A 51,114-nucleotide genomic window follows, 5' to 3' on the forward strand; every position below is an offset into this window, starting at 1 on the left:
GATAGTTCTGTTTGGGATTTAGACTATTAGTTACTCTGCCACTACCAAGAACAGATGGGGTTTATGTCTTCATTTTCCTATTTGATGTTTGGGCAGATCTCATCAGTTATTGAATGATGTCATGCAATAAATCTTTGATTTTTCTTTAAGCACAGGCTTTTTTCATCGCCCATCAAGAATATTGTTGTAGATTTCAGTGTTGATGGTTGGGGGCCTTGGGGCTATGTTTTCAACTTTTATGGTGCTTTATGATTCTGGTTTCGTTTGTACTTTTGGCATCTGTTTGTTGCCAAATACAGTGGTATGATGCAAGCTGAATCAATGTGCATTTTATTTCAGGGACGACCAAAAGGTGTGACCCCAAAATTTAGCTTGGCACCTCTTGTACCTCGGCTATCGGAGCTTCTTGGCATTCAGGTTTACATTTTTATTGAAGAGAAAATTGTATAAGAAGAAAAATCAAGATGGCAGTGACACGGGATGTATATTGAAACTTATTTTTTGCTACTTCTACTTTTGTTTGCCTATCGTAACTGAAACAGGTTGTCAAAGCTGAGGACTCTATTGGTCCAGAAGTAGAAAAGCTGGTGGCTTCACTTCCTGAAGGTGGTGTTCTTCTTCTTGAAAATGTGAGATTTTACAAGGAAGAAGAGAAGAATGATCCTGAGCATGCAAAGAAGCTTGCCGCCTTAGCAGATCTTTATGTCAACGATGCCTTTGGGACAGCACATAGAGCTCATGCCTCAACTGAGGGAGTCACAAAGTTCTTGAGGCCATCTGTTGCTGGTTTCCTTTTGCAGAAGGTGAGGCTTCCCATTCTTGTCTCTGCTGTATCATTGACCTTAATAATCTGCAGACCTTTCCAATCCTTCAAGGAATACATATTTCATAATTTGAAGCCTTAGTTATAACTTATAACTATTCAAGCTACCATAATATTTAGATTCAAACATGCAACTCATGCTGGCTTGGGTTATTGGACTGTTATTGTCACTCTTGCGGAGAGTTTACACATTAGTAATTGCTAAGACGTCTTACTAATTAAAAATCATGATTTCCAATTTCTGTTTACTTCCTAACAAAAACGTGACATTACAAATGTGATCAAGTATCAGCCCAACACCCTCACCGCTTTTCTGTATTAATTCCTGGTTTAAATGTTAATGCTTATTTATTCTTCTTAGGAACTTGACTATCTCGTTGGGGCAGTATCAAGCCCGAAAAGACCATTTGCTGCCATTGTTGGTGGCTCAAAGGTCTCATCCAAGATTGGAGTGATTGAGTCGCTTTTGGAGAAGGTTGATATCTTACTTCTTGGTGGAGGTATGATTTTCACATTTTACAAAGCACAGGGTCTCTCAGTCGGTTCATCTCTGGTGGAAGAAGATAAACTAGAACTTGCTACATCACTCATGGCAAAGGCCAAGGCAAAAGGAGTGTCTCTTTTGCTGCCCACTGATGTCGTAATCGCAGACAAGTTTGCCCCTGATGCAAACAGCAAGGTACATAATCTTAATGTACATTTACAACTTGATTCTTCAGATTCTTCGATTTGCTCTATCTTCTTGCTGGAAACTAGTTGATTCAACGTCAGCAATAATATTGTGTGTTTATGTTTAACTTTGATCAGCACTTCATGTGAAAGAAATGACAAATTGGTTTTGTACTTGCAGATTGTTCCAGCTTCAAGCATTCCTGACGGGTGGATGGGATTGGATATTGGTCCAGACTCTATTAAGACATTCAATGATTCACTGGATACCACTAAAACCATCATCTGGAATGGACCGATGGGAGTGTTTGAGTTTGACAAGTTCGCAGAAGGAACAGAGGTATGCAAGAGTCTTTTTTCTGGTTTTCACTTTTTGTTCATCATCGTTCCTATACATCTTACGAATGCATACTAAGTGGACAAGTGTTATCTTGTAACGTAGTCAACGTCTATCTCTTGAGGATCCTCAAGAGATGAGATGGTCAGATAGATAGTTCTCGAATCCTTTTGCACTGTTTACCTAAGTTTAGTTTAATGTGTTTGACCGTGTCGTAGATTTGTGTTGTGTGAGGGAACTCTTTAGCTTCTCTCGCCCATTATGATTACTTTATCCGGCTATATGAATGTGATGTGTGGGTGGTGATTTAAGTTGCAACTCTTTCTTTGCAGTCTGTTGCAAAGAAGCTTGCGGAACTTAGTGGGAAGGGAGTGACAACAATCATCGGAGGTGGAGATTCTGTTGCAGCCGTGGAGAAAGTAGGAGTCGCTAGTGTGATGAGCCACATATCAACTGGTGGTGGTGCGAGTTTGGAGTTGTTGGAAGGCAAAGAACTTCCTGGTGTACTTGCTCTTGACGAAGCCACACCAGTTCCTGTGTAAGAACAATCTTTTTTCCTGTATTTTTTTTCCCTGCCCACCGTGTTGGTGTTTCATTCGAGTCTGTAAACGAGAAATGGCATGTAGGAAGATGTGAGTTCGAGTTGTGAATGTCTGATGTTACCTTCAGTATAAGGTCCCATTATGTCTATATAAAGTTTCCATAAGAGATGGCGGGGACGGACAAACGCAGCCGTCCGAGCAATCTAATAATTTTGTTCTTTGCGACCCTTTCTTTTTAATATGTCTCAAGGTTGGTTCTCTATCCCAATCACAATCCGTTAACCCCTGCGCCCTACGGATTTGGTTTACGGTTCAAAGTTACAATTTTGAATTTTCCAAGCGGCGAAATTCAAACATTCAACGGGCTGACAAGTACAATCTTCATAAAATATAGCTAGTCCTTTCGTTTTCGGACCAAAAAAAAATAAAAGTTCAAAACCTACCTTGTTTGTCATGGTACACAAAATATGCGTACGGATTTTGTTTTTTATTCTAAAACTAGAATTTTCAGGTACGCTACAGCCTTACGGGTGTTCTCAATTCATGTCTGCTGTACGTGACAAAATGATGCCAACATATCTAGTTTAATTACAAGAAAATATCAAAAAATCTCAAGGACGCCAAGCGGGGAAAATCAAACAAATAATACATTCGTTACAATGACAAAACATAACAATCACGGGAAAAATCAACCAAATAATTCATTCGTTATAATGTCAAAACATAACAGTCATGCATCGCATTGACAACTACTATATATGCATCTAAAAATATGTGTTCACATTTCAAATCTCCTGACCTGAAGGGAACATTGTCACTGGAAATCACCTTAGCAGTAAACAAAGAAAATTAAACAAAATCATCCAAAGATCGAATCGAGCTAAGTAGAGATCTAACCCTATAAATGTCATAACCGGTCGTAATTCTGTAAAACGGAATTCCTTTCGCCATCACCTCTGTCCTCAACTTCATCACGGCCTTGTGTGCATCAGGACGCCCAGGATAGTATATGGTCATCCTCTCCAAATCATGAGCATGCCCGAGAATAAAATATGCGAACTCAATAACATATGAACGGCATTGATACTGTATGACTACCTCCTTGGCTTGGGAAATAAATGAAATCTCTTTCGATTTCCAATTGTCCCAATTTAACCATAGACGCTGAAAAGACAAACAATCAAGTAAATTGAATGAAAACAAAACACAACGAAATAAATAACGAGTTTGTGACCACAACGTACATCAATTTATTGCTTAATTTGTGAAGTGTAGTCTTACCTGAACAATATCTGGATGTAGAATAAGAAGAAATCAAATAAGACATCAAAGTTACAGGTCATAAATGAAGAAGAAATCTCAGCCTTCTCCAAGCACATTAAGTTTCCAAGATTCAGGCGAGTCATAAATTCCCCAAACCATTCCAAATACTTGAGATTTGGAGCAGAAATGTTGACCAATCTGTTTGTCTCCCCCCCAATCGGTGCATTGAAATGTAATTTTTCAAGTCTGTCACATGAGATGTTAACATGGCGTTTGTCGTTGTAGGCATGAGACTCATACCAAATTGATTCCAGAGATGAGCTTTCAATGACAAGATTGTTGACCCCAACACAATCTTTAAGAAGTAATTCCTTCATGCATGTGCAGCAAGCTGAAATCCACTTCAAAAATCGATCATCATCATTGTTTATCGAAACATCTTTGAACCTCATGTTAAAAGTTAATGCTTGACTGAAACTGATTCTGTATAAAAGGGCTGACTGAAACTGATTCTGTGTAAAAGGGCTGACTGTTGCCTTTATCAGTCGACCCATTCTCTTTATACCCAATTACTTCAGTCGGCTTATGTATTGAGCCATATATATTAGAAATATCTGAATGAAAAGATAAGATCTCTGCTTTTATAAAAAGCATCAGCCATCTGTTTCCAAAGCCCTCTGCACTCTGTTTCTTTGATTTTCAATCTTTATCATTTTATTCAAGTTTTATTAATGATGAAAGATTGTCTAAATACCAACACCTCAGGTATTCGAGATTAAACGAAGAATCCATGGAGGGAACATCACTAATCCTGCACTTCATTTGCACAAGCAGAGATTTCAACGATCTACAGTGTAAGAGGGAAGCAGGAAGCTCTCCAAACGTAATAGGAGTGATAACAAGATGAATCACTTCAACATTGCACTTCACTGCAATTTCAATCCATTCCCTCAATAGCGATTGGAAATAAACATCATAGTCGTCACCATGAAAATAATCACGAAGGTTCCAACAAAAGCGAAAGCATTGGATCTTATGATGCACTCCACGTTGAATGAAAAACCTACTCAAAGTGTCCAAAACCCTTATGCTCTCTCGACGAGTGGATATACCCACCACACCACAAAAATCATGAAAATTCAAGTACGGGGTTGATATATAAAAATCTCTGCATGTTTTGGACACGCAGCCAACCCTAGTGAGGTCTTTGAAGTTGAGGCGGGACAAAATATCATGAGCGATCTCAGTTAGGAGATTAATGAATCTATCTATATTACTAGCTTGATCACACCTTGGAGTGGCCATTGAAAAAGCAAAACACAATCACAGTTTCGCAGACAGGAAGAACAATACCACTCAACTATGTTGTAGGTGGAATTAGGGTTTTTGTGACCTATAAAAACAAAGGAATTAGGGTTTTCGACTGCTTTTGTTGTATTGGTCTTTCGGTAGTAGTATGAAGCTTACCTTCGCCGGAAACGGTGAGAAACTCGCCGGAGAATTGAGCCGCCTCAGAGCTAAATAAATCAACGGGTTTGGATTCGAATTTCTAGAAACAAATGTAGGGGATGAGTGCCGGGTGCTAGGTGGAATCTAATGATGGTGATTAGGTGGTCTAATTCCACCGCCTGACGACGGAGCCGTTGCGCCTGTCGCTGGAACGGCGGTGTCTGGATTCTGTCGAGAGAGAGATTCAGAGAGAGAAAGTGAAGGGGAGGAGAGACAGAAAGGGGAAAGAGAGTTAAATCAAACCCTAATCCACAATTTGCTATGAATATGAGTGCTGCCTAACCATAGCCTAATTTTTCTACCAACTTTTTAATAAAAAATTTAGTACCAAATTTAGCCCTATGTAAAAACACTTTAAAAACCGTGTTAGAAATTATTCCTCATATAATTTGTAGTCAAAGAAAAAGAAAATAGAAAAAAGAGCCTAAGATCTCTATGGTGAGTGAGTCTGTTAGGATTGAACCCAAAATTGAAAATTTATTCATTTCTCTCTTAATATCATGCACGTGAATCTCACATGTGAGAAAAAAATATTTATTCAACGCTCGTATTCGCTCCACATTCCAAAAGATTAAATAGCGACGTGGGTGTTAATTTTATTGTTTGAAATCAAGCTGAAATGTGTGAAATGCAATCGTTGATTGAAATCAGTAAGGTTTGGTTGATGTTTGAGTAGCCACATTGATGGCTAGGAGACAAATGAAAGGAGCCGTGCAATCTTGGGTTTTTCGTGGTTCAATCCACCCGGCGTGGTCTTCTGCTTGAAGTTTTTTAACCTTTTTTCCAATCGATCACCTCCGTACGTAGCTGGCTTGGTTTAGAATGGTAACTGTTATTGTGGGTATGTATAGGAGGTTGTTAACTTCTAACTTTATTTTCTGCTGGAATAAAAATTCAATATCAAAACCCTAACATTTTGCTTAACTAATAAAGATAGCAGAGGATTTCGACAAAAAAAAGACAGAGCAGAGATAGATTCTTGAATGCAACATTAGCCAAGCCCATCCATAATCGCTTTTCCCATGCGAAATCGACTGCTAAGTTTAATTCAATTTCTCATGTGAACCAAAACATACAAGAAAGAAGGAGCAACGTCAATCAAAAAACAAAACGTAAAACTCCATAGGATTAGTTTTCTCACTCAAACACAATTCGATTTCTAACGATGAACCCTAACAACCAGCTGATTCCCATTTTATTGTTCCACTCTTTGATTTCAATTAAACATTTCATTTCATGCACGCAAATTCGATAGCATATGATAAACGTTAACAACCCACATCGCGATTTCATCACTCCGCATTGGGTAGTGACTATGAATGAGTATTAGTTATAAGCTTCTAACAGTTGAATAAGAGGGAAATGACGATTTTAGCCTCACACGTGAGGCTCGCGTGCAAGCTGTTAACAGAAGAATGACAAACCTTCAGTTTAGGGCATGAATCATAACAAACTCACCTCAAGAATTTATTTCCTAATTTTTTTTCACCAAGAGTACCATTTATTCGATTAGGCAAAAACAAAATTTACAAAATTTCAATTGAGAAACGAATAGCCCTAGCTGCGAACAACCTCCCTCTGTTCTCTTCATCCCTCACACCTTTCTAAACTCTTCCGTCCACCCCACCCACCCCAAATTTTATCTCTATTTTTCTTCCTATTATACTACCCTTGCTTTTGAATTGCAAATCAAGAACAAATATATATATGGATATGAATCGTAAATCCAGATCTTGCATGGTAAGAAATAAAGAGATAGAAAGAGGAGAAAAAAATTGATGCTAACTTTCCCCGCAACAAAGAGAAAAAGAGTTACCGCTGTCATATATGGTGCTAGTTATGGATATGAATATTAAGGTCAGTATAAAATATTTGACCACGTAGTAGCTTTGTTTTGTGTGAGGGAACTCTTTAGCTTCTCTTGCCATATGAATGTGATGTGTGGGTGGTGATTTAAGTTGTAACTCTTACTCTGCAGTCTGTAGCAAAGAAGCTTGCAGAACTTAGTGGAAGGGAGTGACAACAATCAGCGGAGGTGGAGATTCTGTTGCGGCCGTGGGGAAAGTAGGAATTGCTAGTGTGATGAGCCACATATCAACTGCTGGTGGTGCGAGTGTGGAGTTGTTGGAAGACAAAGAACTTCCTGGTTATGTTTCATATAAGGTCCCAATATGTCTCTATATAAAGTTTCCATAAGAGATGGCAGGGAGGGACAATGGCAGCCATTCGAACAATCTAATAAATTTGTTCTTTGCAACATTTTCTTTTTAAAATATCTCGAGGTTTGGTTCTCTATCCCAGTCACAATCTGTTAACCCCTGCACCCTACAGATTTCGTTTCCGATTAAATTACAATTTTCAAGCCGCGAAAATCAAACATTCAACGGACCGACAAGTACAATCTTTAGACCAAAAAAATTATAAGTTCAAAACCTATGAGGTTCGTCATAGCTTATATAAGAGTAATGCTACACTTATTATCTATTTGTACCATCTCTTTAATAAAAGTAGGGCCCACAAACACATGTGAGTCTCGTTTATATTAGAATGGTACAAATCATAGTACAAGTAGGTGGTAAGAATAACATTTTTTTTAATAAAAATGCTTACGGATTTTGTTTTTTATTCTAAAACTAGAATTTTCAGTTAGCCTTACAGTGTTCTCAATTCATGTCTTTTGTATGTGAAGAACTGATGCAAACATATCTAGTCTACTTCGTACTAGAAACATCAAAATATCAAGTACACTAGGCAGTGAAAATCAAACAAATAATTCACCCGTTACAATGACAAAATTCATCGCATCGACAACTGCTATGCATATAAACAATGTGCACCGAACAAATTAACTATGAATACATTTGAAATGCAAAATCAAACTCAACAAATGTAGCATAAAATCACTCTAAATTTGATTCTACCATACAAATATCAACCGGTGTTCACATTTCAAGTGTCATAACCTGGGGGAATCATGACATTGGAAATCACCTTAGCAGCAAACAAAGAAAAGTAAACAAAATAAGCCAAAGGTTGAACAGAACTAAAGTATCTAACCACCTGATAGTCGTGAAGGATCATATTTTTTTGAAAGTGAATTCCTTTTGACATCATCGCTGTTCTCAACTTTATCAAGACATCGTGTACATCATAACGGTGACTCTGAAAATAGTATATGGTCATCTTCCCCAAATCGTGAGCACGCTCGAGATTATAATATGCGAACTCAATAACTTTAGACTGGTGTTCATCATATTGTATGACTTAAACTCCTTGGCTTGAGAAATAAACGAAGCTCTTTTGATTTCCAACAGTCCCTATTTAACCATAGGTACTGAAAAGACAGACAATCAAGCAAATTATTGGATGAAAACAAAACAGCAACGAAATAAATAACGAGTTTGTGACCAAAATGTGAATCAATTTGCTTAATTTCTGAAGGGTAGTCTTACCTCAAGAATAATTGGATCCAAAATAAGAACTTTAACCTTGCGGATGCTACAAAGAAAATCAAATAAGACATCAAAGTTGGAGATCTGAATTGTAGAATAAATCATAGCCTTCTCCAAGAACATTAAGTTTCCAAGATTTTGGCGAGTCTTAAATTCCCCAAACCATTCCAAATACTTAAGATTTGGAGCAGAAATGTTGACCAATCCAATCGGTGCATCGAAATGTACTTTTTTCAAGTCTGTCACGGCCGGGAGATGTTAAGATGGCATTCGTCGTTGAAGTCACGAGACTCACACCAAAATGATTTCAGAGAAGAGCTTTCGATGACAAGATTGTTGACCCCAAGACAATTTTCAAGAAGTAATTCCTTAATGGATGTACAGGAACCTGAAGGCCACTTAAAAAATCGATCATCATCATCTTTTATCGAAACATCTTTCAACCTCAAGTATTCAAGATTAGAAAAAAATAATCCATGGTGGGCACAACACTAAGATTGCAGATCATGTCCACAAGCAGAGATTTCAACGATTTACATAGTAAAAGGGAAGCAGGATGCTCTCCAAATGTAATAGGAGTGATAACAAGATGAAGCACTTCAACATTGCACCTCACTGCAATTTCAATCCATTCCCTCAATCGCGATTGGAAATGTACCTCATGTGCATCCTCATTATAATCACAAAGGTACCAACAAAAGCGAAAGCATTGTATCTTATGATGCACCCCACGTTGAATGAAAAACCTACTCAAAGAATCCAAAACACTTCTGTTCTTTCGACGAGTGGAGATATTCACCAGTACACCATAAAAATCATGAAAATTCAAGTACGGGGTCGACACATAAAACTTTCTGCATGTTTTGGACACGCAGCCAACCCTAATTAGGTCTTCGAAGTTCAAGTGGGACAAAATCTGATGAGCGATTTCGATTGGGAGATTACTGAATCGATCTAATCTACTACTGTTTGTTATCCGATTGCTAAAACTTTTAGGAATTACAGTGGCCATTGAAAACGAAAAGCACAAATCACCGTTCACAGTTCACAGACAAGAAGAACAAGATCACACTGACTATGATCAAGAAAATAGGAGAGAGATAGACAAATACTACACCTCCCTCTACAAGTTTCAGGCGCGCGGTTTGTGAGGCGGTGGTGTTTGCCTCTTCTTTCAAGGTTCTTTGATGCTCCTTCTGTGATTAGGCAACACTTTTCTTCCCTGTTGTTGGACTGGGAGGAAGGTGTGAGTTCGAGTTGTGATTGCCTAATGTTACCTTCAATATAAGGTCCCAAATGTCTCTATATAATGTTTCCATATGAGACGGCGGGGAGGGACAAAGGCAGCCATTCGAGCAATCTAATAAATTTGTGTTAACCCCTGCGCCCTACGGATTTGGTTTCCGATTCTAAGTTACAATTTTCCAAGCTGCGAAAATCAAATATTCAACGGACTGACAACTACAATTTTCATAAATGTAGTTAGTCCCTTGTTTTCAGACCAAAAAATAAAAGTTCAAAACCTATGTTGTTCATCATGGTATATAAAAGACGCGTACAGATTTTATTTTTTATTCTAAAACTAGAATTTTTAGTTACATTGCAGCCATACGTTGTTCTCAATTCATGTACTCTGCTGTAAGTGAAGAAATGATGCCAACATATCTAGACAAATACAGCCGGTGTTCACATTTCAATCTCATAACATGGTGGGAAACATGACATTGGAACTCACCTCAGCAGCAAACAAAGAAAATTAAACAAAATCACCAAAGATTGAACCGAACTAAGGATCTAATCACCTGATGGTCGTAATGGGTCACAATTTTGTGAAAGTGAATTCCTTTCGACATCACCGTTGTTCTCGACTTCATCACGGCGTTGAGTACCTCAGAACGATGAGGATAGTATATGATCATCTTCTCCAAGTCATAAGCATGCTCGAGAATATAATATGCGAACTCAATAACATTAGACCGAAATTTATAATGTATGACTACCTCCTTGGCATGAGAAATAAACGAAAGCTCCTTTGATTTCCAATAGTCCCTTTTTAACCATAGGCACTGAAAAGACGGACAATCAAGTAAAAAGAATGAAAACAAAACACCAACGAAATATATACGAGTTTGCGAACCATAACGTGAATCATTTTGCTGAATTTGTGTAGTGTAGTCTTACCTCAAGAGTATCTGGGTCCAAAAAAAGCAATTTAACCTTGCGGATGCTACAAAGAAAATCAAATAAGACATCAAAGTTACAGTTCCAAGGGGAAGAACAAATCACAGCCTTCTCCAAAAACATTAAGTTTCCAAGATTTTGGCGATTCGAAAATTCCCCAATCCATTCCAAATACTTAAGATTCGGAGCAGAAATGTTGACCAATCTGTTTGTTTTCCTCCCAATCTGTTCAACAAAATGTAATTTTTCAAGTCTGTCACCAGAGATGTTAACATGGCATCCATCGTTGTATTCATGAGACTTGTAGGTACCACACATATTGGGCCTCAGGCTATGACACATTGGGCCTCAACATTTGGGCCTCATTGCCTAGCCCATAATTATGTAAAAGGAGGAGCCCCTTATTCTATAAAAGGGGACTCCTCCCCCCTCACAAATCAGACTCTAGGATACGCCCAAAACATACAGGTCTCACCTTCACTAAGAGGAAGGCCTCACATCCAGAGAGTCTCAGAGACATCCCTCACAACAATATAGAGGGCAATACCCTCTCAGCCAAACAGAGAGCAAAAGGGTAAGGGCTGCATCCACAGAGAGCTCCCTTGCTGATCTATTGTAATCCATACATTCATACAGTAAATGGAATCAACATCAGTGTGGACGTAGCCCAAACATTGGGGTGAACCACAATACATCTTGGTGTTCTTGAGCGTTTGTGTGATTCACGGCCTAATTTACGTTGGTCCAAGATCCTCCAGGTTTTGTGCATCAACACAAAAGCTTCACCCACAAAAGCTTCACTCACAAAAAGCTTCACCTACAAAAGCTTCACCCACTTTAAAAGCTTCACCTACAAAAGTTTCACCTACAAAAGCTTCACCCACAAAAGCTTCACCCCACAAAAAGCTTCATCTACAAAAGCTTCACCCACTACAAAAGTTTCACTCACAAAAGCTTCACCCACCATAAAAGCTTCACCCACAAAAGTTTCACCTACAAAAGCTTCAACACAAAAGCTTCACTTACAAAAGCTTCACATACTCTTAATCAAGATAGTGTGAAGCAAAATCAATTTATGGTACCCAACAAAGCTTCAACCTCAAAGTTTCACCTACAAAACTTCAACACCAAAGCTTAAAAAAAATATATATATATTCAAAAATTCGAAAATTCGAAAATTCGTAAAAATAAATAAATAAAATTGCCTAGGCCTCCTTTTCTTTGGCCTAACAACTTTCATAACAAATATATATGAAGGAGAAGTTTTGGGCTATTCGAAAATTCGAAAATTCGTAAAAAAAAATAAAAATGCCTAGGCCTCCTTTTCTTTGGTCCTAACAACTTTCATAACAAATATATATGAAGGAGGAGTTTTGGGCTACCACTTAGAAAGGAAATGTCTCATTCATCAACTCTCTCAACCAGAGACTTGAGGGACTCCTACCATATGCCAATGCACCTTGATACTCGGAAGTCTCACGACCACTCAGTGACTTGGATTTTTCAAGTCTCCAACTGAGAAGTTTTCCTCACTCGGGAAATTAAGGGAGCACTACGTCAACATACATGCTTCACTCACAAAGCTTCAACAAAAGAAAAAATTCAAAGAACTTAGTGAAGAAGGCTTTGGTGTATTTAACACAATACGTTGAAATGAAGCAAAGCTTATTTATTGATATCTCCGATAAGTTACAAGTATGTACATATACATGAATCAAAATAAACAAACAAGAGGGAGCCTTCACAAAGGTTGCTCATGAGAAGTCTCAGCAGTCAGTAGAGCCTCAGAAAGAAAAGACACCAGAGGGTGATCATTCGGAGCCTCAGTACTGGAAAGAACCTAGAAGGATAAGGCATCAGAGGTTGATCATTTAGAGCTTCATTACGCGGTACAGCCCTAGAAAATGAAGGCAATAAATGCATTTGGAACAAACCCACAAACTTCTGATGATTAAGTAAAATTTGACCATCAGATTCCTGCACCTGATCAAGCTTCATCCTCATGTTTGTAACATAGTCATGTGCGAGCCTGTGCAACTGTTTATTCTCATGCTTGAGCCCTCTAATCTCCTATTTGAGACTTATCACTTCAGTCGCCAATGATTTAACTTGGTGGGTTCGAGCAAATAGGCGTTGTGCCATATTAGGCACAGAACCTGCACACTGAACACTGAAAGCCAGAGAATCCTTAACAACCAACTCATCAGATCGTTGTAAATTAGTCTGTTATCTTTGGGAGTGAGAAGGTTCATGACCACCACCGCAGCGGTCATATCATTCTTCATCACAGAATCCCCAACGATAAGAGGACCAGTAGGAGATAAAAAGGATGGGCGCCATATGTTATCTTGAGAAGGCATGGCTGCCTCTTCACCAAAGTTTAAGTCAAAACGACGATCGGATGGGCCAGACATTCTCAGAAATGATGAAGGAGAAATGAGGTGCAATAAATCTCTGAAATACAAAAATAAAGGGAAAATTCCTACAAGCAATAACTCTCTAAACGTACTTCTTGCACACAATTACCCACAAGAGTAAAGGAACAGTACCACTGCTTGATAACTAAAAAGTCCCTATGTGTGTCAGCCTCTATGCTTCGTGGCAAAGCAAAGTTGCAAAAATGCCCAACCTTTACTCACATCGAGAAAACACTCCCAACAGGATTATTTTCTCAAAAATCAAATAGGCACCGGTATCCGAATCTCGAGAGCCAAACTCCCACCAGGATTGCTTTCTCAAAAATGGAAGAGGCACTGCTCTCCGAATCTCGAAAGCCAGACTCCCACCATGATTGTTTTCTCAAAAATTGAAAAGGCACCGCTCTCCGAATCTCGAGAGCCAGACTCCCAACAGGATTGCTTTCTCAAAAATCGAAGAGGCACCGTTCTTCGAATCTCGAGAGCTAGGTCCCCGACATGATTGCTTGTTCGAAAATCGAAGAGGCACCGCTCTTCGAACTTCGAGAGCCAGATTTCCTTGGATAATGCTTATCTGTAATCTTCACACGTAACATCAGCTTTTCAGATACCACAGACTACATTTTCAAAGTGCTCTAACAAAGTTAAAACACGTGAATCTTGCAGCTCCCACTACATTGGTATGACCGAGAAGGGTAAATGAACAGCGTTACTACTCACTGTTGAGACAATTCCTATATATGTCGACCTTCATCCTCCACATCCAAGCAAACCTGCAAATAAAAAAAAAAGCTCAACTTTTCTTCACATTCGAGAGGGCACTCTCAGCAGAGTTTCTCGAAATACTCAGCTTATTTTTCCCCCGATAATACCTCTGCAAACAAGCCACAACAGAGCCAGAGTATCTCATATCATCAAGGTTAAAAACAAGAGTATCCCATATCATGTTTTTTCCCTGTCTTTTCCTTTGGCCTTGTTCTTACCTGCAAGACAAAGAGAAAGAGAGCAATCAGTCAGCACTTGGAATCAAGCTTCCAATCAGGAACTGACTATCTGGAACTCCTTGCCTGATTACTTACCTGGCATTGCTCTCGAATACTCATCTTCAACATCTTATGCTTCCAGAAAAGATACCACATCTGCCTGAGGAACCAATAGGGCAAGTGAGAAAGATACAAGGAAGCATGCGGAGACAAGCGCAACAGAACATGTGTCGATTCATCTATTACTTTGTCAACAGCAAAAGTATCCCATATCATCAAGGTCGAACGCACTCTTGATTTGATGGACTTGTTTTGATCTTCAAATTCTTGAGTCGACCTTATACTCTGGAGGAAACCAGAAAACCCTCCAGCCCAGTTCAAGAATAAACATGTGGAAAGTTACTTCTTCAAAAGCAAAAGTATCTCATATCATCTCTTTTCATTTTTCTTCTCTTTATCTTTCCTGCTGCCTGCAAGATAGGGAGGATGAGAACAATCAGCCAGAACTCGAAATCAAACTTCTGATCTAAGACTGATTGCGGGGAGCTCTGATTGCTTACCTTGTCTGTCACCTCTTTCGGCGGATCTCTTAGCTCGGCGACTTGGGGGACTTTTACTACATGGTTTGTATCGCGTTTGACCAAGCCTGAAACTATAAGTAAGCTTCAAGTGAAATTGATACATTACCTTGTGCATCTCCACCGGTTAAAGATACCACCTTTGGATGGAGGAAAAGTACTTCCAGAGAAGATGCCACATCTACCTATGAGACAGATAAGGCAAGTGAAAACGATACCACACTTCGGTACTTAGAAGTTTCGTGATTACTCAGCGGCTTGGATCTTGTAAATCCCTAATCGAGGAGATTTCCTCACTCGGGAACTTAGGGGAGCACTACCATACTTGACCAGTCCCGAAACTACTGAGCACCGGTTAACGTTATACCATCAAGGACCCAAAAGAGTTTCCTTCCAACCAGGAGGCCAATCACAGCGCGACACGTGTCGACATCAGAAGCCAATCATAGCGCGTGTCAACATCAGAAGCCAATCACAACACGACACGTGTCAATGTCAGAACAAAGCTAAAAACTCTCTTCTATAAAAGGAAATCATTCTCCCACAATATTTCCGAATGTCATTTGTACTAAATCATTCACTAGTACTCACTAAAGGAGAGCTTGAACCTATGTACTTGTGTAGACCCTTCACAATTAATGAGAACTCTTCTACTCCGTGAACGTAGCCAATCTGGGTGAACCATGTACATCTTGTGTTTGCTTCCCTGTCTCTATCCATTTACATAATTATCCACACTAGTGACCAGAGCAATCTAGCAAAGGTCACAAACTTGACACTTTATGTTGTACCAAAGTCCTCACTGATTTTGTGCATCAACAAGACTGATAGCAAAATGATTCCAGAGATGAGCTTTCGATGACAAGGTTGTTGACCCCAACACAATCTTCAAGAAATAATTCCTTAATGGATGTGCAGCAATCTGAAATCCACTTCAAAAATCGATCACCATCATTCTTTATTGAAACATCTTTTAACCTCATGCATTCGAGATTAGACGAAAAATCCATAGAGGGCACAACACTAATGTTCCAGATCATGTCCACAGTTAAAGACTTCAACGATTTACAGTGCAAGAGGGAAGCAGGAAGCTCTCCAAACGTCTTATTAGGAATGACAACAAGATGAATCACTTCAACATTGCACCTCACTGTAATTTCAATCCATTCCCTCAATCGCGATTGGAAATAAACATCACAGTCATCATTATCGTCGTCGTCACCATCATCAACCCAAAGGTCCCAACGAAAACGAAAGCATTGTATCTTATGATGCACCCCACGTTGAAAGAAGAACCTACTAAAGGAATCCAAAACCCTTTCGTTTTTCAAACAAGTGGATGTATCCACACCAGATAAGTCATGAAAATTCAAGTACGGGGTCGATATATAAGGGGGGTGTAGTCAAACTTGGATTTGAAAGGATTTTAAAAGACTTTAAAATCCTAGTGTAGTCAATTAAAAGATTTTAAAGGATTTTAGAATCCATTAAAATCTAGGTGTAGTCAATTAAAAGATATTAAAGGATTTTAGAATCCATCCAAATCTAAGTGTATTAAAAAAATTAAGATTTTAAAGGATTTGAAAAAGTTGTGGATTTTGTGGGATTTGAAAGAAAAAACTAAATATAACCAAAACTAAAAAGAATCCAACCTCACCCCCTAGGATTTCAAATCCTTCCCCCACAATCCACCACAATCTATTCAAATTCTTTAAAATCCATATGAATTTTGTAAGAGTCTTTAATTATCTTAAATCCTATCAAATCTATCACTTTTAAAATCCTTTTAAAATCCTTTAAAACTCTTTGCATCTTTTGGACAGACAGCCAACCCTAGTGAGGTCTTTAAAGTTGAGGCGAGACAAAATATCATGAGCGATCTCGGTTGGGAAATTACTGAATCTATCTATCCTACTCTTTTTTCTTTTTCGGTTGCGACGATTGGTACTGCGAGCATGCTCAAAACTTGCAGTGGTCATTGAAAAAGCAAAGTACAATCGCCGTTTCACATACGGGAAAAACAAAACCCCTCAACTATATATGTTGTAGGTGGAATTAGAGTTTTTGTAATCGAGAAAAAAAAGAAAAAAAAGGAATTAGGGTTTTTGTAGCCGAGAAAAAAAAAAGAGATAATTGAAACAATAGTCCATGAATTTTGTCACAATTGGAGCTTTGGTCTCTGAACTAAATATTCATGAATATCGGTCCTTGAACATGATGTGATAATGTGGAATATATTCAATAATATGTAGAGTTTGAATAAAATAATCCATGTATTAGACAAAAAAAAAATTAATCCATGTATGTATATCTTTTAATTTTTTTTCTTACCCTCATCTCTTCCTTGAAATTCTCACTCAGTAATTACAATTGTTATAAAAAGGGTGATGTTAGGGAGACCAAGACCAAATTTTATAAATCATATGACGTGATTGTTGATAATTAGATTATTTATTATTATTAAGTGTTGATCAAACATAAGTGTCATTTGACCCCATGATATCAAACATAAGTGTCACTTGACCCCATGACTACCACAACCTCGCGCATTACACTCCTCCCACATACTGATAAGGTAATACTATCGGATCGGATATCCAGTAATCAAACAAATCAGATATGGATTTTGTAGTGAAAGATCCATTGTAGTTGAATTTTTTTTTTTTCGAGTCAGATATCAGATATAAGGTGCTCCACACATTTTGTGTGTAAAATTTTGAAAGTTTATAGAGCAAATAAGGAGAGAAATGTGAGTTAATTTGTTTTTCTTTTATTGATTTTTTTTTCATTTTTGACGGAGAGATGAGAGTGGGGAAAGGAAACTTAGGATTTAGAGAGGGGTGGGATGATTTGATGACATGAGTGAGGAAAGAAAAAAATTTTGATCAAATTATCTTACGTCCGTAATTTTTTTTCTAATATTTGTATTAAATTGTGAATAGAAGATCCAATAAAAGTTTTTTTAATTTTAATTTTTACAAAATTAATTGTATTAATAGCTAGCATAGAAATCTAGATTGGGTAAATTTCATACCTCAGGTTTGAGGTCTATTTCAATTCCATACAACAACTTTAAAACTGTGAACACGGAAAATTCCTGAAACGAAAGAGACAAGAACGAACGTGCACAAACAAATATTTGTATTTATGATGATTTTGGGTTACAATCTCTCTCTATTTTGATCATCTGATTCGATCTCCGTAAGGTGTTGATTTGTGGGATGTGCGATTGATCCAAGGGTCGTCGAGGCTTGATCTTGGAAGAACGAGGATGAACGGATCTTCAAGGGCTTTTGGGCTTGATCTTGAAGAATGGTGATTGACGGATCTTCAAGGGCTTTTGGGCTTGATCTTGAAGAATAGTGATGAACGGATTTCCGAGGGCTTTTGGGCTTGAACTCGAAGAACAGTGACGAACGGATCTTCGAGAGCTTTTGGGCTTGAACGGATCTTCGAGGGCCTTTGGGCTTGATCTCGAAGAATAGTGATGAACGGATCTTCAAGGGCTTTTGGGCTTGATCTTGAAGAACGGTTGGATGTGTGGATTTGTCGACGTTGTTGATCCAAATGGCTGTTGGGGCTTGATCTTGGATGAACGGATGATGAACGATGGTGCTTTCTTCAAGGGCCGTCGGGGCTTGATCTTGAATTGGTGGATGGTTGATCCAAGGGCCGTCGGGGCTTGATCTTGGAAGAACGATGAACGAAGAACGAAGAACACTTTCTTCAAGGCCGTCGGGGCTTGATCTTGAATTGGTGGATGATTGTTAATCCAAAGGGCCGTTGGGGCTTGATCTTGGAAGAACGATGAACGAAGAATGAAGAACGCTTTCTTCAAGGGCCGTCGGGGCTTGATCTTGAAGGTGGATGATTGTTGATCCAAGGGCCGTCGAGGCTTGATCTTGGGAGAACGATGAACGAAGAACGAAGAACACTTTCTTGATTCTTCGGGAACCTGGATGCTTGAGAGCTTCGGAGTTTCAGAGCTTCAGAGCTTCAAGGTGTAATATGAATTGGTTTCCCTTAAATGAATGAAATGGGCTTGTATTTATAGAAATTTCCAAGGCCTAATTTTGAATATAATATTCCAGATGAAATAAGTCGTTTCTGCCAGGTGTTGACACGTGTCCTATTTGATGACTTTTCCAACTCATTTCAATTTTCGTTGAGACACACGCTACGTGTAAAATTTATGTAATACATGAGCGTTGACACTTTGATTTATCGGTCAACATTTATTTACCGAAATTTCGATGTCTACAAAAACATTTCACTTTCATACCTCAAATACTATTTTATTTCAATATAATACATCCGTTAGATTTTCCATCTATTGATCTGTTAAATGCTGACATGGCGGTCACATATATGCCACGTGGTTACCAAATGTCTGCCACGTGGTAAATAAAATAATTTTTAAATTTTTTTTAAGAAACCTGAATTTTCTCAAAAAAAAAAAAAAATTGAAACCGACATCTACAAGAAGAAGAAGAGGAGGGATGAAGAAAGAAAAAGAAAAAAATAAATAGAAACCCACTACAAGAAGAAGAAGAAGAAGAAGAAGAAAGAAAATCAAAAAAAAAAAAAAAAAAGAAACCCAGATCTGCAACAAGAAGAAGACGCTGGGCGCCGGGGGGGGGAGGGTTTTTTTTTTTTTTTTTTTTTTTTTTCTTCTTCTTCTTCTTCTTCTTCGCTGGGGTTAGGGGGGTTTGGGATTTTTTTCTTTCTCTTCTTCTTCTTCTTCTTCGCTGGGGTTGGGGGGGGGGTTAGAGACAAATTTTTTTTTCTTTTCTTCCTCCCTCTTCTTCCTCTTCTTCTTCTTCTTCTTCTTCTGGGTCGCTTGGCGCCGGGGGGGGGGGGGTTAGGGACAAATTTTTTTTTTCTTTTCTTCCTCCCTCTTCTTCCTCTTCTTCTTCTTCTTCTTCTTCTGGGTCGCTTGGCGCGGGGGGGGGGGGGGGAGGACAATTTTTTTTTCTTTTTCTTTCTTCCTCCCTATTCTTCTTCTTCTTCTTGCAGATCTGGGTTTTTTTTTTTTTTTTTGAGAAAATTTAGGTTTTAAAAAAAAAATTAAAAAATATTTTATCAACCACGTGGCACAATGTGGCAGCCACGTCAGCCTTTAACGGATTAATGGATGAAAAATCTAATGGATGCATTATATTGAAATAAAATAGTACTTGAGGTATGAAAGTGAAATGTTTTAAAGTTGTTGTATGAGGTTGTAATAAACCTCAAAACCTGAGAGGTTACTGTGTAATTTACCCATCTAGATTACGTAAAAATGACCCTATTATAGGATGCCAAGAATATTTCAAAACATCTTTAGGTGAAGAAAAGTAGAATTTATACCACCTTCGCAAAACCGTCAACTGCCAGCCCAAGGTTTTATCCAGGTGAAATTTTGAGTTGTGACGGGAACACAAGTGGTACATCATATGTTTTAATAGGAATGGTGAAAATTTTTATTTTTTAAGTTATTAACTTTTTAACACACATATTTCATCATTTATTTAGTAACACGTGAACCGTGTACCGATCACACTTGAAAAATCTCTCTAAAGCCAGGCCCAGAGGAAGAAGAGTCAAGAATCCTTAAGCTCAGACTTCGTGCTGCCCAAGAATAGCAATAACTAGGTGCGCTCCTAAGAAAAAACTCGCACGTGTCGTACATCCCACGCACCAAATCTTCCTCTATAAAGTAAGCTTTCTCTCACAACTGAGTCCTCAGTCTCCCGTCCTTGTTCATAGATCTCTCGCTTCCAAAAACCAACTACATTTTCTCTCATCTTTGTTCGGTAAGCCCTCCAAGATCCAATCTTTCACTCCTTTTCGTATTTATTTGTTAATTAAATGATCTGGGTTTTTATAATTCTGATCGATTTGTACTGTTTTTGGATTGTTTTGAAGGTGAATTTTGTGCTGCGATGGCGACCAAGAAGAGCGTGAGTACTTTGAAGGAGGCTGAGTTGAAGGGGAAGAGAGTGTTTGTGAGGGTTGATCTGAACGTTCCTTTGGATGACAACTCCAACATCACTGACGATACTAGAATCCGCGCCGCCGTGCCCACCATCAAGTACTTGCTCGGCCATGGCGCCAAAGTTATCCTTGCTTCTCACCTGGTAATCCATGGCTTCGATTAATCCGCAGTTGCTTTTTTTTCTTCCTGTTTTAGAATCTGGGTTCCTTTTTTGGATGATCAAGTATTTGGGTTTGTGTCGGTTTGCAAGATTTGTGTGTTTTGAATCGATTAGGTTTTTATTGAAGTTGTTCTGAATTCTGAAAATTACTGATTGGATCTGCTTTGCATGGTCAGCTTAGATCTTATAAGTTTGATTGATAAAGATTGTGATGGATTTTCTGCTAGATCTATGTCGGTCAATTTGAAGATCCCCATTTTGTTTTACTATTCTTTATTATTTTTTAGTTATCTTATTATTTTGACCATATCATTTGCTTTAATTTTGTTCCCAGTGTCTGGTAATTCATCTGTCATTGTTTCGTAGTAGTGACTGTTTTCTGTTACTCCTATAATTGATCCTTTGAAAGCAATGAAGAATCATTATAGATTGTTTCCTTTGAAAAGTTCGTTTCTTAAAAACATCGCCTTTGATGACCTTGGCAAGTTGTGCAGCTCTTGGGGTGCTTAAGCAGTTGTCCTTCAAATTTCTCTCTTTTCACATTTCACTGCTTTTTTTAACTTGTGTATTACTTTTGCTAAATGCCTGGATATAGTGGGATGGATTTGTGTTGCAAGGTCTGGTGTCAATGGTGTTTCGGTTTGTGTTTACATTCTTATTTGCTATACCAATTTGTGGTAACCTTTGAAAGTTACTTATGAAAATATTCTCTGAATTGTTGTTTTCAGGGACGTCCCAAGGGAGTCACTCCCAAGTACAGTTTGAAGCCTCTCGTGCCCAGACTTTCTGAGCTCCTTGGACTCGAGGTTTGTATTTTATTAAACATTACAATTTTTGTCTGATGGTGTTTTTCTCATGGGAGGCACTATTTGCTCATCACGTGTTTATTTATTTTCTGTTACAGGTTAAGATTGCCAATGACTGTATTGGTGAGGAAGTCGAGAAATTGGTTGCTCAACTTCCAGAGGGAGGAGTTTTACTCCTTGAGAATGTTAGGTTCTACAAGGAGGAAGAGAAGAATGACCCTGAATTCGCCAAGAAGCTTGCTTCACTCGCAGATGTTTATGTGAATGATGCTTTTGGTACTGCTCATAGGGCTCATGCATCAACAGAGGGAGTGGCTAAGTACCTGAAGCCTTCCGTAGCTGGATTCCTTATGCAGAAGGTATGTAGTTGTATCAGACCAATTGCACTTACTTAAACTATGAATGCTCCACTGCCCTGCTTCTCATTGAAGTTTTTCCCTCTAAGAATAACGGCGGTCGCACGATGTTTCACACATTCACTTTTCATATTTGGTACAACAATTTTCTTGTTGTGCTAACCCATGTTCTATTTATGTGGTGATATCAGGAACTCGACTATCTTGTCGGTGCCGTGTCAAATCCTAAGAGGCCATTTGCTGCTATTGTTGGCGGTTCAAAAGTGTCAACCAAGATTGGAGTGATAGAATCCTTGTTGGCGAAGGTTAACGTTCTCTTGCTTGGTGGAGGAATGATCTTTACTTTCTACAAGGCCCAAGGCCATTCAGTTGGATCTTCCCTTGTGGAGGAGGACAAGCTTGATCTTGCAAAGTCACTTCTTGAGAAGGCCAAGTCTAAGGGGGTTTCTATTCTCCTCCCAACTGATGTGGTTATTGCTGACAAGTTTGCTGCTGATGCAAACAGCAAGGTCAGTAGTTCCTCTCTTTTCTTTTAAAAATCGTCGTGAAAAGGTGATAACTATGTGAGTCTCAAATGCCATATATTTTCCTGCAGGTTGTGCCAGCGTCTGCTATTCCAGATGGTTGGATGGGATTGGATATTGGACCAGACTCGATCAAAACTTTCAGTGAAGCTCTCGATACCACTCAAACTATTATCTGGAACGGACCTATGGGTGTTTTCGAATTTGAGAAGTTTGCTGCTGGGACTGAGGTAAATGACAACTAAATTTCTGATGATTTCGAAATTTTCAAGTATCAACCTCATCCGTAGAAGCCTCCGTGCTATGATGTCCATCATAAGTTCTTATATTATCACTTGTGAATTGTCTGATAAAATGTGGATCCGTAAATTCGTATATTTGTATTGTCTAAAGTCGTATTTTACAACTGTTTTGGTACTTGAGAACCTTGATAATCAGAGATTTGACACATTTAGGCACAGATACTAATCTAGTTCTTTTCGCGTGATCAGGCAATAGCTAAGAAGCTTGCAGAGCTGAGCGGCAAGGGCGTGACAACAATCATCGGAGGTGGTGACTCAGTTGCCGCCGTTGAGAAGGCTGGGCTTGCTGAGAAGATGAGCCACATCTCCACCGGAGGCGGTGCAAGCTTAGAGCTCCTCGAAGGGAAAACACTACCCGGAGTCCTTGCTCTCGACGATGCTTAAGCTGAAATATTACTCAGTTTTTGTGCATTTTGTTGCAGTTTGATGGTTGGGTTTCCAACCAGAATGGATCAAGTAAAAACAGAGCTGATCTTGTAGAGGCTTATAGGGTTAGGGTTTTGAATAAGTGCTGTCTTGAGATACTTGATATCAGTTTGGTATGGAATGTCATGTTTTTGGAACATAGCTGTTTTGTGCTGATCTTATAATGGCATCTGATGGTTTGATGATATCTACCCATAAATTATTTGGTGTCTGTGTTAGGCCGCTAAGATGTTACACTTCACTAAAGTGTTACAATACGGTAAAATATAATTCATCATTATCATCTGTTTGTATTATAGCATGTGAATTAGTAAAATTGCATTGCACCAAATCATGGCTGTATGTTCTATCTTCAGGATGTTTGTAACCTTGACGTGCGCAAGGTTTAAAATATCGATGATATCGGAAATATTGGTAGTCCAAAAATACGAAAATTTTGATGGAAATATCGGGATATTATTGATATCGATAAAAATTGAATAAAAACCACAGAAATTGTAAGAAAAACTTGAAAATTTTTATTAAAATTTTGCATGATGTTTATTTAGTCAATTATCTATTAGTTTATCACAAAAAAATTGGAAGGAAATACATTGCATGATGGATTTAACTGATTTAAGTTGATTATATAGTGAGCTAGCAAACATTGTGAGTGTAGAAAATATGTAGTAATTAATGAAAAAAGTTTAAACACACCATAATTATTTATATATAATGAATTAGTACAATATTTTACACTTTATACATTGTATGGTAAGATACATGAGTGACTTAGTACCGCATAGAGTTCATATCAAGGTCTAAAATATCAATGATATTGGAAATATCGGTAGTTCAAAAATACGAATATTTCAATAGAAATATCGGGATAATATCGATATTTTAGACCATGAACGTGCACAATGAGCCTAGCAACAAGCCTATCATCTTTGAAATGTAGGACGTGTTGCTTAGGAAATTGTCAATTTTGTAAGCATTGTATGCCCTACTTGTTAAATTGGATTGGGGGCTTCAAATTGACTGAGGGTGGGATTGGAAACGGATCCTCGCTGGGATCCTTTTCCTAGGAATTCTAGGGATTCCGCTATCGTGATATTTCATCGTAAATCGTGCAGTCAGTTTTTGTTAGGTATTTATATTTAATTTTAAATTTTAAATTTTGAAATGATTTCTGATCGCATGAAATACGATTAATAATCACGATCAAGAGATCCCTAGGAAAAATGGCAAAGTGGGATTATCCGATCAAGATTTCATGGTTTTGTATGATTGAAAATTGTGTTATCAAAATTTCCCTAATTAAGCCAACCTTCTTAAGACATTGTAACACGATGTTGTTTGGTAGGTTAAAAGGAGATCAAAATAGCCACATATGATGGGGTGAATTGTCGACTTAGTCTTTGAATTATCACCTTAGTGAAAATTAGGTTCATAATTTAATTTTCTAGGTAAAATAAGTCACTTAATTGATTAAAACTGCTAATTTCATCACTAATATTATATTAAAAGTTATTTATCAATTTTTTCATTAACCTAAGTCATATGACACGTTTTAGAGGGTAACGCTATCATTGTCTTGCTTATAAGCCTTTAACCTTGCGTATAATTTGTGAATCTAACGTCTAATTTACCCTCTAAGATTAACTCCATATACTACATCTTCGAAAAAATAAGTCCTTAAACTATGAAAAATTACGAATTTACTCTCTAAAATGTGCCACTTGCAAGTCATGTGACTTAAATTGACAAAAAATTTAATAGAATAGCTATGAATCTAATATTACGGATGTAATTGATAGATTTTATTAGATTAAGGACTGATTTATTTTAAAAAAAATATTTTTGGAACCTAATTTTCACTCAGGTAGTAATTTAGGGACTACATCAACAGTTTACCCCATACAATATAATAGTATTTATCTTTATTTGTAATTAAGAGATTTTAAGTTTGAATCTCGTAGATGGCTAGTTCAACACAAATTTCTTCCTCTCTCTTCCCTAGTTAGTTTAAATATATATTTGCATGTGGTCCAATATCTTAGTAGATAGAGTGGTTGAGCTTCTACCCATGCGTTTTGGGAAATTCCCCTCCTTTAAATTATTGTAATAGTTTCAAACTCTCCTCCTCCCCTTGATAATAATAATTATAAAGAAAATAACAATTAAGGTTGCCAGTGACATTAGGGCTTAATAGTGCTTTTCACTTGTAACTTAATTCAAATACTCACCCTCAATTCTAATTATAGAAGAAAAAAAATTAATTAAAGCTTAGATTATCATTATTACCAAATTAATCCTCACTCTAATATACTTACTTAACCGCCACTTAGTACTATGGTCTAATGATATTTCTTTTTACTTGTAAGTGAGAGGTCTTAGGTTTGATTCAACCACATTATTGCTAGCCCATTGTGCGACTTAACCCACCTTCTTTCCCTTAGTGTACATAATGTCGTTTCTTAAAAAAAAAAAAAAAAAAACACATACTTAACCAGGCAAATAAGGCACCAGAAATTGCAAGGCCTGCAATAAAAACGGAAAAGAACCCGTCATCGAGTATTCGAATTTGACCACATAAACAAAAAAGAAGTAGAGTACGCATAAAGTAAGAGGAACGTAATTTTCCAAATAAATCAAAGGTAAATTTTATTTGAACCCATGTAACTTTTTTCAACATCCAATTTATTCTCTACGTTCATATTACTTTTAATTAAAGAACGAAGATCTTTTTAAACCTAATTTATTATCTAAACTACTTTCTCAAACCCAATTCAAAATGTAAAGTTATCTTTACATCCATTTAAAAAAATAAATTCTCAAATTGAATAGTTTTGTTTTCAAAGAGAATCGAAAGTCAAAAAGCATTATGGGTCCTTTGTCCGTCCTCCCACCGTGAGCTGTTCAGCTAACTGGTCACAATTCCAATCCATTTGCAAATTCTTCAATTGTTTTTGTGGCAAGTGTCAATACATCTAACTAAGCACTATACAATACTCTTTGTAAATACTAGTAAGGCTGCTGTTAGTAACATTGGAGAAAAAATAGTTGTTTAAAAATAAACATTAATTTTCATGTGGTTACAATTTTTGTAATCTATACTCGTATTTTTCTAATCAAAACCTTGATTTTTGAATATACTTGAATCTTCAAAAGGGTTAAAGTATTTGTGAGCATAATCAAGTACAGTAGTTGTTATTTTGGGCCATAAATAGCGGCTTCCAAGTTGTTTTGTCTGTAATCTAATTGATGTGAAGACTCCTTTAAACAAAGATTAAAAAACTTCTATTCATAGAAAGGGTTTTGTATATATCGTAGAAATTTGGTGTCTGCAACAATTTTTTAATACTTCCACTTTGGTGGTGCAAAAAGTTCAAACGATGAGCAGCATGAGATTGATGAAAAAAAATTGAAACCCAAATACTCATCTTCTAACTCTAAAACAAATTGAAATCAAATGAACAAAACTTACATGAGTCGAGTCATAACTTAGTTGAAGGATACAAAACTTCATCACCATCTATCGATAAAAAAACTAGTTTTTCTTAAGAGCTTATAGGGTTTTAGCCGGAATGAACATAGGATAAACAAGGAGTGATGATAGGGTTTGATGATAGTGTGTGGGTTTATTGATAAATTTAAGTTTTATTATTAATTTCATATTGTACTCGATAGTAATTATACAATAGGATAAAAAAACAATTAACATTTAAAACTTAAGTTGGGTGTATAAAAAGTTTACATGGATTTAAATAAAATTTTCCTAAATCAAAACCGAAAACAAAGTATCCTCTAAGAAACACATGAATGCTGAATTTATTAGGTAATTTTTTTTCCTACAAAAAGTGGAGGCTGGGGTCTGAATATTCTAGAGTGTTCCATAATCATATGAAAGATTTTATATTCCCTTTAATAATTTTGGCCTTCGGGTCCAAGGCAAACAAAGAAATTAACTAGGAAAGTCCTTTGGTCCAAAGCAATAATAATAATTACACAGAAAATAAATTCAATTTCCTTTTCCTTGCTCACTCGGGAATAAAGGGAATATGCCAATTGCAATAGGAAAACCCCAACGCAAAAGTCCCGACAAGAAGTTTGTAACACCCCTATATATATCTCATCTTTCAACGCTTTAAGTCACAACTCACAAGAGACGTCCTGCCCAAGAAACCTTTTGTTTCAAAACCCTACCCAAAACCCTTCCTACACCCTTTGCTTTCCGTGAAGTTTGGTTTGTGATGGCAATGGAGAAGGTGCTTGAAGTTGTGGGGGATAGAAAGCCTAAGACTAAGATCGTGTGCACGTTGGGGCCGTCTTCACGGTCTGTTGAGATGCTGGAGAAGCTTCTGAGGGCCGGGATGAACGTGGCTCGCTTCAACTTCTCACATGGTACTCATGCTTACCATCAAGAAACTCTGGATAATCTTAGGACCGCCATGAACAACACCGGCATCCTCTGCGCCGTCATGTTGGACACCAAGGTAAAATCTCATGCGATTACTTGTTGAGATTCTGATTTTTGAAAAAAAAAAAATGAGAAATTGTTTGATGATTTTTTCTCTTCTTTCCTTTTCCTTTTTGTGATTATTGTGAACAATTGGCTAACAATGGTGTTATTTTCTTTCTACAGGGTCCAGAAATTCGAACGGGATTTCTGAAAGACGGGAAGTCTATAAATCTTAAACAAGGTCAAGAGATCACCATCACCACCGACTATAACATTCTTGGTGATGAGAGTTTGATCTGTATGAGCTACAAAAGGTTGGCTGAGGATGTGAAACCGCAAACCGATATCTTGTGTGCTGATGGAAAAATTACTCTGAGGGTTCTGGCTTGCGACGAGGAGCGTGGTTTGGTGCATTGTCGCTGCGAAAACTCTGCAGAGTTGGGTGAGAAGAAGAATGTCAATCTCCCTGGAGTGGTTGTTGATCTGCCAACACTAACAGAGAAGGACAAAGTTGATATCTTGGAGTGGGGGGTTCCCAATAAGATTGACATGATCGCACTCTCTTTCGTGCGCAAAGGTTCAGACCTTCTTGAGGTCAGAAAATTGTTGGGGGAGCATGCAAAGAATATAATGCTCATGTCCAAGGTAAGTGGTTGAAAATTATTGTAGACTAAACCCTAAACCCTATTTGGTTTCAGAGTTTGAACTTTTTGTATTACTGATTCTTATGGATTTTTGTGTTTTGTTCTTTGGTAGGTTGAGAATCAAGAAGGGGTTTCCAACTTTGATGAAATTCTTGCAAATTCGGATGCGTTTATGGTGGCGAGGGGTGACCTCGGAATGGAGATTCCAATCGAGAAGATATTTTTAGCTCAGAAATTAATGATAGAGAAGGCCAACAGACTAGGAAAGCCGATCGTGACTGCTACTCAGATGTTAGAATCCATGGTCAAGTCTCCTCGTCCCACACGAGCTGAAGCCACCGATGTTGCCAATGCAGTTCTTGACGGAACTGACTGTGTGATGCTTAGCGGTGAAACAGCAGCAGGAGCCTATCCAGAAATTGCAGTTCAAACCATGGCCAAAATCTGTGTTTCTGCTGAGGACTCTATAAATTATGGGGAGCTTTTCAAAAGAAAGATGGAAGTTGCAGCAATGCCTATGTCCCCACTAGAGAGCTTGGCCTCCTCAGCAGTTCAGACAGCGAATTGCATCAAGGCGGCACTGATTTTAGTCCTGACCAAAGGAGGAAGCACGGCTAAGCTGGTGGCTAAGTACAGGCCAAGTATGCCGATTTTGTCTGTGGTGGTGCCTGAGATAACAATAGACTCTTTCGAGTGGTCTTGCAGTGATGCAGCTCCAGCGAGGCACGGCCTTATTTACCAGGGAGTTCTGCCTCTTCTCAGCTCAAGTCCCATTAGGGCTTCTCATGCTGAGTCCACCGAAGAGAGCATACATTTTGCCATACAACATGCAAAAGCAAAGGGACTTTGCAAGCCTGGAGACTCCGTTGTGGCGTTGCACCGCGTTAACACTGATATGATCAAGATCTTGACTGTGAAGTGATGACGCTAACACCAATATGATCAAGATTTTGACTGTGATTTGAAGATTATTCTTAATTAGGGGAGCTGAGGTTGACATGCATTTATCATAATTTGATTTTGCGGCATCCAATTTTGACTTTAATTTTTTGTTTTAGAGTTTAATTCTGAGGTTAGAACAAATAATATGATGTTTTAGAGTTTAATTTTTTGTTTTTGAGTCATTTTACAGAAGCATACAATGATGATTAACAAAAAGAACTATCCTCTTTTGAGAAAACAGATGCACCAAAGTGTTAATATTTTATACTCGGACATAGTTTTTGCCAAAAAAAAAAGTAGCTCTTAAAAAAGATCACAAAAGCAATTCTAAAAGAGAACCAGTTCTATATCCTGGCAGCATTTTACTCAATTCATTCGAGTTTTTCACGTATGCTTCTGCTGAATCCGAAGGATGGAATCCTTTACAACCGAAGGTGGCAACATACGTGATTTTCGTCAGCTTACATGATGGAGCAGCTCCTGTGCTCCCTACAACGACAAGGTTGATTCATCAGTCATGAACAGAAGATTCTGAATTTTTACAAGTGAAGTGAGATGGTACATACTCAATACACTTCTTCGAGTCTCCATAGTGGCTCAAGGCTTGTTCAAACTTGAGCCACTGTGGACCTGAATCCTGAAGATTCACATTTTTTGGCCCCAAGATATAAGCCTGAACAACAAACTCCGGAGTTCTTAACCTGCTCGTTTAATATGACCATCAAATTAGACATAACATGGTCAACGATGTCAACATTAGGCGATTGAAAAATTCTTTCCAGCGACAAAGAAATCCTGTAACTTACTTACCTCCCTTCATATTCCACTAACCATACTAAATAGGCTGCACCAAAGTACATCGAGAAAAATGGCTTGCAAATATCATCGGCTTGATTAGGTTTATATGCTCTAAAGCCCATCTCGCTGCATGCAACGTGGAAGTTTAAGTGCATAGTAAAAATTCAAAATAATCTGCGGTGACATTTCCAAACATTGGAAACCATGACAAGCTAAGAACTTGATCTCTATACAGATTGTTATAAAGTTTCGAGCATGCTCCTCGGTTCAAATTAAGAAATTTTGTTCTTTTTATGAGATTGACATACTTGTAAAGCCATAAAGCCGTAGAATAGTCGATTCCCATTATTCCAGCACGTGGTCCGACACCATTCAGGAAACGCAAGCTAACAACCTCTGCAAGAGCACAAAGAACTGACTGTGCAAAAAATAAGTCCCCCGAAAAGAAGATAACAAAGTAAAAGACTCTGATTGTTGGAGTCAAAGAAGTGAACTGAGTGAGGATAGAAATGCTTATGACACTGAAGAACACAAGATGAAAATGACAAATAGTTTCGTTATTTTCCAGGCTTTTACATATCTCAGATGAAGAATCAGGTTGTAATAAGCGGTGTCCAAAACAGTTGAAAACATATTCCACAACTTAGAGATTATACTTACAGCTTTCATTGGCTTTGTACTGAAGTGCTTTGTGAGTATGATATCTGCAACTGCCTGCAAGAAGTCAATATCATTTAGGTGACATGTTAAGCTTGATTTCATTCACAACGATAGCCATAGAAATATAATCCTGAACTTCAAACCAGTCTTTCTAAACTCATACCTTCAGTTCTGCACGAGAAAGATATGGTCTTTTGTTTTCGTCAATGGAGAATCGTACTTTTCCTTCTTTCTCTCCAGTCCTAGTCCACTCTTTAGAGACGTCATGATGATTCCACATTTCTGCCATGTCTTCTGGGGAAGCTCTGGCATCCCAATAAACATGATGACCTGATGAAATGAGGAATAAAAACGACAGAAATTCTTATCAAAACAAAACATGGTTGGATTAGTACCATCCGTGCCAACTCACGGACTGCAACCTCCACAAATGTTCTCTTTACAATGTTCGTACTAAACAAAACATAATATATTTTTCTAAAAAAGATTTATCAGTTGATATGACCCGAATAACAGTAGCTCGATCTGTAACTGGAAAGAGGACCAACCTGTGTTGTGTGAGGGTGCAGTCGGCGCAGCATGATGGGCATTAGAAGCAGAACCATGGATTGGAGATCGATGACCTTCAAAACATTTTCTGCACAAAGGTGTGATACAACGTTATCAGAAAGGAATATATCTGAAAAAAGTTAGCTTCTACTTAACCCTGAGACTTCATAATTCAACAAGCATAACACATTGTTTTCATTTCGCTACAAATAATTCGTCTTTCACTGCACAACAATTTCTAACTTGGCTCCAATTCTTCACCAAACATTCTAAACCTTTATACAGTTGAGTGGAAAACATTTCAGTGCATCATTTACATTGTCAAAAACAAACTATCGTTACGAAAAATGCTTAAACCAAGTTCCAGATTATAGTGATAGAGAGGAGACAGCAACCTGGATGGAAGACTTTCCTTGACCGAAAGATACCGTTGCCAATACTGCAAAGTTGATTTGTGAGTTGCCTTCTTGGTACCACCTTTATATGCCCTAACTATGAATTCTTCACCTCTTTCTCTACAAACAAAGACGGAACTCGGAAGTATATATCAATACGAATCTTAGTAGCTGGACATGACCAAGTTCACATTCCTAGGAGCCAAATGTAACCAGATACCAAAAAATGATCAGATGAACACTACATTTTGTAACTTACTTGTTATCAAACTTTGCTAACCATTTAAGATACGCAGCACCAAAATATACATTTACAAAAGGCTTGAACAGAAGATCGTGATTCCCTTGAATATCATATGCATGGTAACCCAAATCACTGCAAGAAAGTTTCACTTACATCGTCATTGCTCCAAATTACATAAAAAGTAGATAACGAACATTGCTGGTCCATTTAAGAGGTCTGCTCTCAAATTAAATCAGTTCATAAAGGCTGTACCTAGCTAGCCAGTCAACGGTCTTTGGAAAAAGTTGCATGATCCCTACAGAGGTGGACTTGGATTTTTTATCATACTGCGTAGCCAGGGGCTGTCTATCACTTGCAAGTTCAGAAATAGCACAAATCATATCCTGCAGGAAACAAAAGGAAAAAATTAAGGGGAAAGAAAAGACATAGACGCGTAACAAGGGGATGTTTATTGTTCTGCAGAAATTGAAGCTGCATTCACAGCAGCTGATGACTCAATTGCGAAGACCATATGTATATGCCACCAAGGAAACGTCCATTCTTTTATTCTTTTGGATGAAGGAAAAAGTGTGTTCAATTCAAGCTGATTAAAACACATATAGAAAGGAAACAGACTCGCTAATCTTTTCTTATCATAGAAAACTTACAGGATCTATATGTGAACCAAAATGACGGCAGATGATGATCTCAGCCACAGCCTGCAAAACAGCCATTTTATGCAAGGTAAATTATTCAACAAATTCGGAAGCAAATGGTCTGCGCCTAATTTATTCCAAAAGAGTTCTCTTTAGCCTTCTTAGTAAAAATTGTTCCCGTTAACGATACTAACAGTTGCAAAAGAAAATGTAATCGGCTAATTGCCTAGTCTCATACTTCAAAACTTCTTAGTTAAACTTATAGTAACTGTCATTTCCTTCAATGTAGTTACAACTGCTTCACCTTCATCTCGATCTGTGTCAAATAAGCATTTCCATCGGGATCGCGCGAGATGTGAACTTTCTGGCCTTTGGTCTCTCCAGCATCTAACCATTCTGCAGCCACATAAGGACTACTCCACATTTCTTCCAGGTCATGGGGATCAACACAGTCATTCCAATATTTATAGCTGACAGCCATCCTCGTAATTTTGTTGGATCTTTATCCTAGCATCTGATATACAACAAGAAGATTAATTTCTTACAGCAGTATTCATCAAGTTCCCAAATTAAATACAATACCGTGCAATTCATCGCAGTTTTAAGGCTGTAAACAATGATTTAATTCATTTGTTCCCTAACACGAAAATTTGCAACCTGAATCAAACATATTTCCGCTTTAACAACATCCAAAGCTCAAAACAAATGAACCACCCCATAAAAAAGCTGCAGTTCTTCACCATATATTGCATATAATAAACTATCCACAGAACATAAAGCTAACCAACAATGAGTAAAAAAGGGCGACCCCAGGCCAACAAGGCTCACCGCCTTGTGAGAGTGGGGGTTGGGGGAATGTCTACACAGCCTTTCCCTTGCTTTGCATTGCTTTGCAAAGAGGCTGTTTCCACGACTCAAACCCGTGACCTTTAGGTCACAAAAGAACAACATTTATGTTGTAACAAGGCTCGCCCTCCCAGCCAACAAAGAGTAATAGAGCAAAATAACACAATCAAATGAGCAAAACCGAAATTAAACCCCATAACATGCCAACCCAAAACAAACACATAGAAATACAATATACATGCATATACAAAATTTATTCCATGCATAATTAAATTGGTGATCTCTAATCATATATGTGACATTTTAAGTTGTTATACTGAGAGTCAAAATTGCGTGTTAAGCTTTGTTATTACATTTAAACATGCATGATCTCGTACAATCAACGATCTTTATTCACGTTTTGACAACATAAATGGGAAGATAAATTTTTCAAAGAGGCAAAAGAGTTGGATTACCAGCGCAAAGAGGTGCTATAAGAAGGAGGAAATAGTTTCCTTCACTTCCTCCTTCCCAGGGGCCGATGCTAAGAGAAAGATCGGAGAGAATGGATTTATTTTTTATTTTTTATTTTTGATCTCGAGAGAGGAAAGATTGCTCAAATGTTATATATGAAACGGAAGGTGGAAAATTGACAATGGTTGCCGGGAATGTGGCAATACCACTCTTCGTTTGGCAGAGCTTGTCAGAGAATGACACTTGGCTATCCTTGCCTAACCAATGCTGAAACTTTCTTCATTTTATTTTTCAGATGATTCTAAAGAGACCAAAATTTTAAATTATTTTTTATAAAACCCATGATGTGACGGTTGATGGTTGGACTCCTCTTTTAAATCATTAAAAATAGTTGAACCATCAACCGACATATCATATAATCTACAAAAAAAATAGTCTCAAAATGTGGTATCCCTAAATTTCTTTCCTTAGTAAACTAAAAACTTTTCGTTTTTACTCTTTTCTTTTTCGTGATATAAACTCTACATCAAGTAAAAAGGTAATTTGCAAGAGGTTAATAACTTGGTTAAGAGAATTTATCTTTGTGTCTGAGGCTCTGAGTTCAATTTTGTTCTCTCAATATCGTTTGCATAAAAAAATAGAACGTTAATTTTATTTTTGTTACGCCTTCGTAAATTATCAATTTTATTCTAACGTTATTTGTAGAAAATATATAAGTTTGGTTACATGAAATCATGAATGTTCAAATGTAAATGAACACAAACTACAAACACACAACCTCAAGAACATATGATAAAACTTGGAATAGAAGAAAACTATTTCCAGCCTAAAACCTAATAATTAACCTAAAGTGCTGCATCAAGCTCGCGTAAATCACTTGACTAACCTAATTTGATGCATGCAAACCTAATTACTATATTAAGTATATTAACATTTAGCATCGTGTAAGAATTACTGACAACTTGGAAAAAAATAACGAAATGGTTTGGTGATCACTTGCAATCTTGCATACATGATGCGATACCAAAATCTCTACACCAATCTAAGTTTAATATGAATTAAATAATATCATTTGTGTATATATTGTAACAACCCGTACTGGAATTTACGAAATGAAGGGGTATTTTTGTAATTTCATTAAGTTTGGGATATTTATTTTAAAAATTGTTTTTGGGTCTTAAATGGTGAGCCAATTGGGGCCCTTTTTGCTTTTTGGTCCCCGGCCTTTCTTCTTGGGTTGCCACGTGGCACCCTCTCTCCCTCACTTTCCTCTCTTCCTCTCATTTCCCCCAATCTCTCTCTCTCTTTTTCTCACGGCTCACTCCCTCTCCCTCTCTCTCGCATACCTCTCTCCCTCAGCTATCTTCCTCGAGGTGCCAACCCATACATACACACCAACCTTCGAACCTAAAGACCAAGACACCAACCCTTGAACCCCAGGGTCGAAAGGTGTAGTGCCATGGAAACCGGTGTAAAGGTTTGGTGAACCCGACGAGTTCCCGACAGCCTTCAAGGCAGTTCTCGGGCAACTCCAGCCATGATTGAGGAAACTAAAGGTCCCGTCTTAACCTACGTTCTTTAAGCTTCAATTTGATAGGTGAATTGAGTCCTAGGTTTGAGCAACGACGTTGAACGGAGCTCGGGAAGTTTCAACTTCCTTCTCCATCGAGTTTGGCCGGCTCTAACTCGTTGGGCCTTGAACCCAACCCAGATCTAAACCAGGCTTTCAATCCTAAACCCTTAAAGTCCAACCCAAAATCCTTTTTAACCAAGGCTTTTGGGTTGTATAGGACTCAGGCCTTAAGCCCGTTAACCCCAAACCCAAACCCTATTTTAAAACCCTCAGAACCCAGGCCTTTTGGGCCGAGTAAACTAAGGCCTTCGGCCCGTTGAAACCAAGCCCAAAGCCTAGGCCCAAACCTAACTAACCCTAGGCCCAAACCTAACTAACCCAGACCCCAAGGCGCTCGTGAAGGCGTGTGGGCCTATGCGTGAAAGGCGATCGGTGCCGGCGGGTGGAGCACACATGTCGCCGTCCATTGCGGAGCTGGCGAATTTTCCAGCCAACTTTCCGTCGGCGCGTAAGGGTACCCGAGGTCCCTTTTTATGTTTTTCGACGTCCTGAATTTGTTTATGATGTCCGTTTTTTCCAAATTCAATCATTTGAATAGATTTTTATTAATTGGACCCTTTATGTGCTTAGGGGCAATTATTTGTGGTGTTTCCATCTTAACTAGTTTGCGTGGCTCTTAGGTGGCGAAGTATCTATGAGTGGACCGCTTCTAAAATGCATTTTTTAATAGTAGAAATGCATACATGAAAAGCATGATTTAATGGTTACGTTTTATGAGTAAATTAGATTTACACGTTATTATTATCATGCTTTACTAAGAATATTTTGGAATGCCATAATTCATCGAACTTATGCTCCTTGTAGTATATATGATGGATGACTATATACTATGAAGATGTTTTGAGATATATGTACATATGTTGGAAAGATTATATACAATGTTTTGTGCTTATCTAGTGGTCATTATTCTGCCTACGGGCGATGATACTTATTTGGCCTACGGGTCGGGTGATGTAGGGGCCTACGGGTCGATTATCATACCATTATTTAGCACAATATATATATGAGATAGGTTTTATGAAAGGTTTTATGGCATGCTAGGGTTTTTGGAAAAACCTATTACGTATTATGCTATTAATGTTTTCATAAAACTTTGAGGGTTTGTACGTTGTTGAATAACTGTTTTAGTATTATATATATCAACTTGGTCCACTCATGTTTTATATTCTTTCCCTTATTGTTTTAGTTAGATTGTATGCTCTGAACAAGTTCCTAAGTTGCATAATCATTGTATTTAAATTTATAAGTTTTATTTATGTTCGTTTTTTCTCATGCATATTAGTATGGCTTCGTCACCTTCGGGTGTCAACCAGCACATGTCTACCTCGGGTATTTGGAGAATATTGGGATCGGGCATTTCATATATACTATATACAATAAGTACTCGAAATCTACATATGGCCGTGATTTTAATTGAAGAGAATAGAGATAGAAGGAAGACAGATGAGAAAAGTTGACAGGAGAGTAAGAAAACATATACAAAATGATCATATAAAATCTAAAATTAAAGTAATATGTTCCAATATTGGTGTTTTGCCTTCTAATATTTTGAAAATGTTTGAGATTGTTTTTTTAAGTAAAATCACTTTTTGACATTCAGAATTGTATTAAAATTTTGTTAAGCGGAAAATCTTAAAAGTAATTCTAGGTTAAGGGGTGGTTTGGGAGTGAGGTGCTTAAAAAAAAAGCACTCATGAAAAAAAAGCTATGAGGGTTTTAGGTGTTTGGTAAACTGAAAAAAATTGCTTATTTTGGAAGCTGATGTGAGAATAAGCTGAAATCAAAGGAAAAAACTGAAGCTGCTATTTGCAGCTTTGGAAAACTGGCTTTTTTTTCAAAGCACACAGAGCTACATTGCTCCTTTAATGAAAAGACCCACTATTAGACTGTTTTTTTTCTTTTCCAAAAGCACTTTTACAAAAAAATTTACCAAACACTCTGTTGATTTATTTCACAGCCGCTTATTCTCACAGCACAACCGTTTATTCTCACAACAGCTTTTTTTTCAAAGCACAGCAATACCAAACCAGCCTTAAGTCGGGTGCTTCCTCAATAAGCGCTTCCACGTGAAACACTCAGATTATTAATGTAAATCTCTACATATTTATGATAAAAACACTATAAGCGTTGTGAGGATAATTGTTTCCTACATAAGCAATTCCAAACAAAATTTTCAACCATGTATTAGCTACTTGTTTTCCTTTCTTAATTTCATTTCGTAAGCAGTGGACAATCATCTTTCAATCAAGTCAAAAGTGCCCAAAATAGGTAACAATTCAAAGCCTATTTCATCCATCCTCATCAAATCCTTCCTACAAGGTAATTCCCAAAACATTCCTTTTAAATTATGTTAATTGATTAATTAATGGATTTATTACCTAATTAATCCATTAATTACCAATTAAATCACCAATTATACAAAAAAAAAAAAAAAACACACCAAAGGCCGGTCACCCTTTCTCCCAAGGGAACCGGCCATGCCTTATATATTCTACCACATTTTCCCCTTTTATGATATTAATTAGCTAGTTAATTAGGTAATTATTTTATTGGCTAATTAATTAGCTAATTATTTCAATAACTCCCAATTTAACACAAATGAAGAACCTAGCCCACAAAGGGAGCTAGGTGGCCGGTCCTCTCTCACTCAAGGAGGCCGGCCACTCTCCTATTTAAACCCCATCATTCTCCTCAAAATTCACGTCCAACTCTCTTACTAAAATTATCAAACACTTTCTCTCTAAATTCTAACTTTGGCATCGGAGGTTCTTCGGCCAAAGCCCCCCCATTCATCGTGGGCGCGTGAGGCTCTTGGCCTTGACCAAAGGTGTTAATTGTTTGTAGGTGCAATTTTGTCCAAGATCAAGGAGGAAGAAATTTGCATTCACAGTTAGCACACCTAAATCTACAATAAAAAAATGTTGAGACTATACATAATAGTTGCTTATGAAAGGGACCGCGTACACCGCCACTGTGATAGCCGCTAAACCCCTTTCATAAAAGTCTCTCTCTTTATTGAGGTTTACATGTACTATCGACTATATTGATGGTCCCATAATTAGGTATTTCATTAGGGAGTGAATAATATTCCCGAAAGCAAGAATTGCACTTGTTACTTTGCAAGCACATATGCCTCCCGTCTTCTACCTTCCTAAGTTCCTAACCTTATACTAAGATGCATGATAAGGTCAGTTGAACGTGTGCATGTGCGTAATCAATTTTTCTTCCGGCTTTTAGATCTTAATAATCTACATCACAAAGAGTGTTAAAATCAAATGCGAATGGCCGCACGTGATTAATTTCTTCTTGTGCATGCATGAAGTATCTTCCAACTTCTAGGGAAGACCACGTGCAAAGCTGTGTTTGCTTGTTTTCAACCCTACCTACCACTTCACACACCAACAAAGCAAAAGCCAAATTAGTATTGTGCACAACGCGTCGGCTCGACGCTGAGATATCACATTCAATAATCAATGTCAATAATTAAGATTATCGACACTTTCCTCTACTTGTACGATGAAGGTCCCCACTCTGATCCCCCCGGCGACCAACACAAATAACAAAAGCAGGTTTGTGCGGTTCGGATTTGAAGGGTTGGTAAGTTAGTAGTTGTATTTAGATACCTGTACATCATTTTTTTTTGTCGTTATTAAATTCTTGATTAAAAATTCTTTGACCAAAATGTTTAACGGCTAAAAATTTTAATGAATAAAATGCATTGAAATATAATAGAATTTCAGCAGTATTCAAATTGATTTTAGGTTCGACAAAAAAAAAATGATTTTAGGACTTAAGAATTAGAACTTGATCCTGTTTAAATTTACCTAACTTAATAAGCTCGGTATAGCCACTTAGTACTATATATGGTCGAGTAATATTCATCTTCACTTGTAAGTGAGAGATCTCATATTCGATTCTTGCCAAAAGCTAATTTAAACCACATTATTGCAAGCCCATTGTGAGGCTTGACCCACTTTCCATCCCATAATATCGTTTGTTCAAACCAAAAAAAACTCGTTAGATGGCGATACTTCTCTTTTGTCAATGGTAAGAGATTTCATATCAAATTATTCCTCTCCCTTCAAGAAAAATAACTAACCCATAAGTACAAATAATTATTAAAATTCGTTTTTTCCAATTGTTAGACTCGAGTAACAATACTGAACTTACGTTTTTCGGTCCACGGTAACCTTCTAGTACGAGTTTAAATTTCGAGTTAGATTTTGAGGTTGAACATCCAAGTTTCAATCCTCCATGGCTGCGTGTGAATTATGTTTAGTATGACTTTGTTGAACACCATTTATTTAGTGCATCATATATTTTAGTTATGTCTCACATATATATCAATTTTTGCAATAAATTACTAGTAACACATGTCGGTCAACAAAATAATTGGAAATTAGATTCCTCCCTCTACTCCTGAACAACCATATTCAAATCAAAGATTCAATGAATTTTCAAAGTTCCAAGATAGCATTGGATCCATACGTACTGCTTTTTTAGAAGTTAAGCGAACTAAGAAAGTTGGGATATTTAGGGCAATTTTTTTTAAAAATGGGGATCAGCTGATGGCTTCGTCACGACAGTCCATACTTTTGGGAGTCGAAAAGACTTACAAAAACATTTCAACTTCTCCTGGTCACCCTCGTATAATTCATCATCCCCAAGAATCGAACCTAGGACGTGTTGTGTGGAATAAACAAATGTAACCGACTCTTTGATTGCATGAAAGAAAGTTTGGAACCTTATGCAAAATAGAAAAACAAGAAGTGAGGGAAAACCTCTTGTATGCACACGAACGAATCACATGGATGTCTAAGTTCTAATCCCACACACTAAACACATCCAACTCCACCATAGCTTTTGTGCTTGTTATCGTATACGGGTGCTATACTTCACAAAATAAAATATTTTCTTTACCTAAATGACCCCGTCTTCCATTTTATTAACGCACAATCAAGATTCAAGTTTTGAAATTGACGGATAGTTTAGTAATTTTAATATAGAGAAAGGTGTAATGCCAAGAAGATCAAAATTATAAACTAAATTTTGTAAACCGAATAATGTAAATGTATTGAATTATTACCGAAGATGGATACAAAGATCTTCCCCTGTTGAGTCCGGCTGATAGCAAAAACAAGTACACTGGACGGGGAACGTGAACCGGCCGCCTGTAGGGCCGGAATCTAAAAGAAGGGAAAAGCCCCAAAAGGCCCACACAGCTCCAACCGTCACCCGTCGAGGACTACGAGATCCTCTCTCTCCTCCCCATGTCACGACAAACTCACCTACGTAAAGTACACAGCTGCACACCCGCTGTTTCCACTCTCATTATAAGCCATGCATCCTTAAATATCAACCGTCTGTCCTCAATGCCTCGATAAAACAACGGTTAAAATCCATCAAGGTTTCGAGGTGGTTCGCAGGAGATTATTCCCGTAAGGAACGTGAAGAAGGAGAGGAGGCAGGAGAGAGAGTTTCTCCAGGAGAGATCCATAAGAACCTCCGCATGCTTTCTCACACTTCTCATATTTTTTAATTAAAAAATATAAAAACAAAAAGCACATTCGGGTTCTGGTGGTGGGCTGTTCGGAGTCCCCAAAAGCTGCTTAAAAGCTTCTCGCTTTTTAGGGTTTTTCATTCCATTTACTTCAGACGAAGAGAGTAAGAGAGCTCCGATCCGATCACAAATGGCGGCTTCTTCTCTGCTTAGATCTACAGTCTCAGCTCCGTTGATCGAAGCCTCCCGCGCCGACCTCGCCGCCTCCGCCTCCGCCTCTTTCAAGGTCTGTTTTTTCACTCCCCTAAGCTGCTTGTGGCTGATCACCACCTAACTGTCCTAAAACGTCGTCGTATTGCTTCAAGCATTTCAGAATTTTGTTGAAACAAAGGACTGAAAAATGTAGTCTTTTGAATAAATTATTTTATTTTTTACCAATTTTTGTTATGAAGTTTAATGCTTTGGATTTCTGCTTGTATTCAATTTTACAAGTTTTGATGTTTTAGTGTCTGCATGCTGATATTGTTTCGACATTTTAGTAATTTTTAATCTTTTATTTTGTAGTAATTTAGTTGAGTTTTTCTAGCTTTAAATAGCTCTATGATTTTTATTTTTTATATTAATTTTTTTTTTCTGAATTATTTCATGAAAAAGAGGAAATCAGTACTCACTACAGCAATAAATAGCAAATGCAGTTTCTATGTTTCTCTGTTTTAATTTTGTTTTATTTGATGTTCAGGTGTCAAGCGTCGGGTTCAGTCGCAATCTGAACTGTCCCAAGGTGCAATCCACCATATTTGGCACTTCCATCCCAAGCGGGTTATCATCTTTACAGTTGAGCAAATCAGTCTCATTTAATCTGTTTAACTTTTTGGTTTTTCGATTTGAGGCTTTGTTTGTAATAGATTGTGATATATGTTATGTTTACTAGGATTTGCAGCGCCAGGAGCGTCCAACCCATCAAGGCCACAGCCACTGAACTGCCACCCACAGTTCAGAGTAAGAACTCCAAAAATACTTTTCAAACACGGAATTGATTTATATTGCTCCGAAACTTACTTTTGATTGGTTTGTTTTGTTTAGAATCAGGGAGTGGTGGGAAGACAAAGATCGGAATCAATGGTAAGTTCGTTGAAATTGTGCGTTCTCTTGCTTGTCTGTAGGCATGACTGATGTTTTCTTTGCTTAGTTTAGGTAGTTTGATTACTAAGTAATAAGTTGTTTGACTATAATTTCAATATTACTGTTTTTGCTTTTCTCATTAGCTTCTTTAATTGTTTCTGGATGCTAAACAATTGTTAGCTGTTAGTCATATTACTGCTGATATATCAATAACTCACTATTTACATTTTACTAAAGTTTATATTGTCTTGGCTTAGAAAGGGTGATGGTATATGCTGAAATCACTATTCCTGCAGGTTTTGGTAGAATCGGAAGGTTGGTTCTAAGGATTGCAACCACTAGAGATGATATCGAAGTGGTAGCAGTCAATGATCCTTTAGTTGATCCTAAGTACATGGTAAGCAATAAGGATGTAGCATTGACAGTGTTTATGTGCAATATGCTAATTTCCATCTCATAATTCCGTAGCACATAGTGCCATATCGTTGCCAGTGGTTCTTTATGTTTTAAGATTAGAGTGATGTTCATTAGACAGTGTCATCTCTGTTTGGGTATTGAAAGCTTGACCGCACTAAAAAAGTCAATGGAATTTGTGCTTAGATGTGGAACAGAGTCATATTATAGGAAGTGTTACATTTGAACAGTTTCCAATTACCCTGTTTTTCTTTCTGTTAATATTGGTACAGTAGATCTTGTGAAAGACTGAAATTTTAGATATTTTTGTCAGTTATTTTCATGCAAGTAAAAAGTAAAAAATTTATGATTTTTTTCCTGGGTTTTCATTTTGCTCCCTTCGTATACCCAGTTTCAAACTTATTACTGACAAGAATGCTCTTGTGTTTTTCCTTGATTCTTATGAAGGTTTAATTTTCCATTCATTTTTTCAATGTCCAGGCTTACATGTTTAAGTATGACTCTACACATGGAATATTCGATGGATCAATTAGTGTTGTGGATAATTCCACCTTGGAAATAAATGGGAAGGAAATCAAAGTTGTGAGCAAAAGGTATTGTGCTGTGATTTTCAATGGTAATTTAATATTCTAGAGAACAATGTGGACAGAAGAATTTTCTTTTCTTATTGTAATAGTATCATATGGAGCTATTTGTTTTGGGATTAACTTCTGACCCTTATCCAGAGATCCTGCTGAGATTCTTTGGGGTGATTATGGGGTTGAGTATGTTGTCGAATCTTCTGGGATTTTTACAACACTTGAGAAGGCGGCATTACATAAAAAGGTTTGTTGCTTTAAGTCAGTTTTCTGCACTGTTTTGCCCGTTACTGGCACACCAAGTTAATCTCTGATTGCTTCTCTTTTGCAGGGTGGTGCAAAGAAAGTGGTAATATCCGCCCCATCAGCTGATGCACCCATGTTTGTGGTAGGAGTAAATGAGAATACATACAAGCCAAATATGGACATTGTTTCAAATGCAAGCTGTACCACCAACTGCCTTGCTCCTCTTGCCAAGGTTTGGTTGCATCTTATAAATTATTGATATTAACTTTTGGCTCCAGTATAATTTTAACTATCGTTCAGGATGTTAGATGTTATCTAAAAACATGTCTGCTATTATATCTTTTTCCTTCCAATTATAATTCTTTTCAGCATTGGTCACCAAATAGTCCGTTATCTCTATTATGTCTGTTGCTAGCACTTCATAACAAGCTACGGCCTCTTGCCATATCTTACCTCATTAAATTTATTTTGTAGGTGATTCATGAGGAATTTGGTATTCTTGAAGGTTTGATGACCACTGTGCATGCAACTACAGGTTTCTCTCTCTCTCTCTCTCTCTCTCTAAAACTCAAGTATGTGCGTTGTAGATCACTTGTTATGGTGTTTAACTTACTGATGGTTTTACACGTTCAGCAACACAGAAGACAGTGGATGGCCCTTCAATGAAGGATTGGAGAGGAGGCCGAGGAGCTGGACAGAACATCATCCCTAGTTCTACCGGTGCTGCAAAGGTACTATACCTGAAATTAGATTCTTGGTGGTACTAACTTAAGATATTTTGGCGTTTTAAATTATTTTCGGGGTCTAAAGGTACACTAATCTCTTTTGTTTCTTGGAAATGTAGGCAGTTGGAAAAGTTCTACCAGAACTCAATGGAAAGCTCACTGGTATGGCCTTCCGTGTCCCAACTCCTAATGTATCTGTCGTGGACTTAACTTGTCGACTTGAGAAGAGTTCTTCATATGAGGATGTCAAAGCCACGATCAGGTACATGTTCTGCATTTTGTTTGTATAGTATCTGCCTTTATGCTTCTTTCTTACTCCCTTCTTTGGATAGCTCATTCACTTTGATATTTTACATGAAGGTATGCTGCTGATGGGCCACTTAGAGGCATCCTCGGATACACAGAAGAAGATGTCGTCTCCAATGACTTTGTCGGTGACTCAAGGTAGGATCCTTTTCTTTTTCCTAAGCTTTCTTCAAAAGGAAAGCAGCACTAGCATGAATCTACTCGGTAAGATTCAGTTGTGGAAGTTCTTTACTGATCTGTCTTTAATTTATTCCTCAAATTCCAGGTCTAGTATATTCGATGCCAAGGCTGGATTGGCACTCAGTTCCTCCTTTGTTAAGCTTGTTTCGTGGTACGACAACGAGTGGGGATACAGGTAAACACTTCACGCTTTGCATGCATATTACAATTTTGCTGCCCACGGTATCTGTTAATTCAAAGTCTATGGTGTCTAAGTCAATGCGTATGACTAATCACGCTTTCGTATTTCTTACAGCAACCGAGTTTTGGACCTCATAGAGCACATGGCGTTAGTGGCAGCATAGGATACCTATGATAGGTATCTGTTGTCAACGAGTGCCTCCGAAATTTTATCACTTTGATGCTTGCTATGAGTTTGGTTGAAGAGTAGTTTATACACATGATCTCGTTTTTATTGAAGTGGAGATTTAGACGGACGTCGCATATTTCTACTTGAAAATAATGGAAATTTTGATTTGTATGATGAGCTCCCATGTTGTTTGGGCTAAATACATCATCTATTTGTACCCGCATTATAATATACCTCTCTGTTGAAGGGCCTTTTTCCCTTTGTGTCCAAGAAAAGTCTTTAACGTGAATGTTCTCATAATTTAGCAGCAACTTTGTCGGAAATTTCCTACCATCTTTACTTTGACAAGTCCAAAAGTTCATCCATCACCCTTAGGCATAGCGTCTAGGCGGCGTTAGGTGAGGATTTTTAGAATAGTGGACAGGGGTAAACCGCAAGAAGCTGGCTCGTGTCAATTATTCTCCTTCTCGTCCTTCTCTTGGCTGCTAGTACAGTCTCTTTACTTTCCAGTGAAATTTTCTTTGTTTCGGCCTTAATCTTGACAATCATTTGGGAACTTGTCTTGCTTCTCAATTCAGGGATTTTGTAGAAAAAATGCATACAGACCCAGGGTCGACCTAGTTGAAGGCTCAACAAGTTGTGCCTTAGAGTTTAATACATTGGTATCACACTCACTTTTGGCTACTGTGAACATGGTGGAAGGCTAAGCTTGTATGTCTAAGTAGCTATGTCACCACAGTTGAACCGAAAAATAAGAATTTGGATCTAAACTTTTGAGCTTGTGAAAACAGACGGATAAATTGTGCATCAGATGTATTCGAACCACAAACTAAAAATAAGTGCTCAAAATCAGGCAATCCGATTCCCACCAAAGTCATATGAGCTTGAGCTGCACGTGTTAGTTATCGATATCTCATACATAAGCACTGCGATTTGCTTAATTAATTCTTCGAGATTTATTATGAAATCCTCTCTTAATTCTCATACAAAGCATAGTCGGATTTTATTAAAAAAAAAAAATCCAGTTCTACCAAACAAAAAAACTTTGAGGTGGCTATTTACAAAACTTCAATCCATCTCATATACTATAAATATGGGTGTTTAGTGGCAGGCATGGATACAAAGCTCTTTGGCTTCATGTGAGAGGGAGAATCATTTTGTCTGTTAATTTGGATTCTCATTAATTATAGACATCTATATACTTGGATATGGTAAATCTCATAAAGCTAAGATGTTCAATTATTTTTTGTTTTGCAGATGACCTACAAATTTTGCACTTTAGTGACAAAAAAAGAACAAGTTCTTTAGAGATAGACCCTTACAACTCATATTTCGGAATTGAGTTTTTGGAGACTCCGGCCCGAAGTAGAATCCATGAGTTTTGGTGCCATTTGTAAATTCTTCTTCCTCTAGTGTGATGGTGAGAAGGAAAAATTTCTTTGATAAGCTCTTTTTATGATTGATAGCATCCATGAAAACCTCTGAATTGATACCCTTTTGTTTTTTTTTTGAAAGATCAGTTTTGGTTTATACTCTCGTTGCCGCTCATGAACTTTTATCTGTCATAAGACAGAAGGAAAATTGGATCTACATATATGCAGCGATTGTGTATTCGGCATGGAAAAGATTGTGATTGTGTGGATATTAGTATGATTTATATGTGATATTTAATTGAGTTTATACTGCCTCCAGCCCTCCAGCATGTTCAAAAGTTCAAAATATATAAAAAGATCAGTTCACGTTTAAATTTCATTAATTTGTGATACCAAAATCTAAGGCATCTTATTTCATTATAATACGCATATAATGTTCCTTAACAATATAAATAAATTTCTTATATCGTTATGACTATCGCTACCAGCCTACCACACTAATTGCAGCGCCTTGCAATTTGCATGGTGGGCTATTATTTTAGAAATAAAAATAATATAATTTCATGGAGGGCAAGGCTTGTTGCACAAACAGAGGAATAAGGAGCATTTGCCGCCATCGTAACCGTGCCTCTTGCATTTTCTGACTCAGGGAGGTGTCCTGGTGCATCCGCCGATAAGTTCTGTACAGTCCCCGATTTGAATGGCTTCAGTATTCTTCACTGTCTCATCTGCATGTGAATAATACAAATGATATATAAAAAGATTGATTAATAATTTAATACAGATGATATATCACGCATTCACTAAATTTTGAGCTTCAAAATAAGCTGAGGGAGAAAATACTAACTCATCATTTAAGTAATTTTAACTGTTAAAAATCAAGCCCTCGGGGTTAATTAATAGGGATGACCGTGGCCTAATGATTTACGAAGAAAATAAGTTTCGAGTTTGATTTCTTCCAATATATATGTTTACTAATTGTTTGTGTGAGAGGGAGAGAATGAGAGTACGTAGTTACCGGAAGCTAGAAGGATGATGAGCAACAAAACAAGCACAAAGAACTTCCTCACCAATGTCGCCATAACCTTTCTCTCTTGTGCGTTTCTCAATTGCCTTATAGCTTCGACTCTCTCTTTCCAGCACTATATGTATATTTGCAGACACATCTTAGACCCCTAGGCTTTTTATAATATGGATTTTCAGGATTTTATCAAAGAAAACAACGTGATTATTTAAAAATTGCAATACCAGTGTGGTAATCCAGTGTTCTTAGTACTTGGTGAACTTCAATTTTCTGTTAATTTTCCTCATTTATCATCATCTATACAACTTCAATTTTCTGTTTTATTTCCTAGTTTATAGTGTGAAAATTTCAATTATGTGAATTTCTTTCCTAATTTATAATGTGAATATGAGAATATGAAAATAGAAAAGTCCATAAATAATATTCGTAAGAATTAGAGACAAACTGATACTTCGAAATCATTTTCTGTTTTTTTAGGCTTATTATATTAACATCCCACAAATTGTTGAATAAACCTCACATTTGATTTTTCAATTAAAAACTATCTTAATACACTCTACATACTTCCCCATAATACCCTCACACCCCACATTCTCAATACACACCTTACATTTTCTACATGCGCCCCATATTTTCTATACACACCACATTTCTCAAATCTTATAAAGCTTTTAATTTGGACAAAAAATGTCAACTGGAATTTTGACAAAAGATGCTGCCTTTAAAGCATATGTGGGTTATTTTCAATTCCACCATTAAAACTCATGTCGTCTGTTTTTAATATGTGGTGGTAATTTTAGGTGTTTAATTCTTCATATAATCCCTATGATCCCTAAAAGAATAATACAAACATAGAAGCTTGAATAACGCAACAAGGGCAAGATTAAATAATTATCGATGTCGTCAAATCACTAAAACAATAAAAAAAATGAAGTCTTATATGATGTGAAGCTTCCAAAACATGATTTCGTGTTTCATTCGTCAAAAAATCATTTTTCTCAATTAACATGTTTCTAATTTCATTGGTTAGGGTTTTGTTCAACAATGGAGGGTCAGAGGGGTTTTGATAGTTGAAGAAGATAAATAATACGTTAAAAATAATTTGGGGTGTATTTAGATTTTTTTTTTTTAAACCTAATAAGGTCAAAATTGTCATTGCATAGTAGGGTAAATAAGTTATTTAATATTAAATTTTAATGTTGGGTGCATTCAACATTTTGTGGGGTGCTAATATAAAAAGTTTTTTTTTATCCTAATTTATAATGGGACAGCTTGAATTTTCTGTTTTCTTCCCTAATTTACAATGGGAAAGCTTTAATTTTCTGTTTTCTTCCCTAATTTACAATGGAACAACTTCAATGTTCTGTTTTCTTTCCTAATTTACAATGAGACAACTTTCCTACAGAAATAAAAATAAAAAATAAAAAAAACCTCGCCAGAGGGTTTAGCATGCATTAATCCCCCAAACAAAACACCGCTTAGAAATAAATCCCAATTTTCATTCTGTTTATTTGTAAGTCCTCAATTTTTGTTGTTATTTAATAATGTGATTCACAGTTCTGTTTCAGATTTTTTTGGTTGGGTAGTTTACTTAAGGATTTAACCACCTAGGTATAGGTATATATATTTTTAAAAAACAGTAGCGGTCTTATATATTAAAAAAAAAAACAGAGATGATTTCCACATGCCTCTTTAAGAAATAGTACAATTTTTAAGGGTATTAACCACATAACTAGGTATTGGTCTTACTCCAAATGGGGTTTCTTTAAAACTAGTTTTTTTTCTCTCCTAAGTCTCTTTAATATTTCTTCTAAGATTATTCTTAAAAATTTGTCAATTTTGAGGGCTGTAATTTTTCTAACCGAAGGTAACATCTATGTTCTTTTGTTTTTGAATGATGTGTTTTGGTTAATATTTTCGTTGTGTATCATAAACTTTTATCCAAGGGTGATAACACGAAGGAAAATTAGACCTCAAAAAGATTATGATTGTGCGTCGGCTATAGCTTAAAGTCACTTCCTGTAATAATTTCATTGATTCATGATACGAAAATCTCATGCATCTTATTTCATGATACACATATATAATGTACCTTAACAAGTTCACTAGCTCAATTATTTAATCATAATTAACTTAAAATAATGCTACATCACCACACTAATTGCTCTTGCAATTTGCATGGTAATTTTATTTAGGAATTATTTTAGGTAGGGCAAGGCCTGTCGCACGCGCAGAGGAACGCGGAGCATTTGCTGCCCTCATAACCCTGATTTATGCATTTCCTATTACAGATGCGGCCGGGTCTTGATGCAAAAGCCAATAAGTTTATGGTCCGTGCAATCCCCAATTTGAACAGCTTTCGTGTTCTTCATTTCTTCTTGTCCAACAGCTTCGGTGTTCTTCACAGTCTCATCTGCATGTCAATAACACAAATGATGTATAAAAGATTATCCATAATTGTGTTTGTTGTGTGTGTGAGAGGGAAAGAGTGAGAGTACTTAATTACCAGAAGTTAGAAGGATGATGAGCAACAAAACAAGCACAAAGAGCTTCCTTGCGAAAGTCGCCATGCCCTTCTTTCTTCAGTATTTTTCAGTTGCCTTATAGCTACAACTCTCTCTTATTCCAACACTGTATGGTATGGTTTCGTAGAGACATCCTAAGACCCTAGGGTTTGTAGTATGAATTTTCAGGGTTTGATCAAGGAAACAAAGTCATCTACAGTAGGTAGCTAGTCTCTTTTTTTTTTTACAATAGGACAACTTCCATTTTCTGTTCTCTTTCCTTAATTTATATTGGGAAAACTTCAATCTTCTGTTTTCTTCCCTAATTTACAATGGGGACAGCTTTAATTTTCTGTTTTCTTTCCTAATTTACAATGAGACAACTTTAATTTTCTGTTTTATTCCTTAATTTGGTTACTCTGAGGTATGTTCAATATCATAGCCGCTGATGTCAAAGCTAGTATCAGTTCATCTCTAATTCTTATCGATATCATTTCGGTGAATCAAAATAATCTTGTTATGTGGAAAAATTAGATAGGATTATGTCAACGCATATTGGCCAACTCTTTTAACCTTTGTAGTTTAGTCTTATGGGCAGTTTAGTGCATTATTATCATCTTCCTTCCTTCTCACAGCAATAGCATATGCATGTAACACTGATTGAAGGAAATGGCTCATGCATAACAGTTCTCGCAATAGTTGAGTCTCTTTTCTCATTTTTTTTGTCGTAGGTGTTACAATAATTTAGGAGACTTTTCAAATCGGGAGCGTATGAGTGAAAACTCAACATCTTATTCATTAGGATATTGGACCACATGCAAAACATGTAACAAAAAGAAAAGAAAAAAAGTAGGTATAGACTATAGTACCATCATACACCACAAGTATAATATCCAACATGGTGCAGTAATTGATCTCGCCACCTTACATCTTCAAGTTGATATCACACTGGGACGCCACCACGCATATATAGCCCCCAATAGCTAGCAAAAGTGTTGCTCCCGAATTTAAAATCGTATAAAACATGTAAAAAGTTATAAATATATAAAAGATAGCAATACTATTTATATATTTATATATATGTGGAAGTCTACTTATAATCCTATTTACAATAAGGAACAAAAATTAGAAAATAATTGTCCTCTCAATCAAAACCCGTCAGTATACTGCTGGAGAGATTCTTTCTGGAAATCATGAGACATAGTTTCGATAGGTTTACTCATCAAACATGTGTTTGTCATGGGT

General features: G+C 37.2%; 6 protein-coding genes and 2 pseudogenes across 6 annotated transcripts in view; 4 read left to right on the forward strand and 4 right to left on the reverse strand.

Moving 5' to 3' along the window:
- The window catches only part of LOC126586365 (phosphoglycerate kinase, chloroplastic-like), a 3,630-nt gene extending 1,034 nt beyond the window's left edge, over nt 1–2,596 (forward strand). Inside the window, exons 2-6 of the mRNA XM_050251201.1 lie at nt 340–417; nt 543–803; nt 1,185–1,502; nt 1,674–1,832; nt 2,162–2,596. Of these exons, the coding sequence (XP_050107158.1) occupies nt 340–417; nt 543–803; nt 1,185–1,502; nt 1,674–1,832; nt 2,162–2,371 (1,026 nt within the window). The 3' untranslated portion in view covers nt 2,372–2,596. The remainder of the gene's footprint in view (nt 1–339; nt 418–542; nt 804–1,184; nt 1,503–1,673; nt 1,833–2,161) is intronic.
- A 460-nt stretch (nt 2,597–3,056) lies between these two features.
- On the reverse strand, nt 3,057–4,188 carry LOC126584484 (uncharacterized; annotated as a pseudogene).
- Nucleotides 4,189–7,930: 3,742 nt separating this feature from the next.
- Nucleotides 7,931–9,829, reverse strand: LOC126586366 (uncharacterized; annotated as a pseudogene).
- Nucleotides 9,830–15,569: 5,740 nt separating this feature from the next.
- Nucleotides 15,570–16,733, reverse strand: LOC126586367 (putative FBD-associated F-box protein At5g53635). Its single transcript, XM_050251202.1, has 2 exons — nt 16,555–16,733; nt 15,570–16,146 (listed from the first exon to the last, which is right to left on the reverse strand). The coding sequence occupies exons 1-2, from the start codon at nt 16,731–16,733 to the stop codon at nt 15,570–15,572; spliced, it is 756 nt and encodes a 251-aa protein (XP_050107159.1).
- A 3,640-nt stretch (nt 16,734–20,373) lies between these two features.
- On the forward strand, nt 20,374–23,492 carry LOC126586249 (phosphoglycerate kinase 3, cytosolic). The gene is made up of 7 exons (XM_050251033.1): nt 20,374–20,549; nt 20,662–20,873; nt 21,620–21,697; nt 21,796–22,056; nt 22,245–22,562; nt 22,649–22,807; nt 23,069–23,492. The coding sequence occupies exons 2-7, from the start codon at nt 20,679–20,681 to the stop codon at nt 23,261–23,263; spliced, it is 1,206 nt and encodes a 401-aa protein (XP_050106990.1). The 5' UTR covers nt 20,374–20,549; nt 20,662–20,678; the 3' UTR covers nt 23,264–23,492.
- Nucleotides 23,493–27,279: 3,787 nt separating this feature from the next.
- LOC126584805 (pyruvate kinase, cytosolic isozyme-like) lies at nt 27,280–29,421 on the forward strand. Its single transcript, XM_050249154.1, has 3 exons — nt 27,280–27,783; nt 27,933–28,394; nt 28,506–29,421. The coding sequence occupies exons 1-3, from the start codon at nt 27,541–27,543 to the stop codon at nt 29,313–29,315; spliced, it is 1,515 nt and encodes a 504-aa protein (XP_050105111.1). The 5' UTR covers nt 27,280–27,540; the 3' UTR covers nt 29,316–29,421.
- Nucleotides 29,422–29,541: 120 nt separating this feature from the next.
- Nucleotides 29,542–34,049, reverse strand: LOC126584807 (uncharacterized). Its single transcript, XM_050249155.1, has 13 exons — nt 33,918–34,049; nt 32,921–33,130; nt 32,629–32,679; nt 32,234–32,364; nt 31,997–32,113; nt 31,738–31,857; nt 31,342–31,430; nt 30,957–31,123; nt 30,794–30,847; nt 30,442–30,551; nt 30,146–30,259; nt 29,902–30,036; nt 29,542–29,824 (listed from the first exon to the last, which is right to left on the reverse strand). The coding sequence occupies exons 2-13, from the start codon at nt 33,095–33,097 to the stop codon at nt 29,797–29,799; spliced, it is 1,293 nt and encodes a 430-aa protein (XP_050105112.1). The 5' UTR covers nt 33,098–33,130; nt 33,918–34,049; the 3' UTR covers nt 29,542–29,796.
- A 6,953-nt stretch (nt 34,050–41,002) lies between these two features.
- On the forward strand, nt 41,003–45,279 carry LOC126586850 (glyceraldehyde-3-phosphate dehydrogenase GAPCP1, chloroplastic-like). Its single transcript, XM_050251818.1, has 14 exons — nt 41,003–41,334; nt 41,788–41,882; nt 41,980–42,047; nt 42,132–42,170; nt 42,467–42,567; nt 43,065–43,177; nt 43,310–43,409; nt 43,494–43,640; nt 43,883–43,943; nt 44,042–44,139; nt 44,253–44,395; nt 44,494–44,577; nt 44,705–44,794; nt 44,915–45,279. The coding sequence occupies exons 1-14, from the start codon at nt 41,239–41,241 to the stop codon at nt 44,961–44,963; spliced, it is 1,284 nt and encodes a 427-aa protein (XP_050107775.1). The 5' UTR covers nt 41,003–41,238; the 3' UTR covers nt 44,964–45,279.
- Nucleotides 45,280–51,114: the final 5,835 nt, after the last annotated feature.

This window comes from Malus sylvestris, chromosome 10 (genome assembly GCF_916048215.2).
Source record: "Malus sylvestris chromosome 10, drMalSylv7.2, whole genome shotgun sequence".
Taxonomy (NCBI): domain Eukaryota; kingdom Viridiplantae; phylum Streptophyta; class Magnoliopsida; order Rosales; family Rosaceae; genus Malus; species Malus sylvestris.

What these genes read in the sequence shown, in the direction of transcription:
- LOC126586367 (XM_050251202.1), bottom strand. Translation starts at nt 16,733, where the DNA reads ATGACCACTGCAAGTTTTGAGCATGCTCGCAGTACCAATCGTCGCAAC. An exon ending in TCCAAAAGATGCAAAGAGTT is followed by an intron (nt 16,147 to 16,554) that starts TTAAAGGATTTT and finishes ACTACACCCCCC; the next exon opens with TTATATATCGACCCCGTACT.
- LOC126586249 (XM_050251033.1), top strand. Translation starts at nt 20,679, where the DNA reads ATGGCGACCAAGAAGAGCGTGAGTACTTTGAAGGAGGCTGAGTTGAAG. An exon ending in CTGAGCTCCTTGGACTCGAG is followed by an intron (nt 21,698 to 21,795) that starts GTTTGTATTTTA and finishes TTTCTGTTACAG; the next exon opens with GTTAAGATTGCCAATGACTG. An exon ending in CTGGATTCCTTATGCAGAAG is followed by an intron (nt 22,057 to 22,244) that starts GTATGTAGTTGT and finishes TGGTGATATCAG; the next exon opens with GAACTCGACTATCTTGTCGG.
- LOC126584805 (XM_050249154.1), top strand. Translation starts at nt 27,541, where the DNA reads ATGGCAATGGAGAAGGTGCTTGAAGTTGTGGGGGATAGAAAGCCTAAG. An exon ending in CCGTCATGTTGGACACCAAG is followed by an intron (nt 27,784 to 27,932) that starts GTAAAATCTCAT and finishes TTCTTTCTACAG; the next exon opens with GGTCCAGAAATTCGAACGGG. An exon ending in ATATAATGCTCATGTCCAAG is followed by an intron (nt 28,395 to 28,505) that starts GTAAGTGGTTGA and finishes GTTCTTTGGTAG; the next exon opens with GTTGAGAATCAAGAAGGGGT.
- LOC126584807 (XM_050249155.1), bottom strand. Translation starts at nt 33,097, where the DNA reads ATGGCTGTCAGCTATAAATATTGGAATGACTGTGTTGATCCCCATGAC. An exon ending in ACCGTTGACTGGCTAGCTAG is followed by an intron (nt 32,114 to 32,233) that starts GTACAGCCTTTA and finishes ACTTTCTTGCAG; the next exon opens with TGATTTGGGTTACCATGCAT. An exon ending in TTTCTCGTGCAGAACTGAAG is followed by an intron (nt 30,848 to 30,956) that starts GTATGAGTTTAG and finishes GACTTCTTGCAG; the next exon opens with GCAGTTGCAGATATCATACT.
- LOC126586850 (XM_050251818.1), top strand. Translation starts at nt 41,239, where the DNA reads ATGGCGGCTTCTTCTCTGCTTAGATCTACAGTCTCAGCTCCGTTGATC. An exon ending in AGCGGGTTATCATCTTTACA is followed by an intron (nt 41,883 to 41,979) that starts GTTGAGCAAATC and finishes TATGTTTACTAG; the next exon opens with GATTTGCAGCGCCAGGAGCG. An exon ending in GCCTTGCTCCTCTTGCCAAG is followed by an intron (nt 43,641 to 43,882) that starts GTTTGGTTGCAT and finishes TTTATTTTGTAG; the next exon opens with GTGATTCATGAGGAATTTGG.